Source organism: Phycodurus eques, chromosome 18 (assembly GCF_024500275.1).
Source record: "Phycodurus eques isolate BA_2022a chromosome 18, UOR_Pequ_1.1, whole genome shotgun sequence".
NCBI lineage: Eukaryota > Metazoa > Chordata > Actinopteri > Syngnathiformes > Syngnathidae > Phycodurus > Phycodurus eques.
The window spans coordinates 4716893-4788002 of NC_084542.1; the positions used below are offsets into that span (position 1 = coordinate 4716893).

Consider the following 71110-nt stretch of genomic DNA (forward strand, 5'->3'; position numbering starts at 1 on the left):
CAGTCTTTCAGTAAGCGATATTGACAGAATCATATTACATCCATGTGAAGCACCCGCAAAATATCTGCTGTAAAGTTTTTACTGATTTTCTCTGTTCACTGGATCATTGAATACCATTTAAAGTTCATTCAGAGACATGGCAATGATGATGCATTTTAAAAAAATATATGTAAATGTCATTAGCGTTTATATTATTATATTTCACATATTCTAAGTAAAAATATATATATAAAGTACAATGAAACCTAAACTGCAATTCAGTATAAGAGAAGAGTTCATTTTCCTTTTGTTTTGTTTTCAAACCATCCTTATCCAAATTAAACATGGGGTATGATAATTATTGCTTGATATGAAGCATAAAATCAATGAATCATCTATAAAATCTCTAGTAATTGTAGGTGATGCCCCTTCGCTGTATTCAATCTTGAGTATAAAACAGAGAGCTGCTACATGCTTATTAATAATAAATAAATTATGTGAATTTAATTTCAATATGTTACCTATTATCACAATCGACACGTCATAATTGTTCCTATAGACTATGTTGCAGTGTACAAAACAACAATAAGTTTATGGTTGTTTAATCTTACAGGAAAGTTCACCAACATTTGTGCGAAATGGCCCGGGTCTGCTCTCGACAGTTTTTTTCGCAAAACCGCAAGTCAACAAAATGAGGAATTGTGGGATATATTGGCGCTGACCAGTGACGTCAACCACACGGTTAACTTTGACGGTGCCGTTAAGTAACGACGTGACTAACCATGTTTTGAACAACGCATATTTAACGGTCGATTAGCTAACGGCGGGTTAAGAATTTAACCGGTGGTTAGGGGTTAACCAGTGGTTAAAATAACCGAGTTTTGAGCAAGTGGCCCGAAGGGACACATCCAGCTCATTCAGTCTCTCCTTGCAAAGTTTTTTCCCATCCATTAATTTTCTGTAGCGCATCTCCTCACGAGGGTCGCGGGTGTGCTGGAGCCTATCCCTGACTGTGGGCGAGAGGTGGGGTACACCCTGGACTGGTCGCCAGCCAATCACAGGGCACATGTAAACTATTCAGGCAATTTAGTCTTCAATTAAGCTACCATGCATATTTTTGGGATGTGGGAGGTAACTGGAATATCCAGAGAAAACCTACGTAGGCACGGGGAGAACATGCAAACTCCACACAGGAGAGGCCGGATTTGAACCCGCAACCTCAGAACTGTGCGGCAGATGTGCTAACCAGTCGCCGTCCCTGCAAGGGCTTTTATGTTGTCAAAATAAAACGTAGAATAAGTACAGTCCTTTTGTTTAGCAACCATCGCCCAAAGTGAGTAGTACTAAGAGGGTTGTATGGTGTGTGTGTGTGTGTGTGCACGTCTTTGTTGGCATGCAAGAGCAGTGTTCGAAAGCGATGACTTGTTTCCTCATGATAGCAACATGTTTTCCTGTTAGGTGGAAGGAAGAGGGGTATTTGCCCTGATAATGATTTGGGCATCCCAACTAGGAAAGGAGACAATAGGAGTTAGTTGGTGCTCCAAATGTCAGCACACTTTAAAAGTGTAGAAAAATGAACACACACTGTAGACATTTTTTTGTGAATGTTGATTAAATAGTGGCGGCACAGTGGAGACTGATTAGCACATCTGCCTCACAGTTCTGAGGACCGGGGTTCAAATCCTGGTCCCGCCTGTGTGGAGTTTTCATGTTCTCCCCGTGCCTGCGTGGTTTTTCACTGGGTACTCCGGTTTCCTCCCACATCCCAAAAACATGCATGGTAGGTCAGGAAGACTCTCAATAGTCCATTGGTATATATTTGAGTGCGAATGGTTGTTTGTTTATATGTGTCCTCCGATTGGCTGGCGACCAGTTCAGGGTGTACCCTGTACCTCGCCCCAAGATAGCTGGGGTAGGCAATGGCACGCTAGCGATCCTCGTGAGGATAAGCGGTACGGAAAATGGATGGATGGATGAATAAATAATTCAAATTTTGAAAAATAATGTAATTAGCCCATTCTTTACATTGGTCATTTAAAAAAAAATAGATCAACATATGTATTGTATATCAAAAACATGTTCAACTTTTTTTCAGTACTCGGGGCTCTAGAGTGCAACCAATTTGGGTGCACGTGCAAAAAAAAAATTTCAACAGTGTGGCTGGAAAAAAAAAATGAGGACGCACTGGTGCACCCAGCATTCGGGTCAGGCGGGACAGGCTCCGTGTAATGATGTGCTGTAGCAATTCTAAACAATTACACAGCGCGCCGCACACACGAGGACTTGAGAGGAGTGAGGGAAACGAGAGAATTAAGAGTACTCGAGTAGACTCACCACAGAATGTAAGAAATACTCTAGCTAAGAAAGTGAAAGCGGCTGGCTCCACAAATAACCTACAAAGGCATGAGGACTGTCCACCCATCAGTGCAATGAGAAGAAAAAATACCTTATAATGAATGTGCTAGTGTTTCTACTGGAGCTGTTGCTGCTGTTCATGTAGACCTTGAATTTTATATATATATATATATATATATATATATATATATAAAAAAAACACAATACATGTTCCTTTTCTTCTTTTGATTTTATTCTACATTTCAGTCCCAATGTTCAATATTCTTGAATTAAAAGTGAATTGCTCTTAATATCAGAGGCATATAAAACAACAACATCAATGATACTTTCATTTACCGTGATAGTTTCTGGGAAAATATGTCTTTAAAAATGTGTTATCGCGACAGGCCCAGGTGGCGTGGCCTTTTAGGCCCATCAGATTTAGAGTGGAAATAGCTGTGGATGAGAAGACGAAAACAACGATTGAAAACTTCTTTGTGTCCATCGTGACATCGTTAAATCATACGACAACAAATATACAAGGATGGGAACAATAGCACACAACGCAGAATGAACAGGACGTTTGGCTCGTGTGACGTCACAGCGCCGGAAAAAGACGAAGACCGGAAGGCGCATTCTGCATCATATTTATCGATTTAACTGCTGCATATCTGCCAGATAATCACTTTGAAATGGCAGATGAGGTTTGTAAAGGGGCTCAAGAGTTATCAAGAAAAAAAATAGATGAAAATCTTTGTCCTCTGACCTTTAAACAATTGGACATGCATTCAAAAGCTTAGAGAAGTTCACCTCTAACGGTTATGGTTTTCGTTTTCGGTTCATCCTGAAATTTCACCCGAAATCCTAATATCCCTAAATTTTAGTGAGTAATGTATAACTGTAACGACATACTGCAGCGTATTTACACAAGTAAAAGCGCATAAAAACAACAGGTTACTGCTTTTAAATTAATATTGAACACAATTGCGGTTATCATGTTGGTTTGGCATTTGACAACTGTGACGGTTTCTCATGCGATTCCTGAGGAAAATTGATTGCCCACCCCTGGCGTAGAACATTGCTTTTCAGAGGAATTCAAACTTTTTTTGTGCTGTTGTCACAGTTCCATCTACTATTTCCGGTTAGTTGTAATGTGTGACATTACAGTTATAATACAGGCCCACTTCATGGTTAAGTGCTCGCACTTGGTTTCTTGCATGTCGTGTACATATACAGATGCATGCCTAAGTCCTATTTATTTTTTTATTGTAGGCCCCGAATGAACCACTGCATCAATTTGGGCCTTTTATTGGGCAAGTCATTGGTAAGTTATGTGCAATGTTATTGGTACACTATATCAAATGTACTGTATAGTCAATTATAACATTCAATAGAAAAATGTAATGTGACAAGTTGACAACCTTTTATCGACAGTATCTATTTTCCACTGTATAAAGACATATTTGGATGAGATTGGTGTGGATTAACTTGAGTCCAGACTTGAACGGCATCATACACCTTTTGTGATGAACAGAGCTTGTGAGCGAGCACCTGCTCTAGGTATAATAGCCAAGTGTCACAATTGGATAAATTCGCAATATCCAATATCCAGATTGCAGGTCAAATGGACACGTGAAATATATCGTCTGTAGATTTTTGATGGCGAGGTTTATTTATTTTTTTAACAGAATCTTGCTCAGAACAGCCATTGAAAATGAGAATGACTCTTCCAGAAGAAGGTACATCTGCACAGGAGGAGGTAACACAGAACCAAAATCAACTTTATACATCGAGCGTAGCTTTTAATTTAAACAAAATAATTTTGTATTGCTTCTGGTTGTGTAATATACAACCCCAATTCCAAAGAAGTTGCGACGTTGTGTTAAACATAAATAAAAACAGAATACAATGATTTGCAAATCATGTTCAACCTATATTTAATTGAATACACTACGAAGACAAGATATTTAATGTTCAAACTGATAAACTTGATTGCTTTTAGCAAATAATCATTAACTTAGAATTTTATGGCTCCAACACGTTCCAGAAAAGCTGGGACAGGTGGCAAAAAAGACTGAGAAAGTTGAGGAATGCTCATCAAACACCTGTTTGGAACGTCCCACAGGTGAACAGGCTAATTGGGAACAGGTGGGTGCCATGATTGGGTCTAAAAGGAGCTTCCCTGAATTGCTCAGTCATTCACAAGCAAAGATGGGGCGAGGTTCACCTCTTTTGTGAACAAGTGCATGAGAAAATAGTCGAACAGTTTAAGGACAATGTTCCTCAAGGTACAATTGCAAGGAATTTAGGGATTTCATCATCTACGGTCCATAATATCATCAAAAGGTTCAGAGAATCTGGAGAAATCACTGCATGGAAGCGGCAAGGCCGAAAACCAACATCGAAGGTCCGTGACCTTCGATCCCTCAGGTGGCACTGCATCAAAAACCGACATCGATGTGTAAAGGATATCACCACATGGGCTCAGGAACACTTCAGAACACCAAAGTCAGTAAATACAGTTCGGCGCTACATGCGTAAGTGCAACTTGAAACTCTACTATTCAAATCAAAAGCCATTTATCAACAACACCCAGAAACGCCGCCGGCTTCTCTGGGCCCGAGCTCATCTAAAATGGACTGATCCAAAGTGGAAAAGTGTTCTGTGGTCCGACAAGTCCACATTTCAACTTGTTTTTGGAAATTGTGGACGTCTTGTCCTCTGGGCCAAAGAGGAAAAGAACCATCCGGGCTGTTACGGACGCACAGTTCAAAAGCCAGCATCTGTGATGGTATGGGGCTGTGTTAGTGCCAATGGCATGGCTAACTTACACATCTGTGAAGGCACCATTAATGCTGAAAGGTACATACAGGTTTTGGAGAAACATATGCTGCCATCCAGGCAATGTCTTTTTCATGGACCCCCCTGCTTATTTCAGCAAGACAATGCCAAACCACATTCTGCACGTGTTACAACAGCGTGGCTTCGTAGTAAAAGAGTGCGGGTACCTGACTGACAATTGAAAATGTGTGGCGCATTATGAAAGCATATAATACGACAACGGAGACCACGGACTGTTGAACAGCTGAAGCTGTACATCAAGCAAGAATGGGAAAGAATTCCACCTACAAAGCTTCAACAATTGGTGTCCTCAGTTGCCAAATGTTTATTGAATGTTAAAAGAAAAGATGATCTAACACAGTGGTAAACATGACCCTGTCCCTGTTTTGGAACGTGTTGCAGCCATAAAATTCCAAGTTAATGATTTGCTAAAAACAATCAAGTTTATCAGTTTGAACATTAAATACATTTTGTATTCAATTAAATATAGGTTGAACATGATTTGCAAATCATTGTATTCTGTTCGCGGCACGGTGAACGACTGGTTAGAACGTCTGCCTCACAGTTCTGAGGACCGGGGTTCAATCCCCGGCCCCGCCTGTGTGGAGTTTGCATGTTCTCCCCGTGCCTCCATGGGTTTCCTTCCACATCACAAAAACATGCATGCAAGGTTAATTGAAGACTCTAAATTGCCCGTAGGTGTGAATGTGAGTGCGAATGGTTGTTTGTTTCTATGTGTCCTGCGATTGGCTGGCAACCAGTTCAGGGTGTACCCCGCCTCCTGCCCGATGATAGCTGGGACAGGCTCCAGCACTCCCGCGACCCTTGTGAGGATAAGCGGCTCAGAAAATGGATGGATGGATGTATTCTGTTTTTATTTGTTTAACACAACGTCCCAACTTCATTGGAATTGGGTTTGTAATTTTTCCTGAAGTATAGTTTCCAAGCGGTCAAAGATGTGTTGTGTGTTTGCAGAGTAACACTGTGGCAGAAGACACAATGACTGATTTTCAAGGTGAACATTCTGGTTTGTAGTATCCCTCCAAAGTTCAAGGTAACCGTCTACATTCTGGAATAAACTGTGTGTTTACAGCCCTGTCGTTTGACACAGAGGCTAGGTCCCATTCGCATCTCTGTCCAGACAAGGTAGTTACTGTCATTCGATTAACAAACCAATCCCAGTCAAAGGTTACTAGCAAATACTAAAGTGTTCACGTTTCAGGGTAATGTTGATGAGGTGACCTGGATTACCAGAGACTTGTGTTTGACAGATACCCGCAGTAGTGAACAAAAAGCAGATTTGAATTCAACTGTATTCACTCTCCATTCCTCATTGTAACTCATGAAGTGATCAGACGTTTTGTTTTCATTGATAACCAATTATTATACTGTAATTTTGCTCCATATCTTGATCAATATGCCTGAACATCCTAGTGTGATTGTTTTTCTCATGCTCCAAAGGATTCCAAAGACGAGGTGCATGTGAGTCTGTCCCCTCATGGTGACAATATTTGTAAGTGTTGAGAAAATATATTTATATAAAGTAGTTATCATTCTTGATACATGGGATATTTGGACAAAAGCATGTCAGTGACATGTTAAGACATCTCGGAACCTTATTTAAATTGTGACAAATACATCTAGATGATTTACCGTGTGTAGTGGTTCACTCATCTTACTCCCATGGAAAATGGATGACTTAAGATGCTTTGCTGTCATTTATTGAGTCAAGTGAAAAGCAATTTTATAAATCCTGAAAGTCCTAAGAATGTAAAAACATAGTTTCGATTATACCAGTAAGATGTGTAGGACAGAGCCTTAATTTCTAGGGCCATTAATTTAGCACACATTGATGTATTATTATTTTTTCTTCCCCAGTGACCATGTGTGCGCATCTTTTTCTTTTAGGTGATATACTGCCAGACCTCTTTCAACGTTATCTGGTCATCGATGATAGCTCAGCTGACACTGAACCAGAGGAGTGACAACACACACTGTTAGTTTTATGGGTTTGCCCTTGAACATTTTCAACAAAGTTTTCTTGGTGTTAGGTGTGCGCTTTTGAGTTATGGAGGCACAATAAATGACATTTAATCATTTCATTTGGACTTTCTTTTCACTCCCTGAGCAGTTAAAACAAGAACAATGTTGGTATACAAACTGGATTCATTGCAGTGTGCACAAAACAATAGTCTTCAGTAAATAAAATGTGTGGATCACCTTTTATATTTACAGAGACCTTACTGACCTATACTGTGAATGAAGGCACATATCCCACATTTGTATATGTGTAGTTCTTTCTTCTTGATCCATATAGCCACATTTGGCTCATGAAGAAAACTAAAAATATATAACACACACCAAATATGCTGCAGTAGAAAATTACAGATTAGATGGGAGGTTTCAGTAACAATACACAAACTATCATACAGAACTTGATTTAAATAATTTTGATAAAATGCTTGGAAAATATGAACAGATTTAAATACTTTTAAAAGGTCAGTTACATTATGTGCAGAAAAATGTTCTCCAAATGTCAATTTTAAACCCCCTAAGCTTAAAATGTTATTTTGCTTGACATTCTTGGGTCATTTAAAGGGCACATTGGGAGGTTACAGAGGCCCCAGGAATTTCCTGTGGCTTTGTTTAATGTCAGATGGCCGACTGAAACAAAGTGACATTTGTTCCTGGAATGAGGTTTTCGTCATCTCCTTCAATCAGAGGGTCCCACTGATTGAAGTCCTTTTCCAAACCTTTAAAAAAAAAAAAAAAAAAGTTGAAACCCTGCCCACATTTTAAAATACAGAGTTATGGGTTAAGATTAGTTTTACCAAGATGCCGTTGCAGAAAAGCAAGCGATGCTTTGTTTGAGAGGTCAAGGCCGATTTCTGGGTCGAGGTCACCCTTTAGATTCATCAACTTGCCGATGAAGTCTCCTGTCAGAAAGGTGAAGTCCGGGAAAGACTGGTGCACGGTCCCTCTGGGGGAACGAAAGCCACAAAATCCATTAGAACGAGAGCAAATCCATTTAAGTTTCCATCATTCTTTTTCTTTTCTGCTCGTGCTACCTGATGGTCACCATTTTTCTCTCTATGTCCGACGAATCCAACTTTTTGATGCGTTTGATGTTCTCCGCCCACTGGAACTTCTCCGAGTTGACGAAGAAGATGGGCTGACTCACTTGAGGGAAGGTTTCATCTTTTAACGGGAACATCCAGGCGTCCAGTACTACGGCGCACCTGAGAGAGAGAGAGAGAGAGAGAGAGAGTAAGGTAGAAGGGTGTTATCAAAGACCCCCTCAATAGCCAAGTAAATTTAGACTCAAGTTAAATTCTGTACATACTTCGCACAACATTGAGTTCCAAGGTGTCTGGATGCAAAAAGCGGTACAAATTGAAGAATGTGGAGATTGTACAACTTACTTGAATTTTGCCTCTTTGGCTAGAGCTTCTATGGATGTTGCTCCCCCAAAGGAATGACCCATCACAGCTACTCTGCTGAGATCCATGGAGTTCTAGATTGAGCAGGACAGACTATCAGAGGTGGCATTACCAAAGTCCTGATACAAGGTACAGAACCGCAACTATTCTAGTCAAAGGAGATGCCGTCTAAGGCTAGAATGATTCTATTCAAAATATATATCAATCTTAAAGGGGGTTTTGTTGAAAAATTACTTTATTACTGATGTATCCAGTGTAGTGTATGAAATGCTGCCGCCACAATTTAAAATCTTTTCTATTTACAGGCACTCTTATTTATTTATCTATGTATTTACCCCAGTCTGTGGTCTGCTCCCGCAAGTAAAAGCCACATGGAAACAGTTTTAAATTGTGGGGTGGGGGAGAAGCACATCTTCTTTAAAATAATGCTACAGCAAACAATGCTATGCTTTAAAGTTAGACTTTTTAAATGCAAGTAAACATTGTGTTTAGACAATCAAGCTATTGACCCAAGGATTGTGAAGCTGCTGCGCTTTATTGAAATAAATAATACATTAGAAAATGACTTGCTTACCTTCAAAGTCTTCCAGTCAAATTGTGTAAGCAAAACATTTTGCACCGGCACCCCTGAGTTAATGTCCGTGAGTTTATGAAGCGCACGGATGCATTCGTCGGCCCTCTGTTGCACCTGGAAAAGACAGGTTTTGCATCAAATCTTGACACATTCTTGAATTACTCTTTTGAAATACAAAAATAACCTTGTATATCTCACGGCTCTACAGGTCTCAGATTACGCATTAGATTATTTTATTTAAATAATTGCAGGCTTGTTATAGTTAAGGGTAAATCAATTAAGGCTTCATACTTGCTGGTTTCTGAGGGGGAATTCTTGCTCCCCTCGTTGCAGACTCCTGTAGTACAGCCACTCCCTCACCAGGGTGTCTGTGAGTGATGTCGTTGAGGAATTCTTGTTGGCCTTCTCCAACTCACTCTTCTGTCGAAGGTAATATGTAGCTGAGGCAGACAGGTCTCTGCGTGCGATAGTTTTTTTGTTATTGTTTTTGGACAAATGCCACGATGATTCAGGAAATATAATGCTGCATTTGAGAGTGCTAGGACATCTGAAATATCCCATTTGAAACTTAGGACGACGACAGTTGTAATCAGTAGTGTACTGTTTAGCTAAGGTTGAACAATCTGGCACCATTTAAACATGCTATGTAATACGGCTCCATATACATATATGTATATGTGTATATGTATATATACACATGTATGTATATATATATATATATATATATATATAGAGCCGTATTACATAGCATGTTTAAATGGTGCCAGATTGTTCAACCTTAGCTAAAGGTAAAAACACACAAAAAAATAAAATAAATCAAAATATGTTACTTTCAAAACGAATCTTCAATACTTGGTTGGGAATCCGTTTGCTTTAATCACTGCTTTGATGCGCCGTGGCATTGAGGCAATCAGCCTGTGGCATTGCCTGGGAGTTATGGAAGCCCAGATTTCCTTGATGCTTGCGGTCAGTTCTTCTTTATTTTGGGGTCTGGTGCCCCTCATTTTCCTCTTGATAATACCCCTTAGATTCTCAATGGGGTTTATATCCGGCAAGTTGGCTGGCCAGTCAAGCACGGTGATGGCATGGGCATCAAAACAGGTTTTGGTGCTTCTGGCGGTAGGGGCAGGGGCCAGGTCCTGCTGGAAGATGAAATCTGCATCTCCATATAGATCCTCAGCAGAAGGAATCATGAAGTCTTCTAAAACATTCTGGTGGACTGTTGCGGTGACCTTGGATTTAAGAAAGTTTACAAACACCTGCACTGGACATTGCACCCGAATGAAAGGCACACTTTACTTTCATCGGAAAAGAGGACCTCGGACCACTGGCCAACAGCCCAGTCCTTCTTCTCCTTGGCCCAGTTGAGATGCTTCCTACATTGGCTCAGGCTCAGAAGCGGCTTGATCCGAGCAACCTGACAGTTGTAGCTCACCTCCCGGATGCGTCTGAATGTGGTGGTTTTTGAAGCTGTGACTCCTGCCTCATTCCACTCTTTCTGGATCTCTGCTAGATTCTTGAATCTTCTCACTTTGATAATCCGCTGAAGCCCACAGTTATCTTTTTTTGCTGGTGCATCTTCTCCTGCCACATTTTGTTCCTCCACTAGACTTTCCATTGATATTCTTGGACACAGGACTCTGTTAACAGCCAGCTTCCTTAGTTATGAACTTTTGTGGCTTACCCATCCTAATGATGGTCTTCTAGCCAGTTGTCAAGTCTGCAGTCTTCCCCATGTTGAACCCAACCTAGACAATTGAACCAAACTGAAGCCATTTAATGACACCTGGGGAAACCTGTGCAGGTGCTTTGAGTTTGGTAGATGATTAGTGTGTGACAGTTTAAAACATTTATGGCATGCAAAATTTGGGCTAATTTCTTCAAAGTTTTCAAATGTTTTAAATTCCTGATTGTGAGTTTTATGAGCCGGAAGCCCAAATTATGTAAAAATGAACAAACACTTCAAATTGTTTATCTGAATCTATAATCTATGAATGTTTAACTCTCTGAATGGAATTATGGAAATAAACTTTTCCATGATATTCTAATTAGTATTTGAAAAGGGTCTCTCTCTGTAATGCAGAATTTTTATAGCCAGTGCGGTCATTGGGTACATACAGACAACCATTCACACTCATTCATATATTTTGCTCAAATATAGGCTCATAAATATCTCTGCACCAAAAGGACAACAATATAGGAAGTGGATGACTTCCTCTTTAACCTTGGTAGAAAGAACTGTGCCAAAATTCAAGGCTGATAAACAACCTTGGAGGAATGACTTCATCTCCTTCAAAGAGTTGCTAAGTTCATGGTACAGAGCATATATGCATTAGGTGCACACTTCATGGACATTTGTCTGTTCTAGTTTTAATTAGATACCTCCTTATAAAATATAATGAAGGCATTTCTCTTTCACGTCTATCCAGTAATGGTTGAGTTTCCCTTAACGCACTACCTTAACCATCCACCTACTTACAAAGCAAACAAGGACAGAATACTAATTACCCAAGAAGTTAATGTATTCGCTATGACTTGACATTTTGTACATGGTTTGAATCTGAGCCAAAGAATTTGGACTGCCTTTGTTACTGTGTGACAACCACATTCAAGCAGAATTACTAGGTCAAGATGACAACTTTATGTATTCCGTTTCGAGATATACAGTAATGACAAATGGCCAACTTTATTAGGAACACCAATGCACACCAAAAATATCCAATGCAAGAGTGATTTAAAAAATCCACAGTTGACCTCTGCCAGGGCTGAATAATATTAACTAAACCATCTGACTTGTTGGCTTGAGTCCTTTAGGTGTGGATAATGTGGGTGCCAACTACTACACACAGTAAGATTTTTTTTCTTTTCTACACAGCTTCTTTTGCTGTATCTGGTGGGTCACTGCCACATCTGGCCCCAATGCAACTGGACTGTAACGGTGAAGTTAATTCCTCCCACATTCCAAAAACATGCTTCTAAGGTTACTTAACACTAAATTATTCAAAAGTGACTGTGAGTGTGGATGGTTTGTCTATATGTGCCCCTGTGATTGACTGACAACCAGTCCTGGGTGTACCCCACCTTTGGCTCAAAGTCAACTGGGATAGTGAAGTGTTTTTCATACAAATTTACAGTAATTATTACTTAGTTAATGATGACGGCTAGTTCTGACTTGGTGTTGTGGGACTGGAACTCAATTTGGATTGATACTCTTCGAGCAGTATAGTAGTCATTTATCAAAATGTTTATTTTTACGTTAGCTTTTAATGTAGTACAGTAGACCCCTATATATTAGAGGTTCGGCACTCGCTGATTCACCTATTCATTCACAGATTATCCCCCGACATTTTTTCCTTTTGTTTCGCTTTAAATAAACTTTTTTTTTTTTTTTAATTTGGGTGACCAACCTTAAAATCGCTTATTGGCAGTATATCCCTGCTTATCAGAGATTTATTATTTCTGGTTTCCTTTTTCCCCAATGCAATTATAATGGATGTCAATTAGTCGCAGATTTTCGCCATTTGCAGTCGGGCCAAGTCCCTATCTCCCGTGAAAAGCAGGGGTCCACTGTACAGTATTTTGATCTCCCAATAAGCAAGAAAAAATATTGGAAACATATAGCTCTTATATTTGGCCTCACTATTGAATGTAGATGTGGCCAGTGAGTAGACAGAATCAGAATATTTCATGTACACATACCGGTGTTCCACAGATGCCACTATGAAGCCCTGAGAGGCTAGTTCTGTACATATCGCTGAGTACAAAGTCCTACAAGGGGGGGGGGGGGAAAACATAAGACAACCCTGAAAAAAAATAATACAATACATTTCATTTTTAAATGTGTCAATGCCAAACAAGGATAGTATATACCTGAAGGCCCCCAAGCCATGCGAAAAGATAACTACTGGGCATTTTTCAGTCGAGTTAAATGGAGCATCTAAGAAGGCTGGAATCTTAAAGGACCCTGGGGGGGTAAGAAAGGGGGTTTAATAAAGGTCAAACTCTTGTGCTCTCTTTTTAATATCTAAAGCTACCAAGCTACATTGTTCTTATAATGATATTAGTTGTAATAAACAAACAAACAAACAAACAAAAAAACTGATACAATGAGTGCCCCACTGACTATCCAGTGGGGATGAAAATTTGTGTGAAACAAAACAATTGCGTTGTTATTAATTAATGGCTTTTCAGTCTTGTGTACTTTGACAAGGCTCTTTGGTCCGATGGACTAGGGGTTCTCAAACTGCGGTCAGGGAACCCCTGGGGGTTCACGAGCCATAGCATAAGGGGTAAGTGAGTAATGATTTGCAATCAATTATTGTCGTTTCATTCATTTCTTTCCTACCTGCATATGGGGAGTGGTGTGCCAATAAAACCATGCTAAATCACTTACTCCTCCCTACTTTAGCTTTGAGCCAATTAAACCTGTTCAGACTGAACTGCCATCCCTGCATCAGTCACTTTACTCTTGCATCAATTGGCGTGCAGCATTTTTAGCTGCTGACGAAGGATGAAGAATTATGTCAAGTCGTGCAGAACCCAAACTGGCTAAACTGAGTGTGAATATTTAGGGTGGTTGAGGGGAAAAAAAAAAAAAAAAAAAATCCTAGATTTAGATGTACAGTGGTTGTTACAGTATGTTTAACTGGTGTTAGATGGAGTTGTTGGATTTCTCCCCTGTAAGGTTTGAGAACCTCTGCTCTGGTTTAAGGGTTTTCAGAACATGACATATTCCTCAAGAACAGGTTAAAAAAAAACAAAAAAAAACGAGTATATTTGTGACTAGAGTTCGAAATTTACTGTATGATCCAATAAATTACCAAAGAGGCAGTTGAATATTCTTTCACTGAAAGTCCGGTTAATTTTCATAAAGTCTGCCAGTCCATTAAAGTACTCTCTGTTCGGGATCCAGTCTGGCATCGCTGCTTCGTCCATCCTCTGGCAAGGATAGTACAGGCGGAAGAAACTGCCCTTTTGGGGACACACATGCAGACGTTTATCCCCCAAAACAATCACACTGGCTGTTGTTGATCATCCTGAGCTTTACCTGCACTGTGTGATCCATCATAAAGTCGGTGCATCCTGCAGCATTTGGGCCCTTCGGTGGAGGGATTTCGAGGTTGTTACAGGCCACGTTTCCCATAGCTGAAAAACTAAGCTTTATACCTCCTCTGATCTATGGGCGAAAAGGGGATATGGATTGTGTCAACAAAAAAAGAAGAAGAAAAGACACGCACACTTCACAGGGGTGTGCCGCATGTTACACAGAAATCAGTTTAGCGCTACTGAAAGACAGATTGTAATAGGTTTTATATGCAAGAAACCAAGTACATAAAACTATATGGTTCCACCCTGACCCATCGTCCACCCGCATTCGGGTCTTGGGCGATCTGCTGCCCAATACAGCTGACTTTGGGTGAGGGGCCGGGTACGCACTAGAGTGGAGACTCGTCCATTTCAGCTCTTTACACCAATTAATAACGTTAAGGACATACCGTGTAGTCGAGGGAAATCATTATTTGTTCGATCTGCTAGTAAATGTATCGGTACTGTTTCTCGGTTTGAAAACTAGCTACATTTGGTTAGCTGTTCACGATGGGGGAAAACAAAAACGTTCAGCCTACCTGGAGAGGTGAATACTGCTCGAAGTCTACCGGGCAAAGTTTACGGAGTCCATGTCGCAACATTCACTTTTGACGAGCTCGAAGAGTTGAGTCACCGGGGAGTGGTTTGACAGGTTCCAATGTTGGGAAGGTGACACCTCCCGTTAAGCCCACCGCAAGGAACGGAATCTCAGCCTATAAAGTTCTTAAGTAAACGTTTCGGAACTCATATTGGTCGTATTGTTATAAACGGTGGCATACGTTTCAAATTATAGACGCCTCTCCAGTTTCACGCATTTAGCCTGTCTGTAATATAATGTTACATTCTTCACTGACAATCTTGTCATCCACAGACGTAAACAATAAAAGCATTTTAGCGTAACTACTAAATACCGGAAGTCCATTTTATCAAGCTCTTCCGACACACGACAGGTGGCGCTATGGGTCAATGGCGTTTGTGTACAATCTACCAATTATGCCAGCGAAGAAGAAAATTGGAGCAGGATGAAGGATTAGCGATAATAGTTTTCCCCTCATATGCTCTTTATTGTGGACTTATTTGTACAAAAATGAAATTGGTAAGTGATAAGTACGTACCAATAAACTAACTGTGTGGACGTGGATGTAATGGGGATGTCATAGCAGGTGTTGTTAGCTTAGCAACTAGCCTGTCACTCAGTAGCCAAACAGTTAGCTAAGGAGTCACAGATGCATACAGTATGTTTAGAGATGATGATGATCCAATGTTGTGGATATTTACATATATATATATATATTTTCTTCTGGACAATCGATGATGTGTGTTTTTCTCCTGATTGGCTGCCATTAGTACTGTCTGTCTGGCCATCCTACATTGCCCTGCAATGTCCTCAAATTTAAATCGACCACCATCATGCTCGATTGTGGACTTGATACCACGTCTGTCCTCAACTTCTTGCCCCTTCCCCTCGTGCACAGGTGAGTAACGATGCCCTATAGTGTCTTTGCTGAATATATTACCCATTGACTTTTGAGATAATCCAACTCTCCCTTAAGTACATGATTATTTGAAATTGCTGCATACAATAAATATGTTCTCCTTTTACAGCCCAAGGCTCTCAAAGCTGCCTGGTTGGAGCGCTAAAGACGGAACCTTAAACTTGGAAAAGGTGTGAGATGCTGATTTTGATTGATTTCATTGTCAGTGATGAAAACACTGTTTCTTTATTGTCTAACTAATTGGAGACTGAGAAGGGACTCACTACCTCACTTGTATTTGTAGGAGCTGAAAGAGTGCGCAGGCAGAGTGTTTGTGGATTCACAGCCAGAGTTCTGTCTCCCAGAGGTAATGTGTTCAGCCACTGCATGCAAACTTTAATGTATGTTTCTTAGGCAGGTTGTCCCTTCACAATACTGCTATGATATGACAGTATTTTATAGCATTAAGGTACTACTGCACATAAAACAATAATAGACATGTCGGTGAGCTACATTGATGTTTCCAGAGGGAACTACTAGATCTGTCAACGATCGATGTCATCTTGATCTCCAACTACCACTGTATGATGGCCCTGCCCTACATCACAGAAAACACAGGCTTCACTGGCACAGTGTATGCAACAGAGCCCACCCTGCAGATTGGAAGGTAAAAGAGACATGGGGATTTTTTTTCCAGTGGAAGCATTTGTAACATTTTAGTACAGCTTTGTACGGTTGTGGAAAAGAAGCCTTTGGTTGGTTACTTTTGTGTGTTTAATTTCAAATTTTGTAGGTGTTTCTGCTTTAAAATAATTGTTTTTTTTTAGACTGCTGATGGAAGAGCTGGTGAAGTTCATGGAGAGAGTTCCTAAAGCTCAGTCTGCCATCTCCTGGAAGAAAAAGGAAATACAAAGGTATCCTGAACTGGTCAAGAGAGACAGAGAGAGGGAATGCCCTGGCGACAAATCCAGGGTTGTGCTGCGCAATATTCCATCCATCTATCCATTTTCTGTACCGATTTATCCTCACAAGGGTCGCGGGCGTGCTATCTTCGGGCGAGAGGTGGGGTACACTCTGAACTGGTTGCGCACAGATTCACACCTAAGGGCAATTTAGAGGTTCCATTCAACCTACCGTGCATGTTTTTGGGATGTGGGAGGAAACCGGAGTGCCCGGAGAAAACCCACACAGGCACGGGAAGAACATGCAAACTCCACACAGGCGGGGCTGGGATTTGAACCCCAGTCCTCAGAACTGTGAGGCAGATGTGGTAACCAGTCGCTGACCGTGCCCTAGGCAATATTATCCAACAATATTACAAAAGCTGTTTTTTTTTTCTTTTCTTTTCCCTTTTTTTTTTTCCTTTTTCCTTTTGGGATTTGCTTTTTATCCCCTGATATCAAACAAGCATTGAAACAGTTTTTTTAATCCGAGCATTAACTTTCACAGAAGTAATAATTTTAAAAATAACAGTCTTTACAGATAATGTCAAAACATTTATATGAACACAGCCCTTAATAAATGAACATTTTAAATGTTCAACGATAAGCCGTCAAACTGCATGGCTCAGCTGGTCCATATGTAAGAGTTAGAGCAACACCCGCTCCACCCGTTCCAGGTCTCTCACTGTTTTTTTCTCATGTAGAGTTGCACGGGTTAGGCAAGGGAATGTCAGAAAAATATTTACAACCTGGAAGCACATGCCTCCGGTCAACTGTTAATAAATTGTTGCTTTGCCATCATATGTTAAGTACCAGGTTGTCACTTTCAGGGCCTGAAAAGATGCAAAGTTGTTTTTGTAACAGAGCTCCTCTCGCAACCATGTTGTTTGTCAAAAACAACTTTAATTTTATTTACAAGGTTGCTTCCTGGACCGCTGAAGGATGCAGTTGATGTTTGGACATGGAAGCGAAGCTACGGTATGCAGGAGGTCAACTCTGCCTTGAGCAAAGTGCAGCTTGTGGGTTATTCACAGAAAGTGGTAAGAATCTGTCCTCATGTTGATGTCCAGTCAATGCATGTGCACATGCACACACACACGCACACACACACACTTAAGGCTAATGTCAGACCTAATTTATGAACACAATAGAAAAGATTTATAAAATTCTGTTAAAAATATCCTGAAAAAAATTTGTTTTCAACAATTACAGATTAATACAGATTTATTTATGTTGGAGGTATTTCTGTAGTTCTCCATATATCTTTTATGAACCATAGATTTGAAAATTGTGCATGTCAAGATGAAACGACATGAAAATGTCACAATTTTCATGACAAGATTATCGGTATTGTCAGGATATTACTAGAAGTAATGCAAGCAAAAAAATCTAAGAAACATGCACGGAAAATTTGTATTTATTTTTTTAATATGCATGCAAGACCCCATCAATTGTACTTAAAATTATTAAGAAGACTGTGACATACAGGTCTTTAGTGATGGGACTATACTAAATCATTAATGTAATTAATTATTCAATAAAGACTAATTGCTAAATTTGATGAACAGTGTTTGTCAATTCAAATGACTTCAGTGAATAGACAAAGGTGATCACAAACAAGACATTTCAAAAATTATAATTATTTTTAACAGACCACAAGATGTGCAATCATAGCAATGTGATCTGAAACTGCATTTTGAGCTGATCATATTCACAAGTCTGTAACATTAATTCAGATTGGCTATATTTAAGCTTTTGAAGGACTTTTTGTTAAGTCAAGCACCTTTATCCAGTTTTGAGTAGTTCCCGCTTGCAGATCCAGACTGATCTGTGTCTGGTGACCGAGGGCTCAAGTCAGGGAGAATGTACAACCGCCACTGCATAAATAAGTGGACAGAGACTCTGTTTGTGTTTTTTTTATGTAGAGCAACCTTTTTTGTTATTTAATGTCTACACCCTAGCTACACTAAGGCCTCAGAAAGTGACGGCTTCATGCTTGACTTGCCGTCTGAATGCCGAGGGTTGATCATCTCCCTCTCTGACTGCATCTGAAAGGGAGTCAGAGTGCTCAGAAGTCTCCAGTGACCCCAAAATATTTTCCTAAATTGTCACAAGTCATTGTATTTTTTTCTGAAGAGCCGTTTGGGTTGGCATCACTGCGTCACTCTCTGTCGCTCGTGTGCACACTCGACAACACATTGCACAAAATACGCTATTAATGATAATTTAATTATTAAAGGGTAATAGTAACTGTTTAAATTGTATCAAGGTTTATCTGATATCCACTTCATCCCTAACTGGAAAAGAAATGACGTGTCAGTCATGCTTTTTACTAACATATTTAAATCTGGAAACCACAAAAATTACAAAAAAACAAAAAACATGTAATGTTTTCCCCCTATGATTACTTTTTTTTTTTTTTGCAGGAGTTGTTTGGAGCAGTACAGATCTCCCCATTAAGCTCTGGCTACTCCTTGGGTAGCTCCAACTGGATCATCCAGTCTCATCATGAGAAAGTTTCTTACGTGTCCGGGTCGTCCCTCCTCACCACACACCCGCAGGTAGTTGAGGAAGCAACAGCGAATTTCCCATTTCATAGTGGCCAAGTTACATCAGTGTTTATATGTTAGCTTGTTTGTTCACTTTCAAGTGTGTCTTCTGTCTTCTCCCAGCCGATGGACCAAAGTTCCCTGAAGAACAGTGATGTTCTCATTCTGACAGGCCTCACCCAGATGCCCACTGCCAACCCAGATGGCATGCTGGGAGAATTTTGCAGCAATCTAGGTAGGCTAAAATGTCCCCAACTGGCTAAGTGACCAATTTGATGATTTGAATGTTGGCCACGTGTGTGTTGTAGCCATGACAATTCGCGCCGGAGGCAATGTGCTCGTGCCATGCTACTCTTCCGGGGTGATTTATGACCTGCTGGAGTGTCTGTACCAGTTCATCGACAGCGCCAACCTGGGTACTACTCCCTTCTACTTTATCTCCCCTGTCGCCAACAGCTCCCTGGAGTTCTCACAAATCTTTGCTGAGTGGTGAGGACATGTTTTTCTATTGACGTATTTAGTTTTATTCACTTTGCTGTACAGCAGAACAGAAAAACATTTCTTTTTTAAGCAGCTGGATGTCACACAAGCTCACATTCATTTTAATTATCATTTTAGGCTCTGTCACAACAAGCAGTCAAAGGTGTATCTTCCAGAGCCTCCATTCCCCCATGCGGAGGTACGTCCTGTACAACAACGCTGTATGATGTGGAGAAAAGTGCCATTTTAGATGGATTTCCGAGAGGAACCATAGAGATTTTAACAACAAATTTGAATGCTAATTTTCTAAAACACCAGCCAAACATTATAAACAGCCGCAGAATTACCATAAATTAGACCTGAAATAAAACATTTTGTGAGGCGGAATCCTCACATCTCTGAAACAATTATTTTTTTTAGGAAATTACATTTTGAGGGGGGAGTTATTAAACACTATTGGTGGTTTTTCAAGTTATTTTCAACACTTTAGATTGATTAATAATTTGTAAAAATAACAGACCCTTGTGGGGACTGACCTGTTGTATTGATTTGTGAAAGAAATATTGAGATTGACCAAATTTGGACATAGGAGGTTTCAGTCCGACAGTGATGATTTTGTGTACACTCCAACAATATCAATATTTTGAATTAGTTATTGGTTTATATTCAGTATATTCTGTATTTAAGTTTGTCACTTTCTGTGTCAGTCAAACTAATCGAACAAGATCCCTCAGAGAGCACAGACCTTTATCAAACAATGCTAGAAATAGTCCTCCCTCCAAGCTTCGCTTCCAGCTAGTATAAAACTGTACGTAATAGAAACAGACCAGGAAACAGTTGCGCTATTACTTGATATATTTTTGAAATATTATTTTAGGTAATAAAATAAGTCAATAAAAAACAGACAGTTTATGCATTATCACAGTATTAATTATGGTTGATGTCGTTCCAGTCGTTTTGGTGGTTATAACTTTTTGGTGGTTTTTATTTTTTTAAAAACCCTTTTAGACTTGTATGGCAGAGGTCATTTAAAAAAAATATGAACATGCGCACTTGGCAACAATTACATTATACCATGGAAAATCCTATCCTTTGTTCAATCGCTCATATTTCTGTTCTCATCGTAATATCATCAGATGAGGTTGTAATGTGTTTGGTTTGTGTAGGATTTTTTTTTTGTTTCTACATGAACATCAAAGCATCATTCCTACCAGCATCACTTCAAAACGATGTTGTCAAGACTAGAGCAGGCGGCTGATGGGTAATGTGTACATCCTATCCTGGTGTTTCAGCTGATCCAAAGCAACAAGCTGAAGCACTACCCCAGCATTCACGGTGACTTTAGCAGTGACTTCCGCCAACCGTGCGTGGTGTTCACTGGCCACCCCTCACTGCGCTTTGGAGACGTGGTCCACTTCATGGAGCTGTGGGGCAAATCCAGCCTCAACACCATCATCTTCACGGGTTGGAAACACACGCGAGCCATAAACTTAAAGTACAGCTTATAAAAGCGACGTACCTGAAGGCAACGTTGTTGATTTGATTTGTGCCGACAGAACCTGACTTCTCCTACTTGGATGCTTTGGCCCCCTACCAGCCACTAGCCATGAAGTGCGTTTACTGTCCCATTGACACACGTCTTAACTTCCACCAAGTGTCAAAGCTGCTCAAGGAGGTTCAGGTAACACCCTGCAACACCGTAGTTAAGTTTTACAAATATTGTGCAGTACGAAAAGGATTATCTCCACAGATTATAATTTTTTTTTTAGATGCTTTCATTTGACACTTGTATTGTTTTATGTTTATTGTAATATGACTAGAAAAACCCGCAGCAGTTACACTTGAGCAATGGACTTCTTAGCTTGTTCTCGTCTCACAGTTCAGAATATCATGAAAAATGAAATGTAACAAAAATAATAATGCGTGTAAAGACACTGAGAATGTGTGAATATTGTTTATATTATGTATACATATATGCAAATATTGCTATACATGATGTTTTTCAAATGTGGGGGTAGAGTTGTTCACAGTTGAGTAGTGTGTTGTCGTTGATAGAAACTGTATGCACACTTTACAAGATGTGTATCGAACGACAGGAAAATATAACATTTCATTAGAAGACATTGAGTATTTACTGTACGCTTGACCTTTTTTTAAAAAAATGTATTATATCATATCAATGATTCCTAACCAAAGTGTGGGATATAAACTATTTTCACTTAATTGGTCCAAAAATGATTTATATACCACAAATAATGCTCATTTGTTCATCTATCCATGCCAGTGACATGTCGTGACAGGAAGAACAATTAAATTCTCTTCCGCTAGATGGCAGAAGGTACAATCAGCGTTTAGAGCTGTAGGTAGCCCAATATGTGAATCTGGCCTTTTTGCAGAAGAAACCCTGCTGTCTGCTTTCGTGGCCTGTTTGCTTATTATTACCTCCTTGCCACCACTCTCCCTGCAGCCCGTCCACGTGGTATGTCCCGAGCAGTACACCCAGCCTCCAATGACCCAGTCTCATCGCTCTGATCTGATGCTGGAGCTGCAGCCCCCTCCCATGCCCTACAGGCGCTGTTCCGTGCTCAGCCTGCCTTTCAGACGCCGTTACGAGCGTGTCTATATTCTACCTGAGGTGAGACACACAAGGAGGGACTAAACTACTACTAAACCAGCTCAAAATTGTACTGTGTCCATAGATATTTCACAAGTAGTTTCCTTTTGTCCTGGGAAAAGTCAAGACTCCATTATGGGTATACTGGATTAAATATCAACGTGGGCAATTTTAATCTGGACATCATCTACTTTTGTTCCTAGTTGGCCAACTCCCTGGTGCCCTCTGAGGTCAAACCTGGCATCTCTGTGGCAACCGTGTCGGCCATGTTGCACTCGAAGGACAACAAGCACACGCTGTTGGTGAGTGAAAGTCAATCAAACAGAAGTCTTCAATTAGAGTTGTTGTTTTAGTGGTGCTATGATGTCCATATACTGTATAACTACGTTGCCACTGACCTCCGCCAAGGCTGAACTATCAACAAACAATGCATTTGTCCATTTGATGCATTTTTTAGTTAGAAAGCTACTTCATGGTTCATGGAGGATGAGTCACAAAACTGGAGCAATATGATTCTGGGCAATGGGCAGTTGATGCCATGAACAATATTTCTGTATGCAAGTTATCCAGATCCTCACCAAAATTTAATGGGTTCTTCCTAAGCGCATAACCATTTCTCAACGGAATTTAGTGACTTAAAAACTAGTATTGATTTTTACACAGCATTGTTCATGATAATCCAAGAGCAGGCCAATAAAATATTTGTTTCCCCAAAACGTATTTGGAGTAAAGATATTTTCCCATTTTGTATTGCCAGTCAGTTCCCAAGCCTCCTCCAGCCCCCCCTACCAAGAAGAGGAAGCGGGTAATGGAGGAGCCCCCAGCGGGTCAGTCGCCCAAACCCCTCCTCAGTGGCGTTGTACCCATTGAAGCCTTCCTTGCCACTCTGCAAAAGGTCAGGATTTATTTTTTTTCCACCTCACTCAGAGTACGAATGTTACAAAGACGTATTGCGGCCAAAGTAACAATGTAAAAAATGACACTATGAGAATAAAGTTGTATGTACAAAAATATTTTTTACATTAGAAATTGTGATCAATATAAAGTCATCATTTTCATGATTAAAATAGTCATATTTTCTCGATAAACAATTATGTCTTTGAGGTTTTTCTCATAATATTGCAAGAACTTTGTATCTAGAAAGTCCATCCCTCCATTTTCGATACCGCTTCTCATTGAGGCTCTCGGCTGAGCTGGAGCCTAAACTGGCCAATTTAGGGCGAGGCAGGCTAGACCATGGACTGGTTGCCTGCCAATCGCAAAGTATGACTTTTTCTCGAAAAGATGCAGTCATAGTTTTGCATTATTACAGCTGTTTGTCTCAAAAGTGTGTAACTTTTTTTCATGAAAATATCTGACTTTATTCTTGGAATATTAGGACTTCAAAAGTTGTCATATTGCGGGACTATTGTTGTATATATTTAAGAATAAAGTTGTCCTTTCGAGATAAATTGTATATTTTCTAGATAATTGTAATTTTACGAGAGTAAAGTTGTATATTTTCAAGACAAACGTTGCAAGCTGAGAGATGGTAAGTATATTTTCAACACTAAAGTCGGAATATTACGAGAGTAGTATTTTTTCATGAGGGGAAGTGATGGAATTATATCAGTAGTTTGTTGCCTGTCTAAGAATGAGCACTGTATTTCTCATCAAGTTATACTGTATGTTTAAAAAAAATATTTGGTAGCACATCATCAGATTATCAGATTTTGAAGCTTTGACTTTAAAGTGCTTTTTTTGTTTCTTTTTTTCAGTGTAGTCCTAATGCTTTTGCAGAAATGTAGACTGTATTGGGCACAGTGAAAACAAAATTTAGCAACGACAAAAAAAATTACAAAGTAAAATAATATCAATTTGCTTTGCAGCACGGCATTACAGAGGTAAAAGTGGAGGAGACGGCAGACGGACACATCCTACACTTGCAGGCGGAGGACACGCTGATTCAGCTGGAGGAGGACGGCACACACATTGTGTGCGACAACAACGAGCCTCTACGCACGACACTGCGAGACCTCGTGCTGCGCTTCCTGCAGAAAATCTGAACTGTTACTCAGCAATGTGACCCTGGAAATGTAGTGTCTTTGCTGTAAAGCCCATACAGATATATTTTGTAAAATAGTATTTTGTATTAAATAACTTTTTGATAAGCTTGTTTTGATGCATTTGTAGCTGCTGCATTGCTCAAAAAGGCGGAACCCAATTTTGTCACTTGATATTTTAATTGTCACTCAGTGTACATGCACCTAAAATACATTTGATCATGATATAAATGTGCAATATATTGCAATGTACCATTGCTGTGAAAATACAACTGATGGGCGTAAAACAAGCTACAGTGATTGACGGTCAAGAGATTTTAGGCTCTTAGCTGACAAACACACTTAAAATGTTACAAAAATACCATAAATTATTTCTCTTCAAGACTAAACAAACAAAAAAAAAGGGTGTGAATTATTTGTTGCGTTTCAGCGGGTCTTAAAAACAAGAGTGTCCATTTCAAGTGTAGGAAACAAGTTGTTGTTGGTGCCATGGTGATCACACAACAATGTCAAGCGTGTACATTATAAAACTTCTCTTAGCAATATTCACTTTAATCAATTAATTCAAGACAAAATTGTCCCTTCTTTACACAAGTATATTTGGATGTTTTCTGGTGCGATGACATTGCATTCTGGTCCAACTTGAACAATGGTGTGAAGTCATCCTGAGGAGTCATTTCAGTATTAAAGCTCGTGGCTCAGTGTTGGGGTCAGCCTTTTTCAGGAAGTTGTGATGAGACAACCAACATTTCTGTTTAACAATGCTCGTGTGTTGTTCTACTTATTTAAAAGATAATTCCAGGTTAGAATTCAGGGAATCTCAGAATCCACTCTCCTGCCCCCTAAACTGCTCATACATTTAGCCCTCAATCACATCTACATTGTCAGTCAGAAGAGTCAATTTTGTCTGGCGAGTACAACAAGTGAGATTCAACCGAGTAAATGTGTCCTCTGTTTTTAAGCACATTAAGTTCTCATCTAGGATCTTCCTCATCTACTTGGAGTCTTTTTCAGCATCCAACAATGCAGACTGGACGCCCAGCTTCTTCAGCTCATCCACCAGATCACCATTCTGGTGCATTTGGAGGAGGATGTCACAGCCTCCCACAAACTCTCCATTGAAGTAGACCTGAGGGATCGTTGGCCAGTTGGAGAACATTTTGACTCCTGTGGGAAGCAAAACCCAATGGTTCAGACTTGTCAAATAATAACATAAGATGGACAATTGACACTGTTGATGATTATCGCACTACAAGTCACTTTAAACTGCTTAAATTTCTTTATGTCTGCACCATTTTGCACATTGGTCACTGTACCAGATTATCACTCTATTAGTCATTTCACACTGCATCATTTGCACAATTGTCCCCCCCCAAAAAAGTATCAGCATTACCACATTACCAGTAACCTTTCATTGCTCAGTGACTCTCCATCCTATGTTTTTATACCCCAAAAGTATTTTCTGTTGTCGTATGAGAGCGTCTCCAACTACCGGAGACAAATTGTGTGTTTTTTTTTTATTTTTTATACATACTTGGCAAATAAAGATGTTTCTGATTTAATGTTTAAGATACTCCCAAAAATTGGGAACATTAGACAAAGATAACCCATGTAAACATAAAATGTAGTTTTTTTTTTAAATGGTAATTTTACTTATGAATAAAGTTATATAATTCAAAGCTACCTGGCACTGTGTGAAAAAGTAATTCCCCCTGACTTGCTGTGATTCATGTCCTGTTGGAACATCCAAGTGCACTGAGCTGTTGATTTGAGGCAAATGTGAAGAACTTCCAGAAATCGGCAAAGTGATGACACATCCAAATACCGTATTTTCCCAACCATAAGGCGCACTTAAAAGTCTTAAATTTTCTCCAAAATGGACAGGGCGCCTTATAGTGCGGCTCGCCTTATGTGTACACCGAGTTCCAACATGAATAAATGTTGTTGTGTGATAAGCGCTCGTTTGACTTTTTAAAAATTGTATTTTTTACTTTTTTTTTTTACCGCTTGACTGACAGGGAGCATTTCTTGCCGACACGCTGCTTATACAGAGGAAAAGCGGACGTGGCTGAGGACAGCATGCGGACGTAAAGGGCGAAGGGTGTGTGAAGGAGGACGCTAAAGCCACGCCCCCAGTAGGTATATAGCGTCGGGGTGTGCATTGTGCACAACAACATCGGTTTGGCTAAGGACCCCCGAAAATGGCACCTACGAAGACACACGCTTACGAAGCACAGTTTAAACTGCAAGCTATCAGTTACGCGGAGGAACATGGGAATCAAGCAGTCACAAGAGAATTCAAGATCAACGAATCCATGGTTCGCAAGTGGAGGAAGCAGAAAAACGAGCTTCGCCAAGTCAAGAAGATGAAGCTGAGTTTCCGCGGGGGAAAAAAAGAAAAACAAAACGCGGAAACAAGGCGAGGTGGCCCGAGTTGGAAGACCAACTGGAGCAATGGATTAATGAGCAAAGAACAGCAGGGAGAAGCGTCTCAAGTCACCATTTGACTGAGTGCAATAACTCTGCCATGTGCAGCAAGTGAGGAAGTTTGCCATCATTCCAGGAGGCTTGACTAAGGAACTCCAACCGCTGGACATCGGTGTAAACAGGGCGTTCAAAGTGAAGTTGCGGGCGACGTGGGAGCCATGGATGACCGATGGCGAACACAACTTTACTAAGACTAGGAGGCAGCGCCGGGCGAGTTGCGCCACAATTTGTGAATGGATTGTGGATGCTCGGACTAACGTGTCTGCTTGAACTGTTGTTCGAGCCTTCGTAAAAGCCGGCATCATTTCTAAGGAGCCGCGCGCCAACGAGACTGACTCGAACCTGCCGTGTTTGATGGACAACTTGCCCAGCTGTTCATTTCGGATACAGAAGATGAGGACTTTGATGGAATTGTGGATGAGGATTGATCAAAAAATAACGTGAGTACATTGTTAAATACTTCAATACAGTACAACCGAACTCAGTTTTGCTCCCGCTGCCTTTTTAAAAACATTGTTTTAGCGTGCATGCATGCTACCGTATGTTTTAGCATGCCTGCGCCCAATAATACGGTGCGCCTTATGTATGTGTTAAATACAGACATAGACCCCGTAACTGAGACTGCGCCTTTTAATACGGTGCGTCTTATGGTCGCGAAAATACGGTAACTTGTATCTACAATCGTTTGAACTGATCTGGGAATTTGTCTTTTACAAATGAATAGAAAAGGCTTCTTCCAACTTGTTTAACTTGCCATCTCAGTGGCTGCGTAATACTCCCCTGGGAAATGGACTGTTGTTGAGTTCATGTCTTACTTCCTGCTTCCTCTCTTGGTTTGTACAGGTAACGTCAGTGCAAATGGTCGCAGTCAAGTGTAGGGGCTTCGCCAAAAATCCCCTGGAAGCGACATGAATTTCGAACGGCTGTTTCGAAATTCAACCACACCCGACGAGGCTTCTGCACAATGCTGATAAAGGTCGGAGTCAACCTTAGGTGAGTTAGCCAGGAACGTTTATGACGTCACGACGTCTACAAGAACGTCAAATAAAGAAATAACGATGAGTCATTGAACGATGATGGTTGCGCGACAGGTTTTCACTGGAGAATTTCGGACTAAAAAGGTTGACATTAACCTCAAATGACAACTTGTTGCTGCTGTTATCTAAATGTGCTGACCTTCTCGGAGCTCCTCGTCGGCCAACACGTTGTACGCAGCGTACTCGTCTACTCCGTGCATCCGCAGAATCTGGACCACGGCGTTACTGAAACCACACATGGGCTGAGCTGGAGTCCCCTTCATAAAAACCACCACCTTGTCCTTCTTCACCATCTTGCCAAGGTCTTTTTGGAGGTCCGACGCCGCGCACAAGAGTCGTGTAGAGGCCGTCCACGCGCGTCCTTCGGCTTGTCCGGGTAGAGAATATGCCGCTCCGAACCGCAAACACCGAGAAGTGTATTTTAGTAAGCTATTCATCCTGCTTAGACGGTTTTATGTTTAAACGAAGAGGAGAAATGAAAAGAAATGTGCGTGTATTGCGCTCCAACACCAGAGTTCAGCCACTCTTAAAAAAAAAAAAAAAAACCTTAAGCATGTCACGGAGAGGCGGGACAATTGAACAATGGACGTTATGTATTGGTTAGCTCCACCCGAGCAAATTATAATCGGATTTATCATTGGTTGACAGATACGTCGATCGCATACTTGTTACACAATTAAATTATTTAACAGCGAAGTAAACAATGTTTACCAAAGCTTAAATAAAATTATAACATTTCAAATAAAATAACCAGTGAATATACCGTTCAATTAGAGTAGCAAATAAAATCGTTTTGAGAAATAATTACAGAAAAGCATATAAACTTCCGGGTCACTCGAGCAAGGCGGAAGTAATTAATGTTACAGTCGCTGACCAAGATGGCGGGGCACGATCCGAAGAACAACAAAACGTCGAAACCAGGAGGGAAGGGCGGCCAGCCGCTGGTCATTGCCAAAACTCCTGCGGAAGAACAACGCCTCAAGTTGGAGAGGTTGATGCGGAACCCAGATAAACCCGCTGCAATCCCGGACCGACAGAAAGAATGGAACCCTCGGGCTCCGCCCGAGTTCGTCCGAGATGTAATGGGCTCCAGCGCCGGCGCGGGCAGCGGTGAGTTCCACGTTTATCGGCACCTCCGACGCCGAGAGTATCAGAGACAAGACTTTCTGGACAAAATGTCCGTGAAGCAAAGCAAGGAGCAGGCTTACTTGGACAAAGTGGAACAAAACCAACGGGAAGCCGATGAGAGGACGGCAAAGCGCAGGAAGAAGCGAGAAAAGATGAAGCAGAAGACGTTAATGGCGAAAAAAGCCAAACAAGACCAAGGAGATGGAGACGCGGAGAGAAGACCCGATGATAGCAGTGAAGACGAAAAGAAGGACGAGGAGGAAAAAGAGGCTGATGATGATGCTGAGGTCCCTAGCTTCATCATGGGGAAGAAGTAGTCAATTTTGCAATGGGCAGGACACTTGAAACGACCAGTTGCCATTATTGACCAACGATGAACATGACTGTAAACGTCCTTTTTAAAAAAAAAAAAGTTTCAACTATGTTCTCTGATTGAATAGCCACAAAGCTGGTGATGGTCGAATCAAAAGTTCAAGCATTCTTCTTGTGCTGCACAGTTACTCAGGAAAGTATGTCTTGCCTCAAGAAATCTGTGATTTGGACTTGTTCAAAATTGTTGCACAGCCTCCGTTTTGCCCTCATTTGGATAATGATTTTAATAAACAAACATAATGGACAGGTGTCGAGTAGTTTATAAGTACTCCAAATTCCCCTTTTTGTAGTCGCTTGAACATTTATCCTACTTATGGTGCAAGTACTAGTACATTCTTTATCCTCGCTAGAAGTACAATTTTGGCATTCCAGCGAGACAACTGCATGTTGCTCGTGTGGCAAAACTGCACTGGTTGACAGCTGCATGTGAGTAGAACTAATGGTGATGTAAAATTCAGAATAATTATTTGCCAAGTATGTCCAAAAAACACAAGGAATTTGTCTCCGGGAGTTGGAGCCGCTCCATTCCGACAACAGACAGTCAATTGACAGAGAACACTTTTGAGACATAAAGACATTGACAAAAAAACAGTCACTGAGCAGTAAAGGGTTGCTAGTTATCTGGTAATGCTGGTACATGTTTTTTGGGACAATTGTGCAAAAAGATGCAGAGTCCTCTAGCACTTAGAGCAGTTCGAATGACTAATATAGCAATAGTCCCGTGCAATGACCATTGTGCAAAGGGCGCTGAGACTTCAAGGAGTGTATGCGGTTTAAAGTGACGAGTAGTGCGATCATCTGGGACAATGTTGGTTGTGCAAATGTTGAAGATACACCTCAATCAGTGTGCAAATGGAGCAGATACTACTCTGGCATGAGTGGCCAGTATTGGTCAACGACAGATATGCAAATAGTGCAGCGTGGTGAGACAACTACAGTGAGTGCACGAGTGATGTATAATTGGCCCCACAGAAATGTGACAAAGAACTCAAGTCAAAAAATTGCCAGCATGTTGCAATGGAATTGTAGGTTAGCTGTTTAAGAAGTTGATTGCAAGAGGGAAGAAGCTGTTGGAATGTCTGCTAGTTCTAGTTTGCATTGATCGGTAGCGCCTACCTGAAGGAAGGCGCTGGAAGAGCTGGTGACCGGGATGCGGAGAGTCCGAGAGTATTTTGCACGCGCTTGTCTTCGTTCTGGAAGCGTGCAAGTCCTCAAGGGTCGGTAGGGGGGGTACCGACAATCCTTTCAGCAGTTTTGATTGTCCGTTGCAGTCGGAGTTTGTCCTTTTTTGTAACAGCACCAAACCAGACTGTGATTGAAGAACACAGGACTGATTCGATGACCGCTGTGTAGAACTGCCTCAGCAGCTCCGGTGGCAGGCCGTGCTTTCTCAGAAGCCGCAGGAAGTACATCCTCTGTGGATGTGCACCGAATCGTCATACTCGCGAGGGCAGAGCGTACCACTAGTACATGGACCTTAAGCTGGATGTCGAGGATGTTGAATAAATATCTCAAACCCATTTCCCAATCTGCCTATTGCTTCAAGTCATTTTGCAACTTTGGAGCAATCCCACTGCGACATCTCTGCAGCCTTGCGGTGTTGTTGCTCCCTTGCACTTGTCTGTTGCTTGTGGACACAACAAGGTTGCAAACAGCAATTCAAAGAATGAAAAGGCGTGACTTCTGGAGTCTCAGAAGCATCACGTGCGATGTTCTTTGGACAAGACTCCCGCTTTCCACGGAGGCGATGGACTCTGTAGACATCACCTTTCTTGAGGCGGGTAGAGAAAAAACACGGGCTGCCGGGTATTGTCTGAATCAGGTGAAGCGCTTCCTGTTGGACACCGCTGGCTGTCACAAACTCAATCGAAACACACGATGCTTTGTTTGTAGTAAGAAGATTGGCAGTTGTGCTCTATTTTTGTATGGTTTTATAATTTCATCTAAAATGTTTAATCAGGGCGGCACGGTGAACGACTGGTTAGAGCGTCTGCCTCACAGTTCTGAGGACCGGGGTTCAATCCCCGGCTCCGCCTGTGTGGAGTTTGCATGTTCTCCCCGTGCCTGCGTGGGTTTTCTCCGGGCACTCCGGTTTCTTCCCACATCCCAAAAACACGCATGCTAGGTTAATTGACAACTCTAAATTGCCCGTAGGTGTGAATGTGAGTGCGAATGGTTGTTTGTTTATATGTGCCCTGCGATTGGCTGGCAACCAGTTCAGGGTGTACCCCGCCTCCTGCCTGATGATAGCTGGGATAGGCTCCAGCACGCCCGCGACCCTAGTGAGGAGAAGCGGCTCAGAAAATGGATGGATGTTTAATCAGATCCTTTTACACCTGTGCTGTGAAACAAAATGACTAACAAAGGGTTAACTCCTAGTTTATTTTTTCATAAGATTTTTTTGTTGCAAAAAAAAATCTAAATATTTTGAAAATAAAATGAGTGTTCCAAAACTTACGGTGGTGTTGTTTTTTTAAACCAAGACATAATTTGGATAGTAAAACTATTGTATATCTACTTTTATCCAGCGCCTTCTGGTCTTCGGTTCTATCGGGCGCCGAGACGTCACACGAGCCAAAGGGCCTGTTCGTTCGGCGTTGTGCGCTATCGTTCCATGCCGTCGTTCCCATCCTTGTGTAATTTGTCGTCGTATGATTCAGCAATTTCACAATGCTTTGCGTGGTATTTGAGCGAACAAATGGTTTCGTCAGCGGCAAGAGTTTCTTTGGGTTTCCAAGCGAAAAAGGAATACGTGTCCAGCGGATCGGGAAAGTCAATCGACAGGGGAAGAAACGCAGTCAGCTACGGGTGCCTAGCGAAGCATTCCGAACTCTGCTGATCACTTCGAGCTGGCGTGTTTTGAGAAAGAGCAGAAAGCGTCTGATACGCAGGCGTCGTTCCCTCCCCCGCTATATACCAAATACTTTTGCGTGCGAGTTCCGCACTGTATACTGTAAGTACAAGGTGATGCCATTTCGTTGGGCTGTTCAGTTGAGTGTTCGCTGCTGACCTTCCGTAACAAGGCCCATTTACCACTCGAGCGTGCAGTTGGCAAGCTAACGACGGCTCCACCCCGAAAATGTGTCTTTGCCGGATGCCTCAATTTAGCTCGGTGATGTGATTTAAGCTCCCAAAAAAACGAGGAAATGAAAAAAGCGACGGATTGACTTTTTAAAGACACACAGGGATGGCGAGCTGAGCATCGAGACTCTGGAGTGCACATTTGACAAGGGATCATTTTGGAAACTTTCACCAGCGTCAACATGGCTATAGTGCATATATATATATTAAAAGTCTACACACCCCTGTTCAAATGACACGTTTTTGTGGCATACGATACTAAGGACATGAGGAATCATTTTCAAACTTTCGTACTGGGGAGTTGAATCTGAATTGTGATTCTGCTTTTTGTTAATTAACGGTAATCAATAGATATTTGTGTTTACCCGTCACATCCTTTTTACCCATTCCTTGCTCCTTGAGTTGAACCAGAGTACAGAAGTCATGTGTCGCTCTTACCGAGTTACAAATTCTCATACTAAAAATTCAAAACATTTCATCGTTCGTAAAACAAATACTGTAAATCCTTTCCATTTTCTGGCCTTTATTTACAAATGTATCAAGACTAAAACATATGAAAGAAAACGGACAACACTTGAGAGAATTAAAGTGCAAATTAAAATGCAGCTGCAGTCAAAAATTCAAAGATAACACATCATGAAAAAAGGCAACGTTTAAGAAGAGAAATGCAAAAACAAACTAAGAAAAACGCTGCTGGTGGTCAAACGCCTGCCGTGGTAGTCCCATTTTGTGTTGTTACACAAAAGACGAAATAATCTATTATATAGCTATTTTGTCGTTCAAGTCCACAGACTTTTGTCGGTGCCAGTAGAAGGCAGCGGCGATGGCGATAAGGCCGAGCACGCTGATGGTGACGAAGACAGCAATGGAGGCGACTGCGGTGGTCGAAAGCGACTGCGGACTGTCGACGTCTGTGTGTGGTTGGGACGGCGACGGAGACTTGAGGACAAGCTCGCAGTGTTTGGTGTCCACCATGCTGTCCGCCGTGCAGCGATAGCTCCCGCGGTCCCGCTCGCCGGTGTTGTCCACACGCAAGGTGCCTCCCACGGTGTCAACGACGGCATTAGCAGGCAAGACCTGGTTTCCGCTGGTCTTGGCCCAGGTTTACCTCAGAGGGTGGCTGCCGTGCGAGGATTTGCATTTCAGCGTCACGCCGTAGCCTCCCGCAAGTTCCCCGTCCACACTGCACTGAGGCTGACCGGGCGCCTCCATGACCGTCAGCTCCACGCTCTTAAAGTCCAGTTCCGGTAACTTCTTCATGAAGCACCGGTACTTCCCGTAGTCTGAGATACGAACGTCTCTGATGATGATGGAAGCGTCTCCGTTGTGGGGATCGGACTATGTGAAGTGGACCCTGCCCTCCAGTGCTTTGTCCAGATCAGGATACAAATGGCCGTCGGTGAACCAAATGATGTGCCTCTCTTCTGTTCCGGACACAATACTCCACATGATCTCCGTGTACTGAGTGGTGCTCACGGTGTGAGGGTACGGGCAGGCCAGCTTGACATCTGACCCCCTGGCGGCGTGTTTAGTGCTCGCCGCTCACGCCGATGTCTAGAGCGCTCGCCGGACCACTGCTTCAAAGCACTCCCAGGAGGGCAAACGGCCAAAGGAGGCACCACATCGTCCGTCACCTTGTGTACACTGGAAAATACAAACACTGACATTCATAACTTTTTTTTTTTTTTGCATTGTGAAATAAAAACATACACTTGACATCAGCCACTTGTCTTTTGCGAGAGAAGTGTACAAATAATGGAATGCTTTCCACTATTTAGGTCACGTGGAAGCATGATACACATACAGAAACACAACAGCACAATCAACTCTATTTGTCTAAATAAAGTCAGGATTCCTTACCTGCTCAACTTTTCCAAAGAAGGAAGGAAGACGATTCACTCCAAGAGCAACGCACTCTTGTCTTCATTGACGTTGGCATGAATTCACAGTGAAACACATGCAGAACGTTTATAGGAGGGATGAGATTAAGGAAACAAAGTCTTCTATTGGGCTTCGCGGGCCAATCAAAGTGAGTTGTGACAGCCGTGTGTTTACTTTTTCTATCCACGGCAGCCTTGTTCCTGTTTTAGTCATCTGCCCGGCGAGCCTACAGTATTGTGCTGTTTAACAAAATATAGTATAAGACCACTTCTTGGAGCTGAATCTGCCTTCATTTGTTATTTTACAAAGATTTCATTTGATAAAGAATGTATTTATTATGTTTTAGATGAGCGGATCCACCTCGTGGAGTTTGCATGTTCTCCCCTGTGCCTGCGTGGGGTTTTCTCCGGGTACTCCGTTTTTAGGTATAGGTTCAAACCGCCTGGGAACATGAGGGAGCAGCTCACCTGGCACCCTTTATACAGTAGCCCAATAAGTAATACATTACAGTTATAGATCTGCTATACAGCTTGCAGCCTTCTGTGCAGAGCTGCAGCACACTCCAGGTGACATTGTACAAGCAAAAGACAATAGATGGGTACAATTATTCACATTCAAGGTGTTCATTTTGCTTGGCAGATTATTTTACCATGTAATGGCACCACAGTAAACCAATTCTACCAATGTACCTAATACTAATATGAGATAGCTCATGCTATAAAATAAGGAAATGACACAAGAGTGGAGAAGTGATGAGTGCAGTTTGAACACAAGTACATGAGGGTAATTTCTCCATGAGCTCCGAGGATGGGATTTATAGCTTGTCAGCACTGGACTCAGCGGAAGAGGAGGACCTGAGGAACAGCTGCATAACTGGCCTGACCTGAGCAACGACGTTTTTCTTCCATACGCTCAGCTCAGACAGGGAGTGCTAAAAGTTGAAGAAGAAGCAGTACAAGAAATGATCCCGAATGCAGAAAAGTCCGTACATCTGAAAGCCTCCAACTTCCTGGCGTCCTCAGCTCATGATGTGTAAAGTGAAGTGGAGAGAGTCGTTACAGGACAGAATAATGGGACCGATTACAGTGAAGAAAAGAAGGAGAAACCTCAGATGGGAAAGCCTAAATTGGAAAAGGACACAGGTGTGGGCCTTAAAGGTTCCCATTTCAGGGACGTAATTATTTGAGAGAAAATACAGTCTGTCAATCTGAGGCTCTGGGTCCTCTGGCTTCCTCCCACAGTCCAAAAACATGCGCAACCGGTTAATTGAAGACACAATTATTGTTTGTCTGTCCACCCTGCGATTGGCTGGTGACCAGCCTTCGAGGGTGTACTCAGCCTCTCGCTCAAAGTGGGATAGGCTCCAGCCTAAAGAGCACAAGTGCTAGAGAAAATAGACAGATGAATATGAGACTGTCTAAACCTACGCCTGATGACCATGTCCAAGTCCGGCACAATAAGTAAGACCGCTGGTCTAACAGGATTTTGGTGAGTTTCATCGGGGCACAGGCAGACAGTTTCTGAGGTCCACACACGTGTGTGCTGAAAGTTAGATATATTCCATTCATAAATTTATGTGAATAGCGGGCATCGAACCCTCTGAGTCATTGACGAAATCAATTCATTGAACGCATTATTATTATTATTATTATCATCATCATCATCATCGTCATCATTTTGATATATTTTTTTAAATCATCCCACTTCCTCCAGTCTTGAAAGACTCAGTGGGCTTCAAGGGCGCCACATTTAAAGAAGGAGGAGAGGATAGGATAGGTTGAAGTTGGCGTGATCACGCCCAGAGCAGCACAGACGCCTCTCTTTCAGACGCGCTGGTCCACGAAATTACCAACAGCGGGTCTAACCTGCCTCTGTGCAGAGTTACACAGATTTACGCCAGTCACGAAAATAGAGCCCATACTGTCAGTAAAATATTTGGATGGTTCACATGCTCTCTCATTGCCATCGCAATCCCAGATCAACGACTTCAGTCGTCTATGGTATGGGTAGACCCTTCAGGACACTCCATGTTACTTTCGTCCTTAGTGCTGCTGTGCAGTGTTCTAAATGATGATTTTTTGGGGCTCTTTTCTTGCTTAGCTTTGATTAGCTTGTTTTAGAATGCGCATTTTGTGCACTGTTGAAATAAATTGCCTGTTGAAATAAATTGCCTTTACAACTGTATGAGGAGAAAGAGGAAACACAGAGTAGTGTCATTGTTGCAGAACAATGCCATTGGCAAATTTGAATTGGTTTATAGTCCTGCATTTGTTTTCATTGTCTCTGTGTAGTTTCAATTTCTTAGCCTGAATCTAACATGCGTGTGCTCTGCCAACAGCAAGGAAGGATTCTTTCTTCAATTTTCTGCTGCCTCTTGTGACATAAGCCCATTAGAGGTGGAAATGCTCCTATGGCTGTGGATGCTGCTCCACTGCTGCCTCGTTGTGCCTCAAATGAGCCTTTGAATTACCCGGCGGTACAGCCTCCTTATTAAAAATGTTCCGTTTCCACAGGCCAAATAAGGCATTTGGGGCTGGGGATGACTCTTTTGTATCTGTGTCACACAATTCCCCCCAAGACAACATTTAATGACCGTGTTTGGCTGTCTCACTGCCAACAGATGTTAAACATCACACAGTTATCCTTATAATTCCTCAGATTTGCTTGCTTTGATAACCGCTGCTTACAGTATAAATTGTATACATGATGAAGTCTTTACTTGTGTAAACTTTAGTCTGGAGGCATAGTGGGAACATGCTGAGCGCGCGTCTGCCTCAGCCGAAGGTTATGGCTTTGAATCTCGAGTGGAGTTTACGTCTTCCCCGTGCTTAGATGGGGTTTGTCCATGTATTCTGGCTTCCTCCTACATACCAAAAAAACATGCATGTTAGTTTAACGGAAGACTTCTAACTGCCCGTACAACTTTGAATGTGGAGGTGAAAGGTTGCCATCTATATGGGAGCAGTCCCGGGTGCAGCCTGCCTCTTGGCCAAATCAGCTGGCATCGGCTCCAGCTATTCGGGGACATGATACATGGTACAAAATGGATGGATTGATAGAACTTTGTACTTATTATAGCATGCCCAGCTGTTGTTTGAGTCCATTCTAATGTGGGCGTCACTCTTGCTATTCCCAGTTGTCCCAGGTGGTGGCACTGCAACATCAAATACTGTACACAGCCACCCCAATCATGATGCGTCTACGCTGCATCACTTTGGCTGCTAAGAATCCCATTTTACCTGTTGTCTAATTAGGAACACGATGAGATTAATCTGATCATGCTTAGTGAACACTTTGAAATTTTACGCACCCGCTCATTTTCTTTTCCCTATTAGAACGCCTTATGATCAATTATTAAGCTCTTTTATGATATGATTTAAAAAGGTAATTGACCCAGAATGTTTCAGTACTTACATAAATAGGAACACATAATGTGTATTGCAAGGGGTTAGAGCATTTATTTGATATCCTACTAGTATACTAAATTGTCCATGTACTAGTACGCTTTTTCCTTACTAGTACTGTAAGACAATTCAGCGCACTAATAGAACGAATAGGGTGCTGGAAGGACTAGGATGCACTAGTATAACAACTATGCCTTAGTAATGATGTTTTTTTTTTTTTTTTTTTTACACTACTGCCTTCCAATACATACAGTAATGCACTATTGTAGCCTATGACATTTCTGCGCACTAGTAGAACGAGTAGGGTGCACTCATAGAACAACTACATGTTACTAGTGAAACTGTGCACGAGGTGACATCTGAACACTACTAGTGAAGTACTAGATGTTAGCTAGTATAACTTTATAATGTAGTCACTAGTAGCACACAGTTGTCAACTCACTAGTAACGTACTCTAGTTTTTCTGCTTCTGTGTCCTAGTCATTGTACGAGTTTACTAGCTACTATTAGTGAGGACAAAAAAGCATATTAGCACATGGACCATTCAGCTCACTAGTAAGATATTGAATAAATGCATAGACACATTCTCTTCAAATAGAATGCCTTTTTACCTGGTGCACAAATAAGGTGAAGCAAAATTTTAGCATGCATCCATTACATAAGTGTTCAAAATCCATGTTGACCATTTAAAAGGAGACGTGGGTTTGCCACAACTTAACTGTCTCACACACAAAAACACACACGCACGCACGCAAGAACACACACAGAGCGAGAGAGTTTGCTGTGAAACTTAAAAAGCAGACTGCCATTGTTTGCTTGGAGTTCAGCCCATGGGTCAAAAGCTCATCCCTGGAGATCGATAGGTTTGCGGCACCACCCACTCACCGAGGAAAGAGAGCAACACATCACCAAAGCAGGCGGTTGGCCTGTCGTCTGAAATCAACTAGCAACGCCTACGAATGAGGCCAAGATCTCGGGGTGGGGGGTAGTCTGGTTTTTGTGTATGGTTTAAGATGCACGCTGTGCCTCAGTGAAAGCTGAGAAAGTCTGCAAATGTCCCACGAGAGGCCGAAATTGGTCTTCCGAAACACCGCTGTGTCGGCAGTAGTGATTCTGTATTAAGGGAAAGCTTCACTGCATGTTTCGCGTCTCACACTTTTTTTTGCTCTCAAGTGGCACAGTTCCGATATGTGGCATGGTGGCATCAATAGATATCTTCACATCAGAATCAGAGAGGGTCACCCCAGGAAACTTTAATTCTCTGTAATGTTTAATGTTTGTTTAGTTTCATTAGAATTGTTTACTTCCATGTTGTCATTGCCACGTACTAGTGCATGTTATTTAAGTTATTTAAGAGCAGTGTGGTCATCTGCGCATGCACGTTGTTTTATGTGTTCTGTGAACAGTATTGGGGAGGAACTAATTACTTCTAATGAGATAATGTAATTGAGTGACAAAATGTATGTATTTTTACTCCATTACATGACTGGAAGAATGTGTAATTATATTAGTTGCTTTTGGAAATTTCCATGATTACAATTTTAGTTGCATTTGAAAAATAACCACAAAAGCTCTTTTTTCCCCCCTTTTCATGTCACTTCCTATTTCTTATGCCGACGCTTGTGATTGGCTCTCTCTGGTCATGTGCCATTCTGTTTTGTCTCAAACTTGACATATTTTTCCAATTATGACTTCAAAAAACCACCTTGTGGTGCAATTTATGAGGTTGTCTCGGATTTTGGAAAGGTTAGACTCATAGTTACATTTTTTAAAAACAAAAACAAACAAACAAAGACTTGAACAGTTTCATCTTTATAATTTGGGATGTTTTTAATGGAACATTCACTTATCTATTTCATAATATGAAGCGATATTGTCTAAATTGTGCAAATTTGACAGTCGACAAATGGAAAAAAAAAATACATTTTCATCCATTATTGCATTATTTTATATTGCATTATTAATGCATTTTTGCATGGTATGTTTGTCACATGCTGAACACACACACACACACACACACACACATTGTATAATGCACCGAACACATTTTTATTATGTATTTATGTTCCATCATGTTTTGCTAGCAGTTTATTATTTGTGTAAATAAAAGATATGTGGTTAAATCCAAATTTATGATCTATATGGTTTTAATCCACTTTTTTTTTCCTCCTGTTTTTTTGTCCTGTTGTTGCATTCATTCAATATAAAGAAAAGCAATCAAATGTGATCCGTTATATTACTTTTAGAAAGTAATTGAAATAGTTACACTGCTATTACATTTTCAATAGGGTAACTTGTAAGTGTAACCGACTGCATTTCCAAAGTAATCTTCCCAACACTGTCCGTGTCAGGAGTCTAATGTCAAACACAGCCATATGGGATCTGTGTCACTTAAAATGTACATGTAAATTGACAGTCATAAAACTCGGATACAGGCATTTAATTGGAATTGGGCACTTGGATACATGTGCAGTGTAAATCCAGCATTGCAATGTGTCTTACCTGATCCCAAGCAGTTGACTATGTACCTAGAAAAAAAGTGTTACTTTTCTGAAACAGAGTCATCATCCATCCATCCATTTTATATATTGCCTGTCCTCATAAGGGTTGCGGGTGAGCTAAAACCTCTGCCGGCTGTTTTTGGGCGAGAGGCGGGCTACACCCTGGACCGGTCGCCAACCAATCACGGAGATTCGTCATCCAAATGTGAAATCAATCCCCATGAACAAAACATGTTTGTTTCTGTACCGCTTATCCTCACGGGTGTTGCCGGCGTGCTGGAGCCTATCCCACCTATCTTCAAGCCATGAACTGGTCGCCAGCCTATCGCGGGGCACATATAAACGAACAACCATTCGCACTCACATTCACACCTACGGGCAATTTAGAGTCTTCAATCAACCTACTGTGGATGTTTTTGGGATGTGGGTGGAAACCGGAGTACTCGGAGAAAACCCAGGCAGGCACGGGGAGAACATGCAAACGCCACACAGGCGAGGCAGGGATTTGAACCCCGGCCCTCAGAACTGTGAGGCAGATGTGGTAACCAGTCGCCCACCCTGCCGCCACTATCATCTCGTAAAATGATAGACAAAAACGTAACGTAACTACGTGTATGACAGTTATTACAGAGAGAGCGAGAGAGAGGTATTTTTTGGATTTGTGGATGAATACCATTATTACGAATGCAATAAAAAAGGTAAGTCTGTGCTACAATATATGGTTGTGTGTCACATTTTATCCATGCGGGTGTATTTTTGCATTTCAAGGCAGAGAGAAAACGTCGTAACCATCACTTCGTGGATCTGCAAAAGAGTTTACGCCAACATAATTTGAGATTTTTGAAAATTTTGCTTTGACTTGAAACATGGGAAAATATCCAACACCTGCTTTTATCACTCAGTTGTCATAAGGGGGAGTAAATTACGGTGGCCAGGAAGTGCAAAACAATATAACACATTGTGAAACACCTTCACATTTCAGAAAACAAATGAACAAAAATCAAAACACTTTTACATTTCAGAAAACAAATGAACAAAAAAACGAAACACTTTTACATTTCAGAAAACAAATGAACAAAAGCAGAATCACTTTTACAAAAGACAAAACAAATTACATTTGAGACAACCCGGAATGGGAATGTCCCATTTCACAGAAATTCTTAGAAATGTCACGCCCTCTTTTGTTTTTGGGTGTGTGTGTGTGTGTGTGTGTGTGTGTGTGTGTGTGGAGGGGGCACATAATGCAGAAAACTGTTTTGAGGGTGTGTTGATTAAAAAGCAGGGCGGATGCCCGAGAGAAGCAATTGTTTAATAGCTTGATTAACATACATACGCATTAACATACATTTCTTACTTACTTTATATGTTATGCTAATGGTTCTGTTAATGCCATTTTAGGTTTCAACAGCTAACAGAAATTATTTGTTAAATTTTTATTTTTTTTAATTTGAGTTAATATAATGAATACGCCTTCATTTAAATTAAATGTGAACTCTACAAAATTGTGTCCCAGTGGTACTGCAACATGACATCCAGGAGCAATATGAGAATGCCCTTTTTTTTGGCTCATGCATGCATATCTATTGCAAGGAATCAGCGGTGATCAGATAGGTTCTGGATAACTGAGAAAAATGGCCCATTATGTACAGTATGTGGGGCATGTACATACAGTATGTACAGTGCACTACATGCAATTAAGTGTGTCCACAATGTGGAGTTCATGTCCTCTGGAGAGGTCATATTGTACAGTTTATCGATCCATCCCATGGAACAACCTCCCACTTGTTTCCCGCAGCGCCACTTGCATTCTGTTGTTTCATAGCATGATGAATGACATCAAGTAGATTTCAAGTCAACAATAATTACTGCTCGCTCCGTCAGTGAGCCAAGACAACCAGGGAGTGTAGAGCGAATTCATTAACACACTGATTGTTGTTTTTACAAGGCGGCAGCACTCAACTGCCGTGGTTTGAACATCCTTCCGTTTCCAAAGCCTGCCGAGCTACTGCGCCTTTTTTTGACTGTAAATTTTGTCAGGGGCCCAAAAGGTCCATCCAAACGAGAATAGCACCAAATTAGCAGATGCAAGTGCGACACGAGGAAAATATAATATGTTAGAAGTCCACTTTCATGAGTAATTGACACTTGAATTGCAGCCATTCATTTTCTTTACTGCTTATTCTGTTTCAGGTCACAGATGAGCTGGAGCCTATCCCAGTTGACTTTGGGCGAGAAGCGGGGGGCACCCTTGATTGCCAGCCAATCGCAAGACACATGGAGGCAAACAACCATTTACATCCAAATATACACCTTTGAGTGATTGAGCCTTTAAATTTGGGGGAATGTGGGAGGAAGTCAGAGTACTCAAAAGCAAGCAATGAGAAAACATGGAAACTCCACACAGGAGGCCATGAGCCGAGACTCGAATCCAGAACCTCTCCGAAGTGGGACCGATGTGGTAACTACAATATGTTCCACTGTGCTTCCATTCCGTTCCATTTATGTAATGATTTTATTATGATATACTGTAGTGATATGCTTTAATACTAATACTAGTACAACTACTACCACTACAACTACTATTACTACTCATAATTATAATTATATAGCACTTTCAAAAACAAAATAAGAAAAAATTTCAAAAACATAAATATCTAAACATATATGCAGTGCATACCAACTGTCCATCAAGCCATCCATTCTCAATACCATTTATTCTGTTCAGGGTCACAGGATGCTGGAGCATATCCCAGCTGACATTGGGAGAAAAGCGGACTACACCCTGAACTGGTCACCAGTCAGTCACTGGGTACATATAGACACCGACAACCACTGGCGCTGACATTCACACTGTCACTGAGTGGGAACTGAACCCACGCTGCCTGCACCGAAGTCAGGCGAATGCAACACTACACCATCAATGACAATGCCAGCTCTCATAAGCTCTATTATATAAAACCGATTGAGGAGCCCAGGCTTTGCAAGAGCCCAACAGATTCAACTGAACTAACTAAATAGATAGATAAATCAATAAATACATTCATAAATAATACATTTAAATCCAAATAAAAGGCATGAGAACACAATGTTACACAAAAGCCCGTCGGTAAAAGTACGTTTTAAGAAGTGTTTTAAAAGATAATAATGAGGATATAATATTGATTTGTTAAATAACAAATATTGTCAATCTGTGCGTATTCAAAATGTATTCCAGTGGGCCTGCTTTGTATTGGTTACAATAAAATCCCTAGCCATGAACTGCTGATAGCCAGATAGAGAAACCAGACATAATGAAAACCATTATCACCTTCTCATATTGAGTGAAACAGTAAACAAAAACAAATTGACAATTATACCTTACTGACCTTACTCGTGGGTAGTTTGGACCGACAGTGAAACATCTGAAGTTGAATGCCCATGTAGTCCTAAAATTCAGAATTCCACAAATATATTTGGGAAGAATATGAATCGATAAGAATAAGTAGTTAACACCAGGAGTGGTGCTTAGCATGTCTGCCCCACAAGGTACAAGGTACCTTTATTGTCAATTCTACAATATGCGTAGCACATACAGAGAATTAAAATTATGGTATTCAAGGGCCGACGGTGCTACAAAAAATGTATACAAAAACAAATATAAATAATAAACATCAGTATAAAGAAGCTAAATAAAACTATGGTATATAAAGTATAATAAGTATAAAATGGGCAAATATAAAACATTAGGAGACGTGCAATATAGTCCAAGTCTGAATACCAGGGCACATAAAGACATTTACAAATTAGAAGGCAGTGTGGGGAAGTGTGCGTGTGTGTGTGCATGCACATGTGCATGGGGGTTCTGAGTTCAGGTGGGCAGAGGACAAGAGAGGTAGAGGGGGCAGAGAGGGCAGAGAATTCAGTTTCCTGACAGCCTGATGAATAAAACTGTCTTTAACTCAGCTGCTCCTGGCCCGCAGACTCCGCAGTCTCCTCCCTGATGGCAGCAGACTGAAGAGGCTGTAAAATAGTTGGGTGCCATCCCGCGCTATGCGGAGGAGGGCTTTGTGGGTGAGGTGGGTGCTGCTCTCACTATGGGATGGAGAGTCTTGCGGCAAGATGTGTTGCAGACACCATACCACACAGTAATGCAGCTGGTAAGGATGCTCTCTATGGTCCCTCTGTAGAACGAGCACATGATGGGGGTCAGGGCTCTGGCTCTTCTCAGCTTGCGCAGGAAGTAGAAATGCTGGTGAGCTTTCTTGGCCAGTACTGAGATGTTGCTGGTCCAGGAGATGTCCTCAGTGATGTGCATTCCAAGGAACTTGGTGCTGCGGGCCCTCTCCACCACAGCATCGTTGACGTTCAGGGGAGTATGCTGGGAGTGCACTCTCCTCAAGTCCACAACAAACTCCTCGGTTTTCTCCACGTTCAGGGAGATATTGTTGTCCATGTACCACTCGGCCAGGCGGCTCACCTCACTCCTGTAGTCTGTCTCGTCCCCATTGCTGATGAAATGCTGATGAAAACATGACGAAGAGGTTGGAGCCCAGTCATAGGTCAGCAGGGTGAAGAGGAGGGGGCTCAACACACATCCGTGAGGCGCCCCTGTTTTCAGGGTGAGGGTGCTGGATGTGTTGCTGCCTGCGGTCTCCCTGTCAGAAAGTCCAGCAGCCAGTTTCACATTTCATTGTTGAGCCCCAGCTGGTCCAGTTTGTGAATCAGTTGTTGGGGGATGATGGTATCAAATGCTGAGCTGAAGTCTATGAACAGCATTCTGACATATGAGTCCTTAGAGTCCAGGTGTGTGAGAGCAGAGTGGAGGGCGGTGGAGATGGCATCATCCGTTGACCGGTTGGACCAGAACCATAAACTCCAGTAGTGGTGAGCAGAGTTGACTGACCAAGACAGTGTCCCGGCACCAGGCAACGTTGATGTAAACACAGAGCCCGCCGCTGCAGCTCTTACCTCCCTTGACGTGAGCTCTGTCCGCTCGGTAGCATGCTAGCCGGTCGAGCTGAATGGCGCTCTCTGGAACACTGCTGTTAAGCTGTGTTCCCACAAACACAGCACTCTCTCACAGTTTTACGCATAGGGCGGAGTAGTCAAATGTAATCCAGCTTGTTGTCCAGAGAGCGTACGTTGGCTAACACGATGGTGGGAATTGCCAGCTTGTGTGGTTAGCTGCTAGGCTTGCTTGGATACCTCGATACTTGGCCCGCTTCTACTTCCTCCTTCGCCGCTCGTGGCGCCTCCACTGTTGGCGCAATGCAGGAGTGGGGGTCGGAGTTGTTGTAGGCACCTGGAGCAGACTGCAGTTCTGTAGCTCCTCAGTGAGAGTAGACTTTAACTCCGTAAAAGTAGTTCTGCCTGTGTCGAGCAGAAACCTACGATTGTATCTGCACCTTGGGACATGTAGACTTGACGAAGACAGGCTAAAACACTCTGACATATGAGACGAAAGACAGAAAAAAATCGTTCGGTCGGGACAGAGAGAAGCCGCTGCATGTGCATGCGCCGCCATTACGACTAAAGCCTTCCTGTGAAGAGTTTCCATGCTCTCCCTGTGCTTGTGTGGGTTTTGCCCATTTATTCTGGCTTCCTTCCACATTCTGCTCATATTTAATTCAGGTTATTTACATATTCCAAATTGCCCATAGGTGTGAATGTGAGTGTGAATGTCTCTGTTATGTTCCCTGCCAATGGCCGGCGACCAGTCCAGGGTGTGCTCCGCCTCTCGTCGAAAGTCAGTTGGGATAGGCTCCTGCTCACTTACAGTAAGACAAGCAGTATACAAAATTGAGGGATTGATTCCTCCAATGTGATTGGTTCCCATTTCCTATTGGAAATACACCAAAAATCAAAGTTGGACAGCGTCACAGAACAGATTGTTTTCAACCTTGGAGAATCCCCTTCAGAATTTTTACCTTTAAAACCTGATCTGACTGAAAAAAAAACGGTCTATTGGACTAACGTAAGAAGTTATTTGATTATTTTAGGTTCGAATCAGGGGATGGAAAATTAAAATCATATTGCCAGATAAAGGAAGTTAGCATATTTTAGGTGGTCGATTTCTAGTTTGGATTGAATTAAATGTATGGGAAGATTACAGTAACATCTAAGCATCTGATGCAATTTTTTTTACCAAAAAGAACTACGGGCTTTTCACCCCTTTGTTGCACATGTGAGTTGTGTGTGATTGTCCAAACAGATAAGGTATCTCTTTGCTAGGACAGAGGCAATTCTGGTTAATCTTTAACCAACATGACTGTCTGAGGAGGTGTATAAAATGGAGAAAATTCTGCTGATCTGCCCGCAGCAAAGAGGACATTAAAAGGTAAGCAATGGCAAGAGGAATCTTCTAAGACTTCATCAAATGTAAATATGAGATGATTACATACATACGGTATATATAAAAAATATATACTTCGTCGTTTGTTGGAGGATTTTAGGGACACATCTCTTCAAGCATTCACAAATAGATTTTTTTGTGTGACTGTCCCTTTATTAGAAGAATCTCCAATTTACCTGTATATGTTTGTCACATAAGTGTTTATCATGCAGTGAAATATACCTCAGAACTATTCCCAAGACTCTAGATGAAGTGTAGTGTACAATGGAATGGTTATGATTATACTGTAATACCTTCCCTCTTTGCTATTACTGCTAGCCTTCTGGGATGCCTTCACAAAAAAACCAAAAAAAAAACCAGAATAGCCCCCACAAAAAAAAAAGCACCATTGTGGATTCAATTCTTTAAATGTTCAATGAGTCAACATCTCAAGAGATTAATTTATTCCGTGTGTGTTTTATTTGAATTTTGCAGCATATTTTTAAACAAAAAAAAAACCTTGGTTGAACTCTGAATTGTATCACTTTTGGGGTGTTTTAACATTAGAGGTTCAACTGTATATAAAAGTGGACACAATTTTGTCAAAAGAAACAATTGAACAACTCATTAGAAAACTATATACAATGTGTGGGAAGCTGCCTCTTCACCACAAATGGAATAAAAGAAATGACATTAGATCATTGCATCTTGTAAATACACAATAATGGTATCACATTTGCTTATAGTGCTGAATTTGGCTATAACTTGCCTTTTCCAAATTGTTCTGAACAGGTTGTAAAGATGCATCATTTCTTTGCAAGCTGCACTGTCGTGGCATTGCTGCTGGCTGCATGCCTGGCAGACCACCACCATGGAGATAACATGAAATGCAAGGGGCTGTCCCCTCCCAATGCAGATTTTGGCTTTGCCCTTTATAAAACCCTGAAAGCCAAAGCAGGTGCTGCAGAGAACATCTTCTTCTCCCCACTGGGCATCTCCACCGCCCTGTCCCTACTGTCCACAGGGGCACATGGTGAGACCCACAGCCAGCTGTTTTCCACTCTTGGCTACAGTGGGAAGGAGCAGGATACGATCAACCAAGGGTACAAGCATCTTTTTCATAAACTTGGCCAAAACAAGGCGCACCAGGAGCTTGATGTCACTAATGCAGTTGCTGTAGACTCCCACTTCAGTCCCTGTGACTCCTTCATGAAAAATGCCAAGGAATTCTACTCTGCTGAGGTCCTCAAGGTTGACTTTGGGAAATCTCAAGAGGCTGCGGCTGAGATCAACTCATACATAGCTAACAAAACCCGTAACATGATTAAAGATCATGTTAAGGAATTGGATGAAACCATGGCTATGATGCTGATCAACACGGTCTACTTCAAAGGTAGGAGACGGAAAAGAGAGAGCATGTCACAGAGTCAAAAAGTAAGTTTAAAATTTTTTTTATGTCTGGTTACAGGAGAGTGGGACAGACCCTTCAACAAGTCACTGACAAGAAAGGCTGACTTCCATGTGGACGACACTACCAAAGTGGAAGTTGACATGATGAGGAGGACAGGTCGTTATGAAATGTATTACGACGATGACAACAGCACCACCATCCTCATGCTGCCGTACAAAGGCAACACGTCCATGATGATTGTCCTGCCTGATGAGGGCAAGATGAAGAGCGTGGAAGGCTACATCAACAAGGACTACATTAAGCACTGGCACGACTCTATTTATAAACAGTAAGAATGAAAAGTGATTTATCCAAACAGCATTTCTTAGTGGCACTGACACAACCTCTTGTTGGTATATTTCAGATCTGTGGACGTGTTCTTACCCAAATTCTCAATTTCTGCTAAAGCTGCCTTGGACAGCACATTGAAAGAAATGGGAATAAGCGCTGCTTTCGGAGACACTGCCGATTTCTCTGGGATTTCGGATGATGTCGCGCTTAAGCTATCTAAGGTAGAATTGAACACAGAGATACTTCTATGTATAGGAGGAGTCAATTTATGTCCTTTCAAGGTTAAGGAATCCAAGGTAACTGTAACATTCAAGTGCAAACCAGGTAAAGGTAAGGTCAAGGATCTGGGGTTTTGGAGACCAGTCATTGTACCCCTAAAGCAGTGGCTCCCAAACATTTCGACACACCTCACCCCTAATAAATACCATCACACTAACCCAACATTTCTATTAGCAATAGCACCCTGTAGGGTGGTTTCATACATACATACATACATACATACATACATAAAGAATCATTCAGCTGTCCTTTGCTAGAGCCACAACTTTATTCTTCTACTACAATTTCATTTCTTTCTAACCAACTGCTTCTTTCACAGGCATCCCATGAGGCAGTTCTGAGCATTGACGAAATAGGGACCGAAGCAGTAGCCGTCACTGTAGTGGAGGTTATGCCGATGAGTATGCCTATGCAGTTGAGACTGGATAGACCCTTCTTGGTCTTTATCCTGGAAGACTCCACCTGTAGCATCATCTTCATGGGCAAGATCAGTAACCCCACAGCCAAGTAAATAAATGAGTGTTCCGTAAGTGTTTTTTTTTTTTAACCATGTGTACTTCATGTGTTTTATGAAATTGCATTGTCCCCTTTCAAAAATAAACTGATAAACTGAAACTGAATGGCGGCGTATACATGGCTAATAACCATTGGCAAAAGAATGAGCAAATGGTGTTGCTGTTTCAGCATTGTTCAACTTAAAGAAATAAAGATGAGGATGAACGATTATACTTTATTTTGTGGTGATCTTTCAACCTCGATTAAACATGCTACACACATGCAAATCATTAATCACTTAAATAAGAATGTCAAGTGGGCTTCAACAAAGTACAATAGAAACTGTCCACACAATCATTTCTTGGATGCAGGTCGATTTATTTTTAAACGACTAGACCAACTTTATTAATAACCAATAATGGAACTGTTGCCAAACTGTCCATTTTCAACACTGCTTATCCTGGTTAGGGTAGCAGGGCGCTGGAGCCTATCCCAGCTGACTTTGGGCAAAAGGCGGACTACACCCTGACCTGGTCGCCAGTCAGTCGCAGAGCACATGTAGAAACGGACAACCATTTGCATTCACACTGTCACTGAGTGGGAACTGAACCCACGCTGCCTGCACCAAAGTCAGGCAAGTGTACCACTAAACCATCAGTGACTTGTTGCCAAACTGTCACCATCATAAAATCTTTATTAACTGCAATGGGGAGTAATACATTTTCATGTGGTGTGTTCATTTCTACTTTCATATAACCTTTATTTATCTAAAAAAATAATAATAATAATCTCCCTCTTATCCATTAGACATAAATCACAGCATTACAACCTTCATTTTATGGTAAGAAGCAGTGTAGACCAGTGTGTAGGTTGAAATTCTTATCAGGTACAACTCATGTGAGAGATGCAACTAATCTCTCGGGAATGCTTCACCACCATGTCCGCCCCCCTCAAAGGCAAGCTGCAGCCCCTCGAGGACTCACAAGGTAGTGCTCGGGTTCAAAGCTGCTTGTGTTTTTCTGTTATTTCTTTTCGGAGCGCATAGAATGGAGGAAGTTGTTTTGAGAGGGAAATGATTAAAAATCTGGGCGACTACACAGGACAGGCATTTATTTAATGGCTTGCTTAAATAACATTAATTTTTACTTATGTCTCATAATAGAGCTGTGCTAACGGTTTTGTGTATTCCTTTTTTGGTTCATCAGCACTGAAATATCTCTGCGACCAAGCCAACATAATTAAGGTAAAATAAATTTAACTTTGGTAGATATAAATTAAATTTGAACTCTGCAGTACTGTGTTCCTGTGGTTTTCTTTTAATGTTAGACAACTGAAATCTTGGTGCATTATGAGAATTCACTGTTTGTGCCCAGGCGTGCATATATATTGCAAAGAATCAGTGGTGATCAGGTAAGATACGGAGAACTGAGAGAAATGGCTCATTATCTATGTGTTGCATGTACTGTACATTGCCCAACATGCAATTGTGTCAACAATGTGGCATTCAAGTCCTCTGGAGAGGCCATGCAGTATAGTATATTAATAAATCCCATTTGTAGTATAGTTAATGTTCTTCAGCTATCGCAAGAGCAGAAAAGAATGAGACAAGAAGGATGGCAGACAGGGGGATGTTCGTCATTGACGTACCTAGATGGACGACAGGATACCCGATGTTTGAAAACGAACCGAGACTGACTGAAAGAACACAGGGTACTACATACAAACAAACTGAGGAAACAACAAAGGAGACCTGGACAAGACGCAAGTGGCTGGAGAGAGCTGATTGGTTGACAGAAGGGGAGCAGAGCTGACAAGACCAGTTGGAGAAGGAAGACAAAATGAGCAGACAGGGAAGCCATGAAAAAATTACAGACAGGAAAACAAGCTGTAACATGAAACAAAACTACAACCCCAATTCCAATGAAGTTGGGACGTTGTATTAAACATAAATAAAAACAGAATACAATGATTTGCAAATCATGTTCGACCTATATTTAATTGAATACACTACAAAGACAAGCTATTTATTGTTCAAACTGATGAACTTTATTGTTTTTAGCAAATAATCATTAACTTAGAATTTTATGGCTGCAACACGTTCCAAAAAAGCTGGGACAGGGTCATGTTTACCACTGTGTTACATCTCCTTTTCTTTTAACAACATTCAATAAATGTTTGGGAACTGAGGACTGAGTCCGGGGTCTCCGTTGTCGTATTTTATGCTTCATAATGCGCCACACATTTTCAATTGGAGACAGGTCTGGACTGCAAGCAGGCCAGTCTAGTACTCTTTTACTACGAAGCCACGCTGTTGTAACAAGTGCAGAATGTGGTTGTCTTGCTGAAATAAGCAGGGGCGTCCATGAAAACGACGTTGCTTGGATGGCAGCATATTTTTCTCCAAAACCTGTATGTACCTTTCAGCATTAATGGTGCCTTCACAGATGTGTAAGTTACCCATGCCATTGGCACTAACACAGCCCCATACCATCACAGATGCTGGCTTTTGAAATTTGCGTCTATAACAGTCCGGATGGTTCTTTTCCTCTTTGGCCCGGAGGACATGACGTCCACAATTTCCAAAAACATTTTGAAATGTGGACTTGTCGGACCCCAGAACACTTTTCCACTTTGCACCAGTCCATCTTAGATGAGGTCGGGCCCAGAGAAGCCGGCGGCGTTTCTGGGTGTTGTTGATAAATGACTTGTTTTGAATAGAATTTCAAGTTGACATTGGTTTTCTGAAGTGTTCCTGAGCCCATGTGGTGATATCCTTTACACATTGATGTCGGTTTTTGACGCAATGCCGCCTGAGGGATCGAAGGTCAAGGGCATTCAATGTTGGTTTTCGGCCTTGCCGCTTACATGCAGTGATTTCTCCAGATTCTCTAAACCTTTTGATTATATTATGGACCGTGGATGATGGAATCCCTAAATTCCTTGCAATTGTACGTTGAGGAACATTATCCTTAAACTGTTCGACTATTTTCTCACGCACTTGATCACAAAGAGGTGAATCTCGCCCCATCTTTGCTTGTGAATGACTGAGCAATTCAGGGAAGCTCCTTTTATACCCAATCATGGCACCCACCTGTTCCCAATTAGCCTGTTCACCTGTGGGATGTTCCAAACAGGTGTTTGATGAGCATTCCTCAACTTTCTCAGTCATTTTTGCCACCTGTCCCAGCTTTTTTGGAATGTATTGCAGCCATAAAATTCTAAATTAATGATTATTTGCTAAAAACAATAAAGTTTATCGGTTTGAACATGACATATCTTGTGTTTGTAGTGTATTCAATTAAATATAGGTTGAACATGATTTGCAAATCATTGTATTCTGTTTTTATTTATGTTTAACTGGAATTGGGGTTGTAAAAGAATAAGGTCAAAAAACATGTCAAAAACATGGATTATAACATTTGGTAAGGAGCCATAATTGGGTAATAATAGGGTTGGGGTGGTTGTCCAATATAGATGATTGTCCGTTACATTGAAGCACTTATTTTTTATTCAATATGCACCCATATTACTGTACAATACATATTGTTTTGTGTAATTTTTTTTGGCCTAAAACACCCAGTCCAGTAAAAAGTTATTGTAGATAAATATATATAAAAAAGCTTGACAATGTTTTAAAGTTTCACATTTTATCCAAATTTACCACGCTGGTGTGCTTGGTCATGGTGGCATTCTTGACATACAGTTCTCACGTAGACGAGTCACTTTCATGAGCCTCGAGGAATTCATGTGCTTCCTAGTTCCAAATCCAGTGCCAAAGGTGAACGACTTGACAAAAACATTTTACTGTACCCAAAATAGCATGTCACAGGCTCCAGAGACTTGTGTTTTGTATTCCTCAGAGTTAACACTGCCCCCCCCCCCCCTCTCTCTCTCTGTCTCTCTGCGTGTGCTATACGGCACAAGAGACAATAGATATAACCATCCTGACATGTCTGTCATGTCTATGCCCCACATTCAAAATGGCCACCACCTCGGCACAGGAGGCACGTTTTACTGAATTGGATCTATTTTTTTTCTATATCTCTAACGCGGAAATACGTCAATCCCATTCTATGCCTGCATTGCGCCACCGCCCCAGTAAAGAGCGGCCAATTCTGGAGCTAACAGACTTTGTTAACGGCAGTTTAAGTGACAAATGAAAACTATTTTTGGACACATTGTTCAATCCCGACGGTTCGTTTTTTTCCCTGCAAGCCATTCTTTGACCCCAACTGAACGTCACTATTCTCAGATAGTACATGAGGTTTCAGAGACAGACCTCAAACCCCTCATTTACATATTCCACCCAGAGAAAGCAATGCTTTCGCCACCATGAATACAGAGACTTGGCTTGAGACAACAAACATACGACTACAAGATCATATAACGTATATCACTTCACTCATGACTTTCTTTACCAGAGACAGCGAGAATAAGGAGGAGATATAGATCAATGAGGTCTGCCAACAAATTTAAGTCGCCAGCCATTTTTCACTAGCTCATTCTGAATGTAAAAAGGGTATACCGCGAACGTTCAATGCTCCAGTCACGCATATATGCTGTCACCGTGCGAGACTATTTGCACCGCTTTTAAAGGGTACGCAATAACCATCTTGAATTGGAGAGGATTCTGGTGACGCCCACATTAGCGCATACGTCCCATTTTAAATGCCCCGGGGGTACACCGGCCCACTAAAGTACCAAAACCGGGTCTAGCTAACCTCCATGCAGAGTGGGCAGACAGATACACAAACTCCACAGACATGTGGGGTGGCTCAAACGTATTTTATTCATAAATATATGAACAGCGGACATACAACCCTCTGAATCATTGCAGAACACAGTCCATTGAATGCATCCCATTATTATCATCATTATTAGACCATTTTTATTTCTTTAAATCACCTCACTGACCATCACACAGCTATGAGGGAGGGGAGGCCACATGCACAAATGATTGTGCATAGGTGACGATAGAGTCATGAGGTCCCCGGACATATTCAAGTCACCCGCCATTATCACCAGTTCTTACTGTATTTATTCATGTTGTCTTTTGCCATACAGGCCAAGTGACAATGCTCTAGTCAGCACAGAGCGCTCTCTCCATGCATGCGAGATTGTCATTGCACCTCACTTAAAGGCAATGAATGAAGTCGCTATGATTGGTGGCGAATAAAGTCGGCCCGTCGGTGCACAGACAGACACTTTTGCTAAATACGCCAGCTACGCGCGAGGTTACAACAATCCGTTCAAAATCGTCCCCTCGCAGAGTTACACCATGCGCCGCGCCGGATTTGCGCTAGTCAGGAAAATAGAGCTCGAAGGGTCTAAACCTGGACACGAATGGTGAAATTCCAAAAGAAAAGGAGGACTTAACACATACGGTATCAAAAACTATCAAAAAAAGAAGAAAGAAGCACAACTTAAAAGTTAGTGTTATAGTTTAAAGGTCCCATATTTTGGCTATTTAGACCTCCATAGAGTGTCTCTCCAACATGGGCTTAGTATAAATGTGTCAATTTCATTTAAAAAAACACCTTAGTTTTGTCGTATGAGTGTCGAGAAAAGGCCCTTTCACAGCTACTTGTTTGACCCAGTTTTGTATTCGTTTTGTCCAAATTTGGCTAAGACCGCCCCCTTTCCTCTGATTGGTTGCCTCTGTGTAGAAGACCCAATTGTGAGAGCACGTGTTTATTATGTTGCTAATGCTGGCTCAGGAGCAGAAAGGGAAGGCGGAGATCTTCGCTAGTGCTATAGATAAGCTTGAGAAATTCGAATGACCTGACTTCAGGCCTCTCGACAGAAAAATGTCTGCAACTCTGGAATGCGTGGACAATTTTAATTCATATTTCACATTTCACGTTTACTGAGGCCCTATAGAGCCAATACATCCCAAATAGTGGAAAAAGTTGGTTTGGCAAAGTATGTCCTCTTTTAGTATTATTGAGCTCGCGCAAAAGCAGCACAGAATGAGAAGAGGATGACAAGATACAACAAGACAGACAGCAACAAAAATGTGAAAAAGTGTGTTAATAAAGTAAACAATGGAATTAAAGGGCTGTTTATTGAAGACAACACAACACCATGGAACACCCTCTGTTGTTGCCTGCTGCTCCACTTGCATTCTCTAAGTGCTAGAGGACTCTGCATCTTTTTGCACAATTGTTTTTTGTCAATGTCTTTATGTCCCCAAAGTGTTCTGTAAATTGACTGTTTGTTGTACTAGAGCGGCTCCAACTACCGGAGACAAATTCCTTGTGTGTTTTGGACATACTTGGCAAATAAAGATGATTCTGATTCTGATTCTGATTCTTCCATAGCAGCGTTATTAAGATTCCCACATAGTTTCAAGGCAGGACACGCCCCTCTGCAACATGATTGGTTCCTGCGTCGTGGGAAGGGCAGGCTATGCAGATGCCACGAGATGACCATCCCAAACAGGTAGCACATTTGTACGAAATAAAGACAAAGAAATTTTTAATGGTAAGGTTTAGGGCTAGGGTTGGGGCTTAAGTCAGTTTAGGATCTATTAAGGTTAGGATTAGGGTGGGTTAGGGTTAGTGGGAAACATATTAATGGTGCTACACTTGAGTCACATACTTCTTTTCACGTCTGGGTGTGACTCGCGGCACTCGCGTGCATGTTAAAGCCTTTAAAACTAGTTAGCCTACCTGAGCTCGCGAGCTGCTAACAGAACAGAGACTCATTTGTGAGTGGAGTGTTGTGAATGTGATTAAAGTGTTAAAATATGTACAGTACAAATGCTGAGAGCGTTGCTGACTGTGTGAACGTCGAATAAATATTGTAGCATTTGAAGGAACATTTATGCTGGGTTTCAAAATAAAATAAATTATTTAGTAAATGTTGATATGCGAGCGTAAACTGGGAATGGCACTGTCATGATTGGGGCATTGGCCTGTCAATCAGTTAAACCCCTCCCTCGCGATGGAGAAGCACACCCTCAGACAACTTCTTCATGCCATGCTGGGATGCTACTAAGGCTGCGTTCAGATTTATTACTTTCGGCTATCTTGTCGTGATGCAGCTTTGCTTTTGGATAGAAAAAACTATGAAGTGTTTTGTAAAAGGCCAAAGTGCGGAATGCAAACTTGTTTTCAAAGACAACGGACAAAGCCAGACTACATCACTGGAACTTTGTTTGTTGTTTTAAGACGCCTTCTGCCCAACAAATATCTGGAAATGTGTTACCCTGTTCCTAAACTTGGTAACTACCGTGGTAACTTCACCTTGTGAAACATGACAACTTCTTATCCTCAGACCAACTTTATCTGGGGAAAAAAAGTGTCAGGCTCAATCCTGAACAGCAAACATCAAATGCCGTCAGCATAGTAAACATCCCCCATGAGTGGAACTATATTATTTCCTTAAAGCTGTAACACACCCTTCCTAATAAACATGCCATCCCTTAGGCAGAGCCTATTTTAACATTAACCTGAGGAGTAATTAGTTATTTCTATAATATTCACAGTAAATGTTTACATTACAACAAGTACAGTAGTTAGCTAACGTTAGCTTTATGATCTAAAGTTGAGAGGGTTGCTGATGTTCAGGCACTGATTCTCAAGCCACGCCCATTTTGATAATGGGAAATGTAAATATGCTTTGAAATGGTGAGGATGCAACTGAGGGACTGAAGTATTCATGCTTTTAAAAATGGAGTACATTTCAGTTAAAAACAGTACATGGAATATATATAATTTCCAAATGAAGTAAATTCAAGTAAAAAAAAAAAAATACATAGTATAAATATAGTTTTCAATTGATAAAAACGTCATGTCAGAACTCATCTGTGCATGCATACAGATTAGAAAATTAGCCAACAATGTCATTATTTGACCTTATTATTGCTCATGAAGTCACGCACCTCTGGAAAATCCGCGGTCACTGTTTTGGAGGTCGACCCAATGTCAAAGGAATTAGTGTGCGGAGTTTTTCTGCAACAATATTTACAGGTGGGAGGGACATAGTATCATTTCGCTATTTACCGGTGCCAATTTTGAGTCAGGGGAGAAGACAGAACATTTGTCCAGGAAAAGACAAAGATTGCAGCCTTCACGAATCAGCAGAGCTGATCTCACTCCGGCCAGATACCCATACATCCTTGTTTGTCCTGAACACTTTGTTGAAGGTACGCTAAAACGCTTAGCAATGTTAGAAAACACGTCACCTCAGCGTTCTTCAATTATTTTCAATCGTGCTTCCCCAAGGGACAGAAATTCTTTCACGCCTCCCCAGCCCCACCGAATTTGAATACTATAGAGAACCTGCAATTTATTTATTTGTAAAAACTACTGGATAAGTTGCTGGGAGCAGTATTCTGCATTCAATCATCTGATTATAAGAACAGATCAACACAACAAGCTGGGATAAAGCTGTTTAAAGCTAAACATTGGTTACTTGACAGTTTTATCAACTAATTTTGTATCAAACTGAACATCCAGATGAATATCCAGAAGACAAATGTATTTTTTTAAACCTTGAAACATTTTAAACTCAGCAACAAAAGTCATTGTCAAAGAACTCCCACATGTGCCACACAGGCCGTCGCATCGCGTCTGGAGCAAAAGATGGCCAAAAATCTGGTGCCACCTTGCCACAGTTGTGAGTTGCCGTGTGTGTTGAGTCTGGAAGAGCAAAGAGCTGGAGCGCAAAGAGAGGGTGAAACAGAGGCGCTGTCAAATTTCAACTGCTCCCTTCCCCTCCTTCTTGGGTCCTCTGTGCCATCCTTACAGCAAGAAAATTGTCTCTTGCTTCTCTTAGCTTTGATTCCAGATTCCTTAATTTAACTCGAGATGTTAAATGGTTTATTTTCCCCAGCGTGATTTACCATATTAATCACTCTGCAAGCTCAGCTTTACATAGATAATAAACATGGCATCTTTCCATGGAAGAACTCGGGCTTAAAATATCACCACATTGATCAGTAGTTGTGTGTGAGCAATCGTGCGTGTGATTATTTATAGGTGAATGCACATTCATACAAATAAAAGACAAAAACCATGTAATACCGTGCCTAAACTAAGAGTTCCTTTGTCTTCTCTGGGATGTTCTGCTTCCAGCTCTGCAGATGGGAGTTGCACCAGTTAAGACTGAATAGCTTCCTCGTGTCTCTGCTTACCTTTTGGCTTTGACATGATGACAGGGGACATTGCACCCATGGGAGATGTGAGTATTTCTGAATGATAGTGTTTCAGGACTTGCTTGACAATAGTTCTGGATCTTTGGGTTAGGGTTAGCATGTTTTCTTTTTTTTTTTTTTTGGTCTGTTCCTACCATTTCCGCTTGTGCCTACCCGGAGAGCACACTGAAATGATATTGACATGCTAATAGGCCGTGCTGAGTTGCCTGGCATGTTTCATGTGGTGAGGCTCAAAGTCTCAGAGGCAGGGCTGGTTAAACACAGCTTGTAAAAATATTAGTACGCTTCAACAGATGTGCATATTAGTGTAGATATGCACATGGTTGAACAACATCTGAAACCCATTTTCCCACACATCTTTGTCACTTCTGAAATGGCGGTGCTTAACTCACTTAAACATGACAATCTGACAAGCCCATTAGATTTTTTTCAGTCAACTTGTTTTATGTCATTTTATTCTTATTCTTATTCTTATGCAACTTTCTCTTCACATGATAACAAGCTGTTTACCTACTTTTGATAGAGTTCGGCCTGTTTAAAACCTTAAATATAATATATATAAATATTCAAATTATTGTTATTGCCCTGGCGGCACGGTGGACGACTGGTTAGAGTGTCTGCCTCACAGTTCTGAGTTCGCATATCAACATTTACCAATAGTGTCAACAGACAAAATTTTTCAGGATGCAGTCTACTGGGGGAGAGGAGAATGTACCTCTTCTTGTTCCTTTTTTTTCCCCAGAGACACAACTACATATTTAGTATGCATAGTAAATGAATATAATATTCAGTTTAAATATTATTCATGTATAGTTGTCACTCCACTGCTGATAGATGTTTATTTCACTCTCACCTGCTTATATAGAATATTAAAATATATATATATAGAATATATATATAGAATATATAAACATATCATTTTCCATCTGTGTATAAATAGTGACTATTCATTCATGTCCAGTTGCCATTCCCATCTGCATATATAGTGTTTATTATTCATGTATAGTTGACCCATACACTGCTACGCTCAATCTGCCCAGTCTCATTGCCTGATGTTAGTGTAAATATGTGCATTGATTTCTGAGGAGAGTTTTGATTCTTTGAAATGATTCAATTTGTGTGCTCCTAATATGGCCATTTTGTTGTTGTAAAACTAGAATTTATAATGGCCTATTCTATTCTATTCTATTCTGTGATCTGGGTTGGAACGGCTATGATAGAGACACAGTTGCCCCACGTGCACGTTTACCATCAACATTATTTTGGAGCGGCAATTTTAAATGCTTACATATTGTTGCTTTGTAAGGCCTACAGGAGATGACAGCCAGTCGGGTAAAATGATACATCGTGAACAGTTTGATGACTAACAAAGCTGATCTATCACAAATAATACAAATGTCAGACTGCAAATGAGTTAATCAGTCTTCCAGCATGACACATTTATTACCATCAGTCAATTGAACTTGCTGAGGTCCCCAAAGGTCCATTGCATTTATATTGCATTCTGTTGACTCTTATTAAAACTTTGACACATGCTTTGCACGTTTAATGTGAGGAGCAAATTACGTTCCTTATCGGCAGTATTTTCTTCTTCTTCTTTTTTCTTTCTTTCTTTCTTTCTTTCTTTCTTTATTTTTTTTACAATTACATGTTATTTGCTGTAAGCTTTAATGCGTACAATATTTCCACATCAAGATAAGGATTGCCCAGAGGAAATTAAAATTGAACAAATTGTCTCATCATTGTCCAGCCTATTTTTCCTCGGCAAGACTTAAATCATTTTCATGTCAGATGAAGAGCAGCCCAATTAGAAGTAACCATCCTCTTGGTTTAGTCTGATCCCTGTTTAAGATCTTTTTCACGCAGTCCTGGTGTTTTTTCTCCTTCATAATCAGCTTTTGGGATAACAGCAAGACCCAGAGAGAAAATGTAATCTGCTTATAAATGGATGTACAATAACAGCAGTTGGTTTCAGAGATCCAGTTTATGATGTGTAAATTAGGCCCAAGAAGCCGATGAGCACAGCAAACTGCTGCTTTTCGCTTTTTGTTCTGTTATTTTCAACCTGGACTCCATAATTTGTCTTTGACTGTTTTTCTTTTGCTCATTTTTACCGAGTGAGTTGAGGAGAAACAATTTAGTAATGTACAAATAAGATGATGTTGAGATACAGAAGAACTACTGTGAGCAACAAAGCTTTCCTCTGGGTTAACTCATGCTGTGGGGCAGTGAGCCATCAAATATAAAGACAGATTTGCCATAAAAAAAAGGCTTTTCTTTGTGATATTATGAAAATAAACAAAACCTGAGTCACTCTCTTTATAACTCGAAGAAGGAGAGTGCAAAGACATTTGTGATCTGGCTGCAGGGTAAATACTGCAGTTGGAAAATCTCTGTTTTGGTAAACTGTAATTTTAATAATTCAAAATATAGCAGCATTTTAAATGTGCAATGTTCCATTTTGTTCGTTAATTACTGTCGAAGTATTTTTACACTCCCTTGCAAGTAGTGTTTGTTTTAATATGTGTGCAGTGGCATTATTTCTGAAAAAGATGGGTGGTGTATCAACCACTTGTTTAGGCTACCAGGGACACTGCAGTCTGATGTGCTTCCAAAAAATGGCAATGTTATAAATCGCAAAAAAAAATCGAAATCGAATCGAAAAAAATAAAATAAAAATTTGTCTGAACAACAAAGATAAAATTGTAGCTATCCAGCAGACGCAGTAGCATCGATCAGCAGAATGGTTCTGATTCCCTCCCGCTGCAATTCTTGCACAAAACCTGCATTTCTATTCATTCTGATACTGGTGATTCAGGTTTCCCATTCTATCCTGTAATTGTGATCCCAGCAAATGTTTCATCTCTGCTTCCTCTGACAGTAATGTCAAGATCAAAGTTTTGAAAGTATCCATCTATCCATTTTCTACCGCTTATCCAAGGTCGGGTCGCGGGGGCAGTAGCTTTAGCAGAGACGCCCAGACTTCCCTCTCCCCAGCCACTTTATCCAGCTCTTCCGGGGGGATCCCAAGGCGTTCCCAGGCCAGCCGAAGGACGTAGTCTCTCCAGTGTGTCCTGTGTCGTCCCCGGGGTCTCCTGGGGGATGTGCCCGGAACACCTCACGAGGGAGGCGTCCGGGAGGCATCCAAATCATATGCCCCAGCCACCTCATCTTCCTCCTCTCGATGTGGAGGAGCAGCGGCTCTACTCTGAGATCCTCCCGGATGACCGAGCTTCTCACCCTATCTCTAAGGGAGAGCCCGGACACCCTGCGGAGGAAATTCTGTTCGGCCGCTTGTATCCGGGATCTTGTTCTTTCGGTCCCGACCCACACCTATTGACCATAGGTGAGGGTAGGAACGTAGATCGACCTGTAAATCGAGACCTTCGCCTTTCGGCATAGCTCCTTCTTTACCACAACAGATCGATACAAAGTCTGCATCACTGCAGACGCTGCACCGATCTGCCTGTCGATCTCCCGTTCCATTCTTCCCTTACTCGTGAATAAGACCCCAAGATACTTGATCTCCTCCACTTGGGGCAGGATCTCATCCCCGACCCGAAGAGGGCACGCCACCCCTTTCCGACTGAGAACCATGGCCTCAGATTTGGAGGTGCTGATTCTCATCCTAGCCGCTTCACAGGCCACCAAACCGGACCCCTTTTACGCCTCGGCTGCACCTAGAAATTCTGTCCATAAAGGTTATGAACAGAATCGGTAACAAAGGGCAGCCTTGTATCATAGTTTGTGGTATATTAACAGTTTAAAGAGTTAATATATGCAATTATCCATCCATCCATCCATTTTCTGAGCCGCTTATCCTCACTAGGTTCGCGGGCTATATGCAATTATTCAAATTTATTTTTATTGGGGGGCGACAATTACTTGCAGGGCTCTGTTCCTATCCCCCACACATAGTGGGGGATAACTACAAATGATGAATGAATATATATATATTCGAGAAATATTGCATTACAGTCAGGGATTTATGTTCTTATTTGGTTCTGGCTTTGTCATAGAACAAACTTTTGATTTATACAATGCTGGCAAGAGTTTACCTTTGGGACATAAACGTGGTATTTTCTTTCAGAATTGTAAATCACAAAGTCATTTAGTAATAAATAAAACTATAGTATTGGCCAGGAAGGAACCAGTAACCTAATGGTTGTCAGCTACAAATGACTCCTTGTCCTTTGACCTTGTCAACAGAGGAGTTTTACACAATCAGCGCACGTACACTTTGTCTCCCCTCCTACCACCCCACACTCCGATTCCAGCAGAGGACACGAGGGAGAAATGTTTGTATGAGAAACCTGCGTGGCCAGCACTTTAAGAGTTTAAACACTTCTAATTTGTCCAGAAAATAAAGTTACTTTTGATACTATTAAGAGTGCTATTGACTATGGGGCATTTGGTCCAAGTCTGCAGCGTAAAGGTACACAAACAAAATATTTATGTATTGTATTATGTACAACCCCAATTCCAATGAGGTTGGGACATTGTGTTAAACATAAATAAAAACAGAATACAATGATTTGCAAATCATGTTCAACCTATATTTAATTGAATACAGTACAAAGACAAGATATTTAATGTTCAAACTAGTAAACGTTATTGTTTTTAGCAAATAATATTTTTTTGAAAGTTTATTTTATTTTATTTTATTTATTTTACTATTATTTTTTTAGCCCCCAATATTGGTATTGGTATCAGCCCCAAAATTCCCATTTCAGTCTGGCTCAAGTTTTAGGTACGTCAAACCATGTCATGGAAGTAGATAATTCAAAACAGTGGAACGACAAAGAACACCAGGCCCTATTTTCGTGACCAGCGTAAATTTGAGCGGCTACCCTCATTAAATTGAGAATGAGCTGGTGATAACCACCACTTAAATATGTCCACAGAGCTCAGTATCCGTCTGCCTGTGCCCCAATCAAATTCACCAAACTCTCGTTAGACCAGCGGTCTACCTTGTGGCAAGATTTAGATGTGGTCTGAACAGGCGTAACTTTAGAGTGACTTTCTGCGAGCAAATTGTCACGCCGCTGGGCGTATCGACAAGGACACAACCTCACTACACCAGAACACCCAGCTTGGCGCAGACTGGTCTGCCAAATTGGTAAACACGTGCAGCGAGCCTTGTGTTTAGACGCAAATAAGAAACCGCCGGCATATGCACCCTTCTGCAGATGCGCTGTCTATGAAAATAGAGCCCAGAAGTCTTAGCATTTGGTGTGGAAAGGAAGATCCGAGAGCAGACATTGAACGAAGGCAGTCTTATGTAATGAATATGTATTGATTCCATTGAGGAATGGACCAAGGAAGTCAAATCTGGACAGGGTTGCGAGATGATCAAAGCAAAAGTACAGACAAGGAGGCTGGTGCAGGAACTTGGAGAAGACTATAAATACAGGTTTAGATCAAGGCAAGCGTACATGAATATGAGCTGAATGCGACCTACTCAATGAGAGTGTAAGTCGATCTGGCCGCGTGGTGGAGAAGACAGCGGAAGATGATGATGATGATTGTTTGCAGCTGGTTCCTTGCTCCAACACGTCAATCTCTAAACGTGCACATGAACACACACACAGAAGGGAAGTGGCGGGGTTCAAGGAGGAGAGGCAGCAGACCTGAAAAAAAGTCAGCTTTCCTGTTGAATGGCGGTTACCTTCTGGGTTGCCTCATATTACTACTGCCCTAAAGCAGGTTGTGACAAAATAATCGTTTTTGTTTCATAATGGACCATGTATTCCACTACAATCCATTATTACCAACAAACTGATGGATCCTTCATTGGTTTAGTGCAACCCCAATTCCAATGAAGTAGGGACTTTGTGTTAAACATAAATAAAAACAGAATACAATTATTTGCAAATCATGTTCAACTTATATTTAATTGAATACACTACAAACACAAGATATTTACTGTTCAAACTGATAAACTTTATTGTTTTTAGCAAATAATCATTAATTTAGAATTTTATGGCTGCTACACGTTCCAAAAAAGCTGGGACAGGTGGCAAAAAAGACTGAGAAAGTTGAGGGATGCTCATCAAACACCTGTTTGGAACATCGCACAGGTGAACAGGCTAATTGGGAACAAGTGGGTGCCATGATTGCGTATAAAAGGAGCTTCCCTGAATTGCTCAGTCATTCACAAGCAAAGATGGGGCGAGGTTCACCTCTTTGTCAACAAGTGCATGAGAAAATAGTCGAACAGTTTAAGGACAATGTTCCTCAACGTACAATTGCAAGGAATTTAGGGATTCCATCATCCACGGTCCATAATATAATCAAAAGGTTTAGAGAATCTGGAGAAATCACTGCATGTAAGCGGCAAGGCCGAAAACCAACATTGAATGCCCTTGACCTTCGATCCCTCAGGCGGCATTACGTCAAAAACCGACATCAATGTGTAAAGGATATCACCACATGGGCTCAGGAACACTTCAGAAAACCAATGTCAGTAGATACAGTTCGGCGCTACATGCGGAAGTGCAACTTGAAACTGTGCTATGCAAAGCAAAAGCCATTTATCAACAACACCCAGAAATGCCGCCGGCTTCTCTGGGCCTGAGCTCATCTAAGATGGACTGATGCAAGGTGGAAAAGTGTTCTGTGGTCCGACGAGTCCACATTTCAAATTGGTTGTGGAAATTGTGGACGTCGTGTCCTCCGGGCCAAAGAGGAAAAGAACCATCTGGACTGTTATGGACGCAAAGTTCAAAAGCCTCCATCTGTGATGGTATGGGGCTGTGTTAGTGCCAATGGCATGGGTAATATACACATCTGTGAAGGCACCATTAATGCTGAAAGGTACATACAGGTTTTGGAGAAATATATGCTGCCATCCAAGCAATGTCCTTTTCATGGACGTCCCTGCTTATTTCAGCAAGACAATGCCAAACCACATTCTGCACGTGTTACAGCAGCGTGGCTTCGTAGTAAAAGAGTGCGGGTACTAGACGGGCCTGCCTGCAGTCCAGACCTGTCTCCCATTGAAAATGTGTGGCGCATTATGAAGCGTAAAATACGACAACGGAGACCCTGGACGGTTGAACAGCTGAAGCTGTACATCAAGCAAGAATGGGAAAGAATGCCACCTACAAAGCTTCAACAATTGGTGTCCTCAGTTCCCAAACGTTTATTGAATGTTGTTAAAAGAAAAGGTGTCACAGTGGTAAACATGACCCTGTCCCAGCTGTTTTGGAATGTGTTGCAGCCATAAAATTCTAAATGAATGATTATTTGCTAAAAACAATAAAGTTGATCAGTTTGAACATTAAATATCTTGTCTTTGTAGTGTATTCAATTAAATATAGGTTGAACATGATTAGCAAATCATTGTATTCTGTTTTTATTTATGTTTAACACAATGTCCCAACGGTGGCACGGTGGTCGACTGGTTAGAGCGTCAGCTTCACAGTTCTGAGGACCCGGGTTCAATCCCCGGCCCCGCCTGTGTGCAGTTTGCATGTTCTCCCCGTGCCTGCGTGGGTTTTCTCCGGGCACTCCGGTTTCCTCCCACATCCCAAAAACATGCATTAATTGGAGACTCTAAATTGCCCGTAGGTGTGAATGTGAATGCGAATGGTTGTTTGTTTGTATGTGCCCTGCGATTGGCTGGCAACCAGTTCAGGGTGTACCCCGCCTCCTGCCCGATGACAGCTGGGATAGGCTCCAGCACGCCCGTGACCCTTGTGAGGATAAGCGGCTCAAAAAATGGATGGATGGATGTATTCTGTTTTTATTTGTTTAACACAACGTCCCAACTTGATTGGAATTGGGCTTGTAAGCGAGGAGAAGCATCTCAGAAAATTGACAAACAACCATTTGCACTCACATTCACACCTATGGGCAACAGTCTTCAATTAACCTACCATGCATGTTTTTTGGGATATGGGAGGAATGCAAACTCCACACAGGCGAGAACCCCGGTCCTCAGAACGCAGATGTACTAACCGGTTGGTCACCGTGCCGCTATATATATAATAAGTTCAATAAACACAAAGAAACACTATAGACTTTAATTACTTGTGCTGGAATCACTAATAACAACACAGGTTATACTAACATATCAACTCACAAGTGTTTAGACACTAAAAAAGAATCCCACCTCGCAACTCGACGGTAGCACTGCCTTGCACATTTTCTTACATCCTGTCCTGCCCTTTTCTGTCCTCTCTAACCTGGTTCTCTTGGTCAGTTATTCCCCCCCCGAATCTACAAATAACTGTTGTAATGTTACTTATGTTCAAATATGTAGACAGGGGTGTCAAACTCTTTTTTTTTTTTTTTTTGTCTCGGGCCGCATTGTAGTTATGATTTCCCTCAGACGGCCGTTAGAACCATATAAATGTTTAATAATCACCAAAACATATTATTACCATTACACAACAAATTGAGGGATAACTAGTTTTGAAATCAGAAGACAAGGATAATAGTTTGTTCAAGTATTGTTTAAGTTACTGTCAAAGAAGGGTTTGGTAAAAGAAAAATGCAATATCTCAACATTATTGTTTATTATGATGAGAATTTGGAATTTGGGTACAGATTTAAGCAAAAATCACGGAAGTTGACGAGCATGATTTACTTTCGCGGGCCACATAAAAAAATGTGGCTGGCCGAGCCTTGAGTTTGACACCTATGATCTCGACTGTCTCACTATTGTTCTGCTGTGGTTTTCACCCCTAGTCCACTCTGTTCCTCTGTCTGTCCCCTAAAACATTTCTGCTGCATTTTCAATAAACATCAGAATAATTATAACATATTAAAATAAGCAGAGGGAGTGTTTCAAACTCCCGTTGCACAGCAAAACTGTTCCAGCATAAAGGCATACAGATCCACCATTTTGCAAGGCCATGCAACTGGACTTGACAGGTTTAAAAAACCGCGGCTATGTTGTTAAAACGTCCGCGGCGTTATTAGTGATTCCGTTCCCCCCACACACTGTTTATAAACCATAACCATAGCGGCACACATTATATTCAGGCAGTAGTTGACTTCAGTGAACTCAATTTCAGCGTCATTTGATTGACAAGTGAAGGTCTCACATCACAGTCCAGCAGTTAGAGGGCCGGCCTTATTTTACATTTGATTTATCCTTTATTTAACCAGGTAAAAAATTACTGAGTGATAAAAAATCTCTTTTCAAAAGCCAAGAGGCAGCAGAAAATATACAATACACAACAACAGTCATAGAATAAATCAAAATAAAGACTACAAAATAACAGTGATATTATAATGTAGGCATCTGATTTAAAGACAATGACAAAGCCCAAATACATTTGAATACATACATGGTGTTTTTTTTGTTTTTTAATTCATTCAAATTTGGCAGGCTTTAAGACATTGTTTCGGCCTCTTTAAAAAGGATGTACTCGAATTATTATGCTCTATAATATCATTATATCAGTGGCGTAAATAAACATCAACGATTCTATCATTTATTGTGATCGTTTTGGGGAAAATATATTGTCCTAAAAAATGTGCTATTGTGGCAGGCTGAAACATAACATATTGAGCAAAAGCAAGAGCAATTGATAACACAAACATTTTGTACAAATAAAAATCTGCAATATAGCGGGACTGCGAAGCAACAACCGTCATATACTTGCAGATTGCTGTATCTGTACTCCGTGATGATAAATTGCAGGGACTCATTGTTTCATGGCTAGGACTCATTGTTTCGAGAGATGTGCATCCTGGCACTCATATATTCTCACACTGCTGGGGATCTCTCAAATTCAAATTCTTCTCAAATTCTTTGAATAGTTTTTTTTTCCGTTAATAAAAGAAACAGCATTTTAAGTTCACATGGGTTATATCTGTATGTATCACTATGCCTGATATTTACATTTTTTTTTTGATGCAAAAATATAAGAATTTGAGAAGGGGCCAATACTTTTTCACGGCACTGTGTGTTTGTAAGTGTGTGTGTGTGTGTGTGTGTGTGTATTAACTTGTAGAGTTGGCAATGATCTTGATACCAGGCTTTTTGTCAATAAAATACCCAGTGAATTTGTCGCACATATGGCATTGTTTGCAGGCTCTGGCAGGCCACATAAAGTGACATGGTCCTTAAGTTTGAAGCTGTGCCATAAAGTATTTCTGAGTTCAAAATAGTTGTGTCAGTTCAGTTAGACTAACAAATGCTGCCCTTGGTAACCACCCACACCACCCACCACCTCGCTCTTGAAAGCCTCACAAACTCACCGTCATCGTAGAGCCGCCGCCGCTGCACAAAGATGCGTTCATTAGTCTTTCTAGTGTTCTTTATCTTCTGAAGATCCCCCTCAGATCTCCCGCCTTGGGTTTTATTCCATCTTCAAGAAGATCAAATGCGTGGCATGCATGAAAATGAAGACATGATGTGACAAATTGTAAAGTACGCATGGATAATTGAATCCTCTGCCAGGTCTAGGGCGTGTCGTCGTATAACGTCAGTTATTTCAGTCTGTTGCTGTGCAGAAGATGAACTGATGAGGTGCTCGTGGCTCTATTCTCATTGTATCCTATTTGGTAAACATGGTAACAACACCTACAGATTTCCCCCTTAATTTGGCAATGTTTACATACAATTTTTATATACAGTCTCTGGCTAGAATTAGGTGCACACCAGCACAATCCAGTCAGATTCCTCCACAAAAACTAGGTCAAAGATAATAATACACATTTTTGTTCGACACTGTAATTATCCATCCATCTATTTTCCGTACCACTTATCCTCACTTGGGTCATGGGCGAGCCGGAAATTATGTTTGTAAAAAAATAAATAATAATAATAATAATAATAATATTGATAATGATAATAGACCTGGCGTAAAGTAGACTGCTGGTCTAATTTAATTATTTTTTTTGTGTGTGAATTTGATCACCAAATGGGCCCAGGCAGACAGATACTGGGGTCCGCGGACATATTCACAGTAAGTCACCAGCAGTTATCACGAGCTCATTCTAATATTTAATAAGGGAACACACACACATAGTCTGTTGTCACACCAGAGAATAGCAGTGACAATGCTCACGCACGGAACGCTGCAATTACACATCATCCTCTAACGCACAGAGACATCTCCACAGGCATTGTGCCACATTTAAAGGGAATGAGACCTTCCCTCAAAACAGGCTAATTTTAGTAAGACATGAAAATAGCGTGTGGAAATTGATGCTATAATTCTTCATCCCTTATACCTGGCACCTATTTTGTTTTATGTTTAGTATGTAAATATTCTCCTTTCAAGTGGGAAAAATGTTAATGCCGCTGTAAGGGTAATTGATTTTCTTGCATATTATCCTCTCCAGTGCTCATGGAGCTGCACACAAAAATGAGTCGAGACGAGGAAAACCACATTCTATGCACTCAGGTCATTTTGACGAGGTCAGCGATCCGAGTATGACAGTCGGATGTCAGACGTGAATATAACCCTCAACTGTGGCGCTTGTGCTTGGCCGGAAAAAGGTTAACCTCAAGTCCAACCATTATCCTAAGGAGGTGGTCCACAGACATCCTGATTCATCTTCTTACCTAAGTGACATCTTACTGTGTCATGAATTGAACTCACATAGAAGAGAATGGCAGGGTATACAAGTAGAGACTGCATTCTGCTTGCTAGCTCAGCCTCCTTTGCTGCGTGGGTTCCCATCGGTGCTATAATTGTGATGGATGAAGAAACAGTCCAATTTAGTCAAAGTAAGAACAGCACTGCGAAATGGTACAGCACTGCAGTCGCAGGCCGCTTGATCGCACTGTTTGCGATGGGTTGGGGGCTGTTGTAAGCAAATGGGAGGGGAACGTGTTGAACACAAACATAAATGACAAAGAAATGCTTAAATGTGGTATTTTTGTCAGTGTACGTTTTAGGGCTGTCACTATCAAATCTTTTTAGAATTGATTATACTATAGATATTTTGTTTATACTCGAGTAATCGCTGGCCCCCCAAAAGTTAAATAATATTTAAAAAAGTATTTTATTCTCATTTATGAGGGCTGGACTTCGATCCTGAAACTTTTCGTACTTAGTATATAATATAAACTCTGTACAGAATTTGAGACAACAAAATCAGACTTTGCGAAATGATTGGCATTTGCTGTTAGCATTAGCGCATTGCCATTTTAGGTAAAGAAACCCGCTAAGTACCACTCAGCTCACTCTTACATCATGTTATATGTACGTTACACAATAAAAAGTGTTTTTGGCAATGTTTTTCAATGGCCCAAGAGTGCGTCAGTCTGCAACAAATGTCCGTGTGGTAAACATGGACAGTGGTCAAATGGTACCGGGCGGTGCAAATATGCTTTTATTGATACTTTTTATTGCCTCAAGGCAGACATTTTTTGCATTGACCAAATTTTATGGTAGACTTCGCCGAGTTAGCCGTTAGCGCTAGTAAGTTTGTTAAAGCAAGTCATTCTGTAATGATGCATTAGGACTTTGATTGGTGACCAGGGTCTAGTTTGAGACGGAGTACGAAAGGTGGATTGAACACCGCACCATTGAGAAAACGACTCAACTCTCTAAACTTTTCCACCGTGCAGCTTCTCACTCCGCGTCTCCGTTACTTCATGCATATACGGTCCAGTGACTCCTGTAATGTACAATGTACAATTTGTAATTTGACCAAAATGTGCCTCAAAACACAGCCTCAACACAATGTGTTCAGAGAAGATGAACATGAGAAGCAAAGAAGAATATCACTGATCATTGAGAAAGTAAAGTCATTGCCCTTACATTTAAAGCAGTAAGACTCCAGCGGTGTCCCACTACTTTTGTCCAGCTTAACCATGTGTTTTGCCACTTGCCGATAAAGTTAAGGACGGTGTTTAGTGCTATATCGTACACTTGCATGATGATTAAGAATGTTGTTTGAGGGCAGATCT

General features: G+C 41.3%; 5 protein-coding genes and 1 non-coding gene across 7 annotated transcripts; 4 read left to right on the forward strand and 2 right to left on the reverse strand.

The window, feature by feature from the left end:
* Window positions 1-6886: 6886 nt before the first annotated feature.
* On the reverse strand, window positions 6887-15170 carry pla2g7 (phospholipase A2, group VII (platelet-activating factor acetylhydrolase, plasma)). Of its 2 annotated transcripts, XM_061704833.1 has the most exons (11): window positions 14793-15170; window positions 14216-14344; window positions 13989-14139; window positions 13039-13132; window positions 12868-12936; window positions 9460-9625; window positions 9169-9282; window positions 8577-8668; window positions 8223-8393; window positions 7986-8134; window positions 6888-7907 (listed from the first exon to the last, which is right to left on the reverse strand). In XM_061704833.1, exons 1-11 carry the CDS (start codon window positions 14853-14855, stop codon window positions 7807-7809), a joined length of 1299 nt encoding a protein of 432 aa, XP_061560817.1. In that variant the 5' UTR covers window positions 14856-15170; the 3' UTR covers window positions 6888-7806. The 2 variants fall into 2 exon arrangements, with proteins under 2 accessions (XP_061560816.1, XP_061560817.1); XM_061704832.1 differs by having other exon boundaries at window positions 6887-7907; window positions 12868-13132.
* Window positions 15171-15236: 66 nt separating this feature from the next.
* ints9 (integrator complex subunit 9) lies at window positions 15237-24498 on the forward strand. Its single transcript, XM_061704368.1, has 17 exons — window positions 15237-15349; window positions 15601-15728; window positions 15859-15919; window positions 16033-16095; window positions 16256-16395; window positions 16556-16642; window positions 17589-17709; window positions 19096-19230; window positions 19342-19453; window positions 19527-19707; window positions 19837-19897; window positions 20991-21162; window positions 21255-21379; window positions 22166-22333; window positions 22516-22614; window positions 23070-23207; window positions 24181-24498. The coding sequence occupies exons 1-17, from the start codon at window positions 15341-15343 to the stop codon at window positions 24355-24357; spliced, it is 1977 nt and encodes a 658-aa protein (XP_061560352.1). The 5' UTR covers window positions 15237-15340; the 3' UTR covers window positions 24358-24498.
* A 17-nt stretch (window positions 24499-24515) lies between these two features.
* Window positions 24516-28408, reverse strand: glrx5 (glutaredoxin 5 homolog (S. cerevisiae)). The gene is made up of 2 exons (XM_061704370.1): window positions 28018-28408; window positions 24516-25521 (listed from the first exon to the last, which is right to left on the reverse strand). Exons 1-2 carry the CDS (start codon window positions 28313-28315, stop codon window positions 25349-25351), a joined length of 471 nt encoding a protein of 156 aa, XP_061560354.1. The 5' UTR covers window positions 28316-28408; the 3' UTR covers window positions 24516-25348.
* On the forward strand, window positions 27690-31835 carry prkrip1 (PRKR interacting protein 1). The gene is made up of 2 exons (XM_061704369.1): window positions 27690-27834; window positions 27933-31835. The coding sequence occupies exon 2, from the start codon at window positions 28736-28738 to the stop codon at window positions 29321-29323; it is 588 nt and encodes a 195-aa protein (XP_061560353.1). The 5' UTR covers window positions 27690-27834; window positions 27933-28735; the 3' UTR covers window positions 29324-31835.
* On the forward strand, window positions 30979-31240 carry LOC133417447 (small Cajal body-specific RNA 13). Its single transcript, XR_009770358.1, has one exon. It is a non-coding gene; the product is annotated as a small Cajal body-specific RNA 13 (non-coding RNA).
* Window positions 31836-46515: 14680 nt separating the features above from the next.
* LOC133417016 (alpha-1-antitrypsin homolog) lies at window positions 46516-49086 on the forward strand. Its single transcript, XM_061704447.1, has 5 exons — window positions 46516-46561; window positions 47348-47948; window positions 48024-48294; window positions 48370-48517; window positions 48895-49086. The coding sequence occupies exons 2-5, from the start codon at window positions 47357-47359 to the stop codon at window positions 49084-49086; spliced, it is 1203 nt and encodes a 400-aa protein (XP_061560431.1). The 5' UTR covers window positions 46516-46561; window positions 47348-47356.
* The last annotated feature ends 22024 nt before the right edge of the window (window positions 49087-71110 follow it).

What these genes read in the sequence shown, in the direction of transcription:
- LOC133417016 (XM_061704447.1), top strand. Translation starts at nt 47,357, where the DNA reads ATGCATCATTTCTTTGCAAGCTGCACTGTCGTGGCATTGCTGCTGGCT. An exon ending in CACGACTCTATTTATAAACA is followed by an intron (nt 48,295 to 48,369) that starts GTAAGAATGAAA and finishes GGTATATTTCAG; the next exon opens with ATCTGTGGACGTGTTCTTAC. An exon ending in TCGCGCTTAAGCTATCTAAG is followed by an intron (nt 48,518 to 48,894) that starts GTAGAATTGAAC and finishes CTTCTTTCACAG; the next exon opens with GCATCCCATGAGGCAGTTCT.
- ints9 (XM_061704368.1), top strand. An exon ending in CCCACCCTGCAGATTGGAAG is followed by an intron (nt 16,396 to 16,555) that starts GTAAAAGAGACA and finishes GTTTTTTTTTAG; the next exon opens with ACTGCTGATGGAAGAGCTGG. An exon ending in AAGAAAAAGGAAATACAAAG is followed by an intron (nt 16,643 to 17,588) that starts GTATCCTGAACT and finishes TTTATTTACAAG; the next exon opens with GTTGCTTCCTGGACCGCTGA.
- prkrip1 (XM_061704369.1), top strand. Translation starts at nt 28,736, where the DNA reads ATGTTACAGTCGCTGACCAAGATGGCGGGGCACGATCCGAAGAACAAC.
- glrx5 (XM_061704370.1), bottom strand. Translation starts at nt 28,315, where the DNA reads ATGAATAGCTTACTAAAATACACTTCTCGGTGTTTGCGGTTCGGAGCG. An exon ending in CGACGAGGAGCTCCGAGAAG is followed by an intron (nt 25,522 to 28,017) that starts GTCAGCACATTT and finishes TGCTTCCCACAG; the next exon opens with GAGTCAAAATGTTCTCCAAC.
- pla2g7 (XM_061704832.1), bottom strand. Translation starts at nt 14,855, where the DNA reads ATGTTGCGACATGGACTCCGTAAACTTTGCCCGGTAGACTTCGAGCAG. An exon ending in AGCAGTATTCACCTCTCCAG is followed by an intron (nt 14,345 to 14,792) that starts GTAGGCTGAACG and finishes TTTCGCCCATAG; the next exon opens with ATCAGAGGAGGTATAAAGCT. An exon ending in TCCCCCTCAGAAACCAGCAA is followed by an intron (nt 9,283 to 9,459) that starts GTATGAAGCCTT and finishes TGTCTTTTCCAG; the next exon opens with GTGCAACAGAGGGCCGACGA.